This window comes from Toxotes jaculatrix, chromosome 24 (genome assembly GCF_017976425.1).
Source record: "Toxotes jaculatrix isolate fToxJac2 chromosome 24, fToxJac2.pri, whole genome shotgun sequence".
NCBI lineage: Eukaryota > Metazoa > Chordata > Actinopteri > Toxotidae > Toxotes > Toxotes jaculatrix.
In genome coordinates, this window is record NC_054417.1 from 8,941,410 (window position 1) to 8,993,771 (window position 52,362).

The 52,362-nt window shown below is 43.9% G+C and overlaps 2 protein-coding genes across 3 annotated transcripts; both read left to right on the top strand.

Annotated features, from left to right (window-relative positions):
• The first annotated feature begins 832 nt into the window (after nucleotides 1-832).
• lig4 (ligase IV, DNA, ATP-dependent) lies at nucleotides 833-6,390 on the top strand. Of its 2 annotated transcripts, none has more exons than XM_041031909.1 (3): nucleotides 833-923; nucleotides 2,716-4,786; nucleotides 4,993-6,390. In XM_041031909.1, exons 2-3 carry the CDS (start codon nucleotides 2,724-2,726, stop codon nucleotides 5,666-5,668), a joined length of 2,739 nt encoding a protein of 912 aa, XP_040887843.1. In that variant the 5' UTR covers nucleotides 833-923; nucleotides 2,716-2,723; the 3' UTR covers nucleotides 5,669-6,390. The 2 variants fall into 2 exon arrangements, with proteins under 2 accessions (XP_040887843.1, XP_040887842.1); XM_041031908.1 differs by lacking the exon at nucleotides 833-923 and adding an exon at nucleotides 1,466-1,619.
• Nucleotides 6,391-10,279: 3,889 nt separating this feature from the next.
• On the top strand, nucleotides 10,280-28,219 carry fam155a (family with sequence similarity 155 member A). The gene is made up of 3 exons (XM_041032663.1): nucleotides 10,280-10,966; nucleotides 25,500-25,671; nucleotides 27,921-28,219. Exons 1-3 carry the CDS (start codon nucleotides 10,280-10,282, stop codon nucleotides 28,217-28,219), a joined length of 1,158 nt encoding a protein of 385 aa, XP_040888597.1.
• Nucleotides 28,220-52,362: the final 24,143 nt, after the last annotated feature.

Sequence of the window (52,362 nt, forward strand, 5' to 3'; positions counted from 1 at the left end):
TATAGTAAAACATCATACAAACTACACCCAAAGCTCAGTTCTTTGATAGTCTAGGATGCCCCACTCATCTGTGCTGCATGTGACAGGAAACTGGAGCACTTGGAGAAAATGTCCAAAGATATGGAGGCCATTCAAACACCGCACAGAGGACCAAGAACCAAAAGCAGCACATTTTAAACCCTAAAATAAAATTAGCAAATATATGTGGTTTCATCACACAGCATTTGACTATTATAAAATATCAGCATGACCATTATCACTGTCATTACTATTATCTAGGCAATATTGACTGTATAATATCCAGCGACAATGATATCTGCTATGAGACATCTCCAAACATGTCCTTCAAAAACAATTACAGTGAAGAGAGAAGACTTCAAGGAAATTTACACAATCAGCTTACTACAAACTCACTGGGCTCCAGGCCCAGGATGGTAAACAACCTCACAGCTTTTCACTGTCGCCCTCTGCTGGTGAATGGAAGAGCAACAATATTATATCTACAGGGAAGATTACGTTTTATAATGACATTAAATCACAAAGAGTTCACCATTTGCTTCATTAAATTAAATACAGCAGAAACAAAAGCAGCAGAAATGCAGCGCAACGGGTACAAAACAATGCTTATTTACAACAAAGCACAGGGCTCTCTCATTAATGACAGATCTAATTACTAATTTTTAGATCAAATACACAAATTGTGCGGTCTTTAAAGTGGGACTCCAGTTTAGCTCAAAAATTTAAAAAAAAGTTTCCTAACAACACGAAAACGACGTCGCATGGAAACAAAGGTTCCGCTCCTGTTTCCAGAGGAACTATTTCCTTGAAGGTCCCTACTGAGAGTACACGGATGTTCCAACATGTAGCTCACCGATAGAAGTCTGACACTCACTGTCTTTTGCTTGGAGGATACAGAGAAGAAGGTAACAGTAAAAAATATTTAATGATGTATTATTTCTTGCTGATATGTATCGTTGCTGCTCTTAAAATCGAGCTGGAGAACTTTCTCGATTTATTTTCAAAATCAAAGCGTGGTGATCGTTAAACGCTTCATTCACTCACGGTTTTCTTTTTGTCTGTGTGAGCCGAATACCAAATTAAGCCGCCATCACGAGCATGAAATTAATCTTAAATACCGCCTTGTTTGCCTTATCGGGACAGACATGTCAGGACAACACACACGCCATATGTCAACAGAAACTTTTATTTTGAAAATCAGCCGGAGTCGTAGTGGGAGTTTTCTCTCTGACAGCAGTTAATCTGAGTGTTAATGGGAATACATTTAAACGCGCAATTAAACGTAGAAGATATTACAGTCAATGTAAACGTTTAATCTACATATTTAGTATTAAATGGCTCGCAGAGAATTAGAATCGGAGCTTGTGTCTGACATGATGGGTGTGACTGTGGACTGCAAACTTCGGTACTCACATTTAAGGGAGGATGTCCACGACCTGAAGTCAGACCTGCAGAATAAGGATCAGCTGATCGACCGCTCTATCTCCATAGCTGTTGCCCAGGCAAAGCATGGTTCCTCGATGCAGTCCTCCAGCCTGGCTGCCCCCGGTGGCCCGATCGCCCTCCACCCTGGCGTCGCAGCTGGTCTCTGCATCTCCACAGTAATGATTGGAGGCTCCATATTCAGGGACACTCGCCTCATTAACGCTTTCACACGCTGTGTCACTGCTGCCACAGTCCCCATCATTCTGGGCAGACTTCTTGGACTTTACTGTCCTCGCTCCAGATCTCCATCACCAGAATAGTGCTGCATGCAGGGACAAAAAACACATCATTCAGGAGTCTGAGCGCACCAAAAAGGTTTTAAAGGACTGTGGGAGGTCTGTTTTCATTTGTGGCCCCATTCACACCCCTCGCCGAGCTGAGCGCTTTAGCCGCATGCAAACAATATGGATGTTATTATTGAATTTTAACTTGTTCTTCAAAAGATTCATTCCAATAGATATCGGCTAACTGTGTGCGCGGTTCACTCCTCTCAACGTGCAGGACTGTTTGTAATCAGCAGCACCTGTGCACCTGCTCAGGTCACATCAGTTCCCCTTCTATACAGCCATCTGAAGTTATTGCCCTCAGTAGCTCCCCCTACCTGTGTGGCAGATCTCATAAACCTGCTGCTATCAGTATGTCATTACATACATTGGATTAATTTCCTCTCTCAGAATTAATTACAGCAGACCAAACAAATTATTCTCACTCCACTGTAAAAAAAAAAAAAAAAGTAAATGTAAACACCTTAATCTATGTCCATTTTTTTCTATAAGCTGGTATCCTGTGGATAATTCTCCTCCTTTCAATGTCTAATATTTTGCATCAACAAACATCAACCTGTTTTGTTCCTTTTAGTCTAAAACCAAATCACATGTTTATCTCTGAATTCTCTGAAGAAATCAAGAAGAAATCAATCCACCAACTTCAGTTAGTTCAATATGCTGCAGTTGGGCTCCTAACCCACACAGAAAAGTGTGCACTGGCTGCCCATTTGTTTTAGAAATGATTTTATAATTGCAGAATCAGTTCCCTGTTTTTTTACTGATTAATTATCAAAACAGCAGAGTCTTTTTGTCTGATTCAAAGACTCATTATTTCTCTTCTATAAGATTGATTAATTTATTGAAAAGAAATGAACACCAGCCAAACTGCAAAAATCTGGTTATTCACCACTGCCGGGCTGATTTTTATCTTTTATGTGTATTACAGATTTTACCATGGAGGGGACTTCCAAACGTGATGCAGCTAGTCAGCAATCTGTTGCAGCACAGGTTCCTTTCCTTCACCTGTGTACCACTTTAGAGAAGATCCAGAAGTCTAAACTTCGTCCTGATAAATCCAAGATCCTTGGAGATTTCATTGACTCGTGGAGGAAGTTTCATTCTGCCCTCCACGAAGACAATCCCCAAACAACAGACTCTTTCTACCCAGCTATGCGCCTCATAGTCCCCCCTTTTGAACGAGAGCGGATGGCATATGGCATCAAAGAGAACATGTTAGCTAAACTCTACATCGATGTCTTAGGTCTCCCAAAGAATGGCCCAGAGGCCAATAAACTGCTGAACTACCGAGCTCCGACTACATCCCAAGGAGAAGCCGGAGACTTTGCTGGCATGGCGTACTTTGTGCTGAAGAAACGATGCACCAGCCAAGGAAACCTCAGCATCAAAGAAGTCAATGACTTTCTGGACTCAGTGGCTGTAAACAATGCAAGCAAGCAGAAGGACCTTGTGAAAAAGAGTCTTCTGCATCTCATCACCCAGAGCTCACCTCTTGAGCAAAAATGGCTCATCAGGATGATTCTGAAGGACATGAAGCTCGGGGTCAGCAAAGAAACTGTTCTCCAGGTCTTCCACCCGGATGCCGCTGAGCTCTACAATGTCAACACAGACTTGAACAAGGTGTGCCAGCAGCTCCACAACCCATCTGTGTCTTTGAGTGAGGTCTCCATTGGACTTTTCTCTGCCTTCAAGCCCATGTTGGCAGCTGTGGCTAACATCCGCAATGTGGAGAAACAGATGGGCAACAGCCAGTTTTACATCCAGACCAAGCTGGATGGGGAGCGTATTCAGCTGCACAAAGATGGAGATGTGTACAAATACTTCAGCCGAAATGCTTTTGAATACACGCAGCAGTTTGGAGGATCCCCGCTGGAGGGCTCGCTGACTCCTTACATCCACAACGTTTTTAAAAGCCATGTTGTGAACTGTATCCTTGACGGTGAGATGATGGCGTACAACCCAACCACAGAGACCTTCATGCAGAAGGGGAGCAAGTTCGACATCAAGAGGCTGATGGATGACTCTGAGTTACAGACATGCTTCTGCGTGTTTGACGTGTTGTTAGTCAATGACCAGAAGCTTAGCAAGGAAACACTGAAGAAGCGCTACGAGATCATTCAGACAGTTTTCACCCCAGCCAAGGGAAGGATACACCTGGTGCCAAAGACCGAAGCTAGAACCATGCAGGAGGTGGTGAATGCCCTCAATGATGCCATAGACAACAGAGAAGAGGGAATCATGGTGAAGGATCCTTTATCCATCTACAAACCTGACAAGCGGGGGGAGGGATGGCTGAAAATAAAGCCAGAGTATGTTGATGGCTTGATGGATGAGCTTGACCTGCTGATTGTTGGCGGCTACTGGGGGAAAGGCAGGCGGGGTGGTATGATGTCCCACTTCTTGTGTGCTGTTGCTGAAGCTCCGAAGCTTGGCGAGAAACCTTCAGTTTTCCACAGTTTCTGCCGCATCGGCTCCGGCTACACCATGAAGGAACTGTATGACCTCGGTTTAAAGCTAGCAAAACACTGGAAAGTCTACCGGAAAAATGACCCACCGGCATGCATCCTGTGTGGAACGGAGAAGCCAGAAGTCTACATTGAACCCTGCAATTCTGTCATCATCCAAGTCAAGGCAGCTGAGATAGTCGGAAGCGACATGTATAAAACCAACTGTACCCTTCGCTTCCCCAGGATTGAGAAGATCCGTGACGACAAGGAGTGGCACCAGTGCATGACTCTGGCAGAGCTGGACGAGTTCCGCAGCAAGGCGTCGGGGAAACTCGCCTCGCGGCACCTTCGCATCGGTGACGACGAACCGCAAAAGAAGAAGCGCAAGCTGGCACCTAAACCCAAGAAGGTGGTGGGGATCATTGACCACTTTAAGCCTCAGGACCTCTCCGGGGTTACCAAGGAGACAGATATGTTTGAAGATGTGGAGTTCTGTATCCTGAATGGCACTGAGGATCACCCCAAGGCTGAGCTGGAAAAGGGGGTGGCCAGGTAAAGGGAAATGTGAATGAGTCATGTTTCATGACGTGACAAATATAAGACCAGTATTCAACAGTTGTAGAGATTTTTTGCTTGCTGAAAATAGCTGCTCTTTCACATACCCAGCCACTGTTCATTTATTTAAAAAAAAAGATTATAACTTTAAATTATTACTGAAAGTATCCTTTAACAAATAACTGATATCATTTCCATCTTAGGTGTGGAGGAATCGTCGTTCAAAACCCAGGACGGGACACTTACTGCGTGATTGCCGGTGTGGAGAACATGCGGGTCAAGAACCTGATTTTGTCCAACCAGCACGATGTGGTTTGGGCGACCTGGTTGCTAGAGTGCCTGGACCAGAGGAAAGTGGTCCCATGGCAGCCACGCCACATGATCCACATGTCGCCCTCCACCAGGGAGCATTTTGCCAAGGAGTACGACAGCTACGGCGACAGCTACTTCGTGGACACAGACGAGCAGCAGCTACGAGAGGTGTTCGGCCGGATCGACAACGGGGACCGTGGGGCCTCAGTGGCCGTGAACGTCGCACAGGTGGAGCAGCGTTACAGCTGGGACGACCTTCCCACCAGCATGTTCAGACCCTTCAGAGTTTACATGGACAGCTATGCTGACATAGGAGACCCGGAAACTGCTATACGTACCACCTGTTTGGACATCAGGGCGCTGGAGTTTCGCTATCACGGAGGCACAGTTGTGCAGAAGCTGGAGGAAGGGGTCTCTCATGTCATCATCATAGAGGAGACAAGACTCCTGGATTTGAGGACTCTGAGACGGTGCTTTAGGAAGAAGTTTAAGATCGTTAGAGAATCATGGGTGACTGATTCAATCAAAGCAGGGTATCTGATGAATGACAATAGCTACTTGGTCTGATGAGTCCTCAGGTGATATACAAAGACTTAAGTTGACACTGGAGGAAAATCTTCTGTTTTAGCTAGCATTTGAATTAAGTCCTAATAAGATTAGTAATAAATTATTCAATAAAAGCTGAACAGTAAAAACTCCAAACAATCAAAACCACTGCACTGTACTTGTACAGGGCTGTTACTTCACAGGGGTTTCATACAAACTTAATGAGTTTTATCTTTTTAAATACAGATATTTAAATACAGAAGCTGATTCATCTCTTTTTTTGTCAGATTTTTGTCTTGCTTCAAACTTTTAGCTCAGCAGTGTGAATGACAAGGGAGTATGCCCATTCTTGTTTTGTTTTGTTTTTTATTTTAAAGTGGCACTGCAGTGTTTTAGTATTGCAAACCATTAAAGCAGAATTTTTAAAAAAGAATTGTCAAACTCCAAAAACACCGCCATCCATCCTTAGTTTCCCAAAATGCAACTGGACTGCATCTTTCTTAGACTCTCATCGCCTCCTGATTTCACTCTTCATCCAGACCCCACAGCTCCAGTTTGTAACGCTAAGCTTTCCGTTTATTTTAAATCTCAGGCCCTGACGAAAAAACCCTGACGACACTGCAGCGTTTTCTAACTGCAGCATTACCTCCAGAGCCACTGAAGACATTATACTGTGATCTGTGCCTTTGTGCTTTTATGTCTGTTTAATTACATGTGAAGTAGAACTCTAATAAATATATTGATTTGGTAAAAAAAAAAATCCAGGAACGACTGTTGTGTCTGATTTGACAAATTAGTTTTTAAAATTGGTAATTAACTTGAAGCGAGCATCTGTGTGAAGTGGATGGCCTTTGCCTCAGCACTGTAGCGTGTGCTCAGCTGTCAGAGAGAGAGAGAGAGAGAGAGACCGAGGGACACCACAGGGGTACGTTAAAACTGGTTCAGCTCAAGGCCCTCCAGCAAAGATGTCCCCATGTTTTCCTGTCTTCAAAAATGTCACCAATGTGCCTAGGGACTCATTGATATCTTATAACCTTCATTACCATCGCCTCGAGGGTGCAGGTAACTGCCTGTGGTGTCCTGGGCATTGTTGTGCATAAATGCCGCATGAATACATTTTCAAAGTAAAAGTGATGAGGTACCTGTTCCTAATCATATAGTGTGAATAATGGCTCACACTGACATGTTGTTGAGTTTTCCCTGTGGGGAATTACTTTAGAAATTTTTACATCACTGTTAAACAAATTCATTAAAATTCCACCTTTATGACATTTGTGGCAGTTCAGTTTCAGATGATAAAAGTTGAGAGAAAAATTGTCTTCATTACTGATTAAAAAGAAAAAAAAAGCACTCTGTAACCCATCGCCCACTCTGGACTATTTCCAGGTGATGCAGAGTGAGCATTTGAGTGACAGGCTTTAATTAGAGGTACTCAGCCAGTGCTTATTCCTGCGTGGCTTTGTGAGTGTGCGGCATTGTGTCACGGCAGCACAACCACTAGTCTTGAAAAGTCCAACTGCTGGTCCTCTGAAAGGGCTCGCATGAGCACATTATCAGTCCGAAGGATCTAGAGATGAAAACAGGAGCAGCAGCCGCTGAAAGCTAGCATTGCAGAAATACCATGTCCTAATGGGATAAATGCTCTCATTAGGCTGGGCCGTAGCCATTGGAGAGCTGGAACTGACGAGCGCACTGGACACAAGCAGAAACAAATGGTTTGGAAGCAGCCCCCTAGACAACCAGCGGCTGCATGCACTCAGCTGAAATAAATGAGCTCCTGTAGAGACCAAACAATGGTTCGTGGCAGAAGGGAAAGGTTCGTCTGCAGCAATTAGCAAGGCCTACGCTCAATGAAGAAATTCAGTCAGAAACAACAGTGAACTGAGCTCCATGTGCTGCCTCATAAATAAGTGGTCATGTAGTTCATAAATAAACGACATTTGACCAACATCAAAGTCTTATTGTTTGTACTGTTGTACAAAACCACTTGTATCAGTAAAAGTTGGGCTTTTATTAATATATTATTATTAAGTAACAAGAGTTAGTTTGAAATAACAGGAGCAAACTATAAATAAGCTAAGAGCTATTTGCTGGGGTTGCTTTTTTTCTCTATGAAAGGCCATACTTAATGCTATTGTTCTCCACCTCAAAGCCTTAAATAAAAAGATCAATACCACTCTCATGAAACTCTCTAGGCAAGAAAACAAAGATGTGCATTTTCCAAAATGCCACTTGATTTTAAATGGTCTAAAACATGCAAAAGCCTTGGCGCTGTCCTCAAAGAGGGGGACAGGCTCCTTTCTTTTGATGAGAGCATCTTCCCTGAGTCTGAGGATGAAACCAGGTGAGTACCAACCTGCCTAACTGGTCTGAAGTCAAGCCAACCAGAATACAGACTAGGATAAGTCTGCATTTTCAAAATAAAACAGCCTAAACTACAAACTCTCCAGAGCCAGTCAGCACGTTTTATTGTTCTATATTTATTATACAGCTGTTTTGTTTTATCTTAATTGAGTGTTTTTCTTCTTTTCTTTTTCTATAGACACAAATGGTTGAAATGATGATTATTTTTTAGGCCCGACATCACCGGCTTTAATTTTGAAGTCACAATTAAAATATTTCTGGTGAAATTTTCGCTGCCTCTCTGACTTGACATGCCATGGTACCGAAGGATGCGGCAAATGCGGTGCGCGCGCATAACGTCAGAGATGGAGAGGCTTTGTCAAGTTAGCACGAGAGAGCAGCACAATGCCGGAAGTTAGGCGACTTGGCCTTAAATATAAAATAACACGTAGATTCCCTAAGTGCAACATAACGTTTTGTACACATTTTATATGAAATATTATTTTATTTATGTTATATTATGTTGACTTAAAAACGATTTTCCTTACTGAGCTAAACATTAAACTTTACACATTTATAAATGCATCAGTAGGCTAATACTCAACCGGCTTTTTTTGTCTAAAAATATGAAAATAAAACACTACAAATGAATTTCAAACATATGAAGAAGCTGGATGGTGAGGGCCACTAAAGGGGTCTCAACAAGACTGTAATTCATTCACAAGGTGCTTTTACCTGTAGTCCATTACTAAGATACACTTACTGTCTCTGTGCTCTGCTAAATTTCATTATAGTTCACATTTCACTTTCTCACCTGATCATCTGTGTGTCCAGATCATGTCCCCGTCTTCTGGCCACAGCTTTCAGCATCTCTGTCTCTCTGTGCTGCCTGCATTGTGACCAGATACCATTATTTTACCACAGGAACAATGACTGACTTTGATGAACATTTTAAATTTAATCTATGCTGGAGCTGAAAAGTGACCCCAATTCCACATTTTACTGTTTGTAAAAAGACAAAAATGTTGGAAACCACTGGTTTAAGCTTTAACAGTGTCTTGTTCTATTATCTACTGTGTAAAATGTTCATCTTACAAGTAACTGGTAACTAAAGCTGTTAAACAAATGTAGTGGAGTCAAAATTACAATATTTCCCTCTGAAATGTGGAGTTTAAGTATAAAGTAGCATAACATGAAAACACTCAAGTACCTCAATAATGTACTTATATACAGTACTTGAGTAAATGTACTTAATTACTTTCCACCGCTAACAGTAATAAGTTACCTGAAACGTTAACCGTTGTCTTTTTTTGCTAAGCTAATGTTAGCTATTCGGGTGTCTCGTAACTTACTGTCTGTGGGTTCTTCCTCCGTTTTTCAGTCGTTAGTTCCTCCATTTGTTCTCCTCCGACTGAATTTAAAGAGCCGTTAATTTAACATAACAGCACAAAAAGAACCCTTAAAACAGGATAACGGAGGAGTGTGTATACTAGTTAGCCATGCTAATTAACCATGGAGGCACCCAGGTGTACAGCTGGGAGGCGGAGTCACACTCGTCTATGTTCATTAGCTAATGGAAATTAATAGAAAATGATTGGATGTTGTTGATTGGATTCACAAAAGGAGGACACACAACATATTTTCTGTTGTATATAGTGTGGGTGGGTGGGACACTGGTGTTTTTTCAGTGCTGGGGAGGACGAGGGTGACCTTTATTTTGAATGTTAGGACCGGAAATTCTGCTGGTTATTGCTGCTGCCCTAACGCAGCTTCCTGCAAATACACCGTCTCTTGGCGAACATGGCGGCAACTTGACAACGGCAGAGAGATGAAGACGGTGAGGGCTTGAAAAAGAAAAGAGGTCTGTTACAGGCTGTAGGCCCATCCGCCGACACAAAGGCAGACAGCTTCGCCATGTTGGAAGAGGATAGCGCCCTTGTCCCTGCACGACCGAGGCCGGGGAAAACGTAAACGCGTCGGTGAGGGTTTCTAAAAACGGAGTCGAGGCTGCGCAGAGGAGCGGAGCGGCGCGGCGCGGCGCGGAACTCAAGGCGGACGGGAGGACAGCGGCTTCACCGGTCAGCCATGGAGGATGCGGCCCGTGGTCGCCAGCGTTTAATTTCCCACCCGAACGACGCTCTTTTTAATGGGAATTACCGCTGATCGCAAAGGCAAGCCGGGACAACCCACCACCCGACACTTGAGGGGAGGAAAACGCGAAGCGGACCCCACGTCAATGACTGTTGCGGCAGAGGAGCCCCCACGGTGGAGTCGGCCGGTTCCCAAAATATGACCAGGGGTGCTGGGACGTGTTGGCAGCAAGAAGATGACGACGGCTTCCAAATCTGGCTAGAGCCCCCCCGCGACAACCAAAAGCCATTCACCGACTCAGAGAGGGCGCAGAGATGGCGACTGTCCTTGGCATCCCTCTTGTTCTTAACCATCCTCCTCTCTGATCACCTGTGGTTCTGCGCCGAGGCCAAACTGGCCCGGACCCGGGACAAGTTCGCATCCTCCCACCTCCTCTCACCCCAGACCCACTCAGCACACAGCAGCCTCAGAGGAAACCCAGATGCTATTTTTATAGGAAACTCTACCAAACATTTGTGGCGGCTTGAAACTTGCCACCAGGATAGTTTATCTAAGAACTGCTTTGCTTTCGCAGATGCCGACCATTTGTGCAGGGGCCTTTCCGACAAAGAGGGGACGCGGGCTGTAAATATGAGCGATTTGTACCTTTCCTTTTGTAACTCCTACTCTCTGCTGGATTTGTTTTACGGGTCGACAAGTCCGGACAATTTGAACTGCAGCCTCGACGTGCTCGGCGATGGCGACACGACCAGATGCAGCCTGTGCGTCCAGGCGTACCAGCGCTACGACCAGCACGCCCAGGAGAAATACGAGGACTTTGAGCTCCTGACTCAGAAATATGAGCCGGGGGCATATTCAGTGAGGACGTGCATGGAGCATTGCAAGGTAGGCTGCAGAAAGGGAAGGGAGAGTGTGTGTGTGTGTGTGTTGGGGACGGGAGGTGGGGGGCTGTTTGGAGGGGAGGGTGATGTGGTGGCCATCTGTTGATTTGGGCCCGGATAGATGCCAGTTTTGGTCCTCCTCCTCCTCCTGTCGCCATGGAGACGGATGACAGATTCAAGGAGACTCCCGGCTCCGGGCCTCATGTTCATTCATCTCCTCATTGTGTTTAGGCCCCATGCTAATGTGCAGATGGAGGCCCCGCTAGTGTCTTTTCAGCATCCAGAGCCGTTTCTCAATCTGCCCCCCTTTTGGTTCTCGCTCTGTTCTTTGACATTGAAGCCGCTTTAGCTCATAATCCGCCTGATTAACCACCGATAACCCAGAGACGGGGTGGTTAGAATTTCCTGAGCCTTTATGGCACCAGCGTTTATAACATTTTAATGAGCAGGAAGGAGACTGCTGGCATATGCAAACATCTCTGAGAGCCTGTGTCCTGTGTGCGTTGTCGCAGTCCGCCAGGTGTTCATCATGGCCGCCCCACTCCATATCGAGAGCGTTTCATTAAAGTCAAGAGGTGGTTTCCCTGTCTAATGTGGCGGAAGGCTTTTTGCGCTTCGACTTGTGTGTGTCCATTACGAGGCCCGCACCCAGGCCTCGTTTCAGCTAGGCCCAGACTCGCTCTTTGATTGTGATGAGCTGTTAACCGGCTCATAACAAACCCAGGTGGGTCAAAGTGGGCTCTTGTGGGTGTCCGGGAAACGAGGTGTGGAGCCTGTCCGTGCAGGCCGCCCTGTGCCGCATCCCAGCACCGCGGAGAGCGCCGCGGCAGCGCAGCGCTGTCCGCGGTGCTGAATGGCGCTCCCCGGCTCCATTCATAGAAGCCCTGGCCAATCCCAGATGGCCTCCATTCACCCAACCAGTGTCGGAGACTCAGGCACAGGCGTCAAAAACGCGACTGTAATCAGGCCATCTGCCTGCTTATACAAACCCAATGCATTTACATAGACCCACATGCTCATGAGCTGGGCCTAGTTAGGAAAACTAGCTTAGATTTAGAAGATCAAAAACACAAAAAAGACAACGTGAATTCTTTTTGTGTGCAAGTGTGAGTGTGTTCATCAAACAACCATTCACTTTCTTTTATATTCTCTTTGCTGTCCCTTGTGTTAATCCTGACGAAGCCTTTTTAGGAAAGATAATTCCAGCGTTCATACATTTGTAGACCTCACATTCTTACTTCTAATAAACACTCACACTCTGTGTGTGTGTGTGTGTGTGTGTGTGTGTACACAAAGGAGCTGGAGGAGGCTGCTGTACTTTATTGGATCTTATGTTTAAACAGGAAATCAGGTTTCACAGTTTTATAGCTGATGGTCTTGATATCATTGTTCAGAGCCATGCCATGCTGTCAATCACCTATCCTGAAATTATTCTTCTCCTCTGACCTGAAGTGATTAGTCAATTAATTGATCAGGCGATCATTTAGCAGAAGTCAGAAATCATCGTTGCTATAAGCTTCACATCCCGTCACCAAGACCTCCAATCACTCTGCACACGAAGGCCCCCACTAATGAATTGGTAAAGCCCGACCTAAGCTACTGCAGAGTCTTACTTCAAGGTTGGTCGGCTGCCAGCTTAAGAATATGCAATCATGCTACACAGCAAATGCCAGAGGCTGCCGATGAATGCAGCTTTTCTTTTCTTTTTTTTTCTTTAAGAAACAGCCAAGCCAGCACCCAACCTCGCCATCAGCTATCAGCCACTGTAGGAGCTCTCCCATTGATGAGGCGCCTCGGCCGTTCTTTCTTTACCTCTGCTGAACCCAGGGCCCCGCACATTATTTGGCGTTTCATCCGCTGCCAGTCTCATACTGATCTCTGAGCTCACCTCTTGGCATTTGGAGGGAAAACAGTCATTTAGTCAAGCTGCTAATTTCTCTAACAATGACCCTTCTCTATCACCTTCTTGATTATAGGCTTGCAGAAGTCTTGTATATGCGTTACGGAAAGAGCAGCGTGACTCAAACGATAATGTTGAGCTCTTGTTGAGTTAATGGCTACCTGCCTTGGGGAAAGCCTAGCAGAGCAAGTTGTGTGCCTGCTCAGGAAGATGTATATGTAATCTCTGTAAATATGGCAAGATTATAGTGTACGCTCACCTGGCAAGTGTGAAAACGTTAAACAAATAGATCCCTGCCTCACTTCAGCATGCAGGGCTCAGTGGAGGCAGGTATAGCCGGTGTTTGCCAGCAGAAGATCTTTGACATTTCAAGTGAGGATATTTGACATGGAGATTAGCGTTTGTTGTGCAGGAGTGGGTCCTGTGGTCCACAGGTGGTGCTTTGATTCCTCTAGCCTGAGGTGAAACATCACACAGTGGACATGGCCAGTGTGCTGTTCCTCACAATGGGAGCCCCTATCATCCGACTCTGTGAAAACCCACCATTCATCTTGACAGCGGGGCCGGGCTCGAAACATTTAAACCTGTGCCGACGCACTAATGCTGACTTGAAAGCAGAAGTATTTCCCAGCATTTCTTTCTCTTTTTTTAAATATTATTATTTGTTTGTTTTCTTTTTTTTTTTGGGTTTATGCTGAGCTTGGACCAAAATGTCAGACTCACTGGTAGTTTCACAGGAAACAAGGAAGCCAAAACAAACCTGGCTTCTCAAAAAGCTTGTTGGCAGTAAAACAACTGTTATTCAACAAAGGCCTGGGGTCTGAGCTCTGTAATCACATTGTTTAATGTAGTGTTTCCTACCTGTGATGCCAAAAGTCAGCAGCATAACAACATGACTATTATTAGAGCCTGTTCGCTTGAAGCATAGTGTTCACGTCGGTGTAGTGCAGCTAAATGCAAAAGGTAAATGCACCATAATTAGAAATAAGAAAGTTGGGACAGGTCGTCCTCCCACTACAGAGCGTTGAAGTGATATTATAGTTTATTATTAATTAATCTGCCCATTATATTCTCAGTCATCTATACAATACTGTGATTTAGAATAATTTCAAAACACAGCCCCCTGACAAGCCTGTGCACAAATCTGTCTCCTTCCCCCCCTCCCCACCCTCCAGGTCCAATTGAATGTCTAATCTTAGCCGGTGTTGTGTGCAAGTGGAAAGGAGGACAGCGTCCACAGTGTCCTCCTCTCTTTAGATCCTTGTCAACCGCCACACATCTGCATTGATCTGAGCTCTTGTGGAGCCAGGAGGGATGGGTGGCAGCGTTACCAAGAGGTTGATCCCTATTGATTTGCACCGAGCCCTCCACGTTCACTCGTCCTTCATTTGATAGCGGGCCGCTCCTCTGACTGAAATAGGGCAGCGCCTGGGCTCAGTGAAGACATCATGTTACATGTAAACGTGTTTGTTAGTGACATAAAACCTGGGAAAATGTGTGTGTGTGTGTGTGTGTGTGTTCAGAGGAGGGGATATACAGTTTATAAAGAGAACAATTTTAAGATACACTCCCCTCATCTGTTACCTCTTCACCTATAATATGGACAGTTATGTAATTCTGCAGTAAATGATGTGTGACAACAAGGATATCAGGTCTCAGATGGAGGAGAAACAAAACCAAAACATGTCTTCTCTTATGGTTTGAAAGAGGCTTGAGCTCAGCGTTTGGAGAAATCTGTCCTTTTTCCACAAAAGTCCAGAAATCAGCAATCAAGTCAATCAAACAGCAACACACCTGTCTCATCAGAGGGACAATACCTGATGTCCTCTCATCAGTGAAGGGGACAATATCGCCATGCATATCCATCAGCATCTGCGGCTCACACACGGGCACCAGTGCAGATGTGCATTAATGAACGAAGATGGTTTGCATTGTACGAGGTTGCACGAGAGAGAGTGGGAGAGAGCCGCACACGGAAGCGTTCACGTGTGATTTACGCCATTGTGCCTCCCTGCGGCGGTTGTGAACGCTGACCTTGGAGAGGGTTTTGTCCCTTCGAGATGCCTGGCCCCACTCCACGACAGCTCTTTTATGAATGGGCAGATCCCTGACCAGCATGCTAATGAGGCAGGAAGAAGGAGAGAGGGCAGGCTAGCTGTTGCAGAGAACGGCAGCGCTTCCATATTGTTTCAACAGCGAAGCGCCGCACGCAGAGCAGATAGGATCACATGAGATAACCACAGGGCTGGAGGAGGGAGGGAAACCTTACCGGGCAGAAGGGGTTAAAGTGGGTTACCACCTTAATAGGCCTCATTTAACCTCTGTGGCATTTCCATTATAGATGACGTGTGGAGTCATTTCTCTGACATACAGTAACGTCAATCAGGGGTGAAGTACATCACAGATACCTCTGCTCACAGGAACGGTTCCATTTAGGAAACAGGATCCTCATATTTAACAAACAGGTTTTAATTTCACATTTTTAATGAATACGTTATGTTTGAAGACTTTTCCCCGTGAGAGCTTCCTGAATTTGTTTTCCTCTGTCGCTTTTTCGGATTGGTTTAAAGCCGGCGAGGCTCTGCCGGACAAGGTGATGTCACCAATCAATTTCAATCCGATGTGATGACGGTTGCTGGTGGGTTGTCTGGTCACTGATAATCAAATCTGATCAAACCCTAACCCACAAAGTCCTGATGAAGGAGATTAACTGAAATAAATGAATAAATAAATAAATCCCCAAAGATTAAAAAACATTTAACGCTGCATAGAAACACTGAAGATACAAAGCGTTATCTTCAGGGCTTTAAATTCAAATGTGCTTTAATGAAAATACATTTGAGCATGTGCAGCTAAAGATTAGAAACTATATGCGATCCCAAAGAAGACGCCCAGATGTGTTACAGTGACACATTCTTTTAAAAAAAAAAAAAAAAAATCCTCCCTGGAGATGAATTCCATTTAGCTGCCAAGCTGTTGTCCTGTTTAGGCAATGATGGAACAACCAAAATTTAATTATAAAAACATTCATTACTTTGGCTTCATGATTGTCAGAAAATGAAGATGTTGCAAGCAGGATGTTTTTGTTTTTTGTTTTTTTCCCCCCCTGTGAAACACCTAAGGGTCAGGCTAATACCTCCATTCATTTATAGGCATGACATCAATTAGTCTAACAGTCCTGTTGTCTGCATAAGTATTTGAATGGATTATTTTTTACAGGGGACTGATATAAGCCTGAATGCATATCCCAGACGCTGTGTGTGCTATATTGAATTTTAGGGTTTAACTAATGCAGAAAAATGCTGTTTCTGGAGCAGGGTGGAGGGTTTATGTGCCCTTGCTTAGGGGGCAACTCCACAGCATTGTCCTTAGCTTGGTGGTGTCAGATATGAAAACTGATGACTTGGTCGCTGACATATCCTGCATGCTGCCTTCAGATGATCACATCTAAATTCCCCACCACTTGGCACTAATGGGATTATCTAACCTTCCCCTTATTCCCCAGTAAGGTACCTCTCTCTCTCTTCATGTGCCCTTTTTAAAAAGCCTTTGCAAACCAGGTCTGCATGTATACAGTGGACTAGGTAAAAGGTTATGTTTGAATCTCTGTTAAGCTCCGTGTGGCCCATTAGGATGATTGAGGATGACGTTTGTCCTGTTAAATGAATTGTCAGTCACCGGGTATGAGTTTTATTTATGAGAGCGAGGCCGTTTGCCTAAGAGCACTATTTCCTCCCCCCCCCCCCCAAAAAAAACACATGCTACATATACAGCTTCTTCCATTAAATCACCCCTTGCATGATGAATGCTGCTATCTTATGGAATAAGTTGATATACTGTACAGTATGACGGTCGACTGCACTGCTAACAGGGGCTTTTTGTTCAGTATTTCCAAATTATCCTGCTACAGTGCTGATTTACATCATCCTGCTTTCTCTGCTCTGAAATGTTTTCAGCTTGATATGAGCTGACGGGGGTGGGGGTGGGGGGGATAAAAAGGGGCGGCAGACAAATAAGAGCAGTAAGGAGAAGAGAGAAAGTCAGCAAAACAGTGGCACGGCCAAATTTACCCAAGCTGTTTTATCTCTACCAAAATATCTGGTTCTGGAGGCTCAGTGATGTAGTGACTATACAAGAAGGTTTGCTATTGGTCAACAGTGAGACTCTACATGTCAAACTCACATCAGAGGACAGAATATTATATTGGAACCCAACCAAAAACCTTGCATGTGTGTTTGAAACATCCTTCAATATCAACAAGATCCATGTTAAACCAGCCTCTCTGGGAGAACGACACTATCCAGTGAGGCTTTGCATCGTCTAAAACATCCTGTATCTTGTATCTGTAGCTGCCATATTATTATTTCATCTTTTGTTTTTTTCTTTTCGAGGGCAGCATCAGTCCATTGATTGCTGTGCATTTCACATGGATTGCTTTTGCAATTTCACCCTCTCAGTGTTTGATGACTTGATGATTAAGGCGAGCGTCACAGATTGTTGTAGTGTGCTAAGTGTTATTTGCAGACCCTAATTATACCTTAACTACAGTTTATTTGCCACAGCCTTAACAATACTGTAGCTGCCCTTGGACGTAATCCAGAGTTTTGAATGATGGTCCATTATGGACATTGTTGTCTGGTGATAGGTTCTATGGTCAGCAGTGATCTGTGTGAGAGAGCTTCTCAGAGAAGAGACAGAGGATGTCAAACAATTATCAGAGCCACCTGGTACACCCACAGTCCCTGATGCTCCCTGCGTGGCCTCCCCTCCAAACCCTCACATCTGATCTGCCAAGTGGGCTCCTGAGTCGAGAGCTGCTCCGCCGAGCATCGAGGAGCTGAACCGCCGTCACGCCGAGAGCCTCTCTGCCGCGGATGTTAAACGGGGGGGGGGAAACGCTCATCGCTGGGCTTTATCTCATTTCTTAACAATACTCTTTCGCACTCGACGGCCGCCTCAATATGTCCCTGAGACGTGAGGAGTTAAGTTTTCAAAGCAGCGATGTTGACTGCAGAGGTGTGGGCGGACTGGAAGGCCTCTTGGCTGTTTAACTCCTATTTTGTCCTTGTAGCTTAACCTCACATTCCTGGAAAGCTCCAGTGACATTTCTCGAGTGTTATATACCATTGGGTTTAAATGTCTTAGCTCTTTTTTTTTTTTACCTTATTTGAACACATTTACAACTCAAGTAGAGGGAAAACATATATATATATATTTTAACCTTGTCCCTGTTTCTTGAATAGACCTTTCTTAAGCAGTGGCTGCTCACACACTGACAGTGTTACATAAGGATGGCAGTCTTCCCCACAGTTATCTGCCCTCTGTCACTCACACGGTGACCTTTCACATTTTCGCTCCCTTTCACACCAATAAATCTTTACGCTGATTGCTCTGCCAACACTCGGCTGATAATTATTGTCATTTACAGTATTTAGCTTGAGAAGGGGATCGGAAGTGACGTCGCGTCACCATTGCAGAGGGTCAGCAGCTGAGTGAAAACAGATTCAGTTCATTCCAGGCTTTATCGTGTGGTGTGGTGTGTGTGTGTGTGAGGATGGACACCACCATACACGTACAGAGACACCAAATGCATAGTTTTACAGGACATGGTGTGCTGAAACTGTTTCTCTCTGTCCTATTTTTCCACTTTGGATAGAGCCAGGTAGCCCTTTCTCCCTGCTTGTAGTATTCATGCTCCGTCAGTCAACTCCCCGCTCTAGCTCCATAGTTACCGCACAGACGTGTAAGTGGGATCGATCTTTCTATCTAACTCCCAGCAGAAAGTAAATAAGAGTATTTCCCAAAATGTCAAACTATTCCTTTAAAATGCCAGGCACACGAGAGGGAACGCACCCGCCTGGTCCTGAATCAGAGCATGAAGATTTTTTTTTGAGGATCTGAGGATGAATGGGTGTGATGATAGTGTAGCTCGACCAGTGCAGCTGAGCTCTGCGCGGTTTGTTTTGGTTCTTCTTTGTGTGTCAAAGCCCCCGCTCAGCATTTATCCGGCTGTGTTTATCGTGGAACGACATCTTTTTTTTGTGGGGGGGGGGGGGGGGGGGGGGTTTCAGTCAATATGTCCCGGGCTTAGGTCGAGCCTCCCGCAGTCAGCAGGCTCTGCGTCAATAGAGAGAGCAGAGCCACGCTGACCTATTCAGCAGCCTCCCCGAGCTCTGATCCAGCTGAAAATGAATTCTTTAAACCTTTGGAGAAGAGAGCTGCAGAGCTGGAGTCGAGCCAACAGGGATCCTGTGACCAGAGCACGGCTTTATCTACTCAACATGAAACCAAACCTGGGAAACAACCTCGTATCTGCTTTAAATTGGGTTTATTTCTGCATCTTTACAAGCCAATTCTCAGATCTACCTGTTTTGAAAACTCTAACCGATTCATTGCTGCGCCTGCGTGCTAAACCAGGCTGAAAACAAATCCTGCCATACACATTCATGATCATGTTTTCTCAGAACTAATCTACAAAACATGGAAAACGGATGCGGTGTACGTCTTCGTGTCCTGATAGGTGGATCCCATCCCTCCCCCGCGCGTCCACGCGTGGATCAGGAGCTGATGCAGAGAAGACAGAGATCATAAAAAATCTCCTGGATCATGTCAGTCAGACCTCACACTCCAATGTCCCATAATGCCGTGCGCTCTGTAGGATATTTCCAGTTAAAAGGTTCAAGGTTTCTGGAAGCCTCTGGAAGCCTGTCAATACAATTGACGGATCACTACTCAAGGCCTCTGGTTACTGTTTTCGCCTTTTGTTCTCTCAGACGGACGGGCTTCTAAGAAACCGACTCTTTACGCTTTTCGTCAGTGTTTGTGAATTTTATTTTTAAAAATAGAAAAAGTTCTGAGTAGTGTTTTAAACCTGCAACGTCAAATAACAGGAAAAAAAATAATAATGTTGTACAGACAGTGAAGTGCTGTGGAGCCAGAGGAGCATGTGTTTCATAACCACTGCACAAAAAAACCCCCAAAAAACTAAATATCAGTAATGGTTGATGAAAAACAAGCTACAGAAAATGATCCATTTTCTGAAAAGACATTCAAAACATGTTCAAAATCAGGATGACTTATTATATTACATATTATATGACTTTATATTTGTGTCACCACTTGTAGCCAATCAGAGAAACAGGGAAATAGTTTTCATCATTTCAATGTTAAGTTCAATGTAAATGTAAACACACGAATGAATCTCTGACAACGCTGTAGCTTTAAACGAATCGGTGAACTGATGCTGAATTTGTGTGTTGATGCTTTGCAGACTCTTGTTGTGCCTGCTTCGCTCTAAAATTCTGTCTGATCTGTAGGTCTGTTCTGTGATTTTGTGTGTGTGTGTGTGTGTGTGTTTGGAGTGTCAGCCAGTCAGGGGCTTCATTCATCTCAGAGAGAACGACAGCACGGACACAGTTCCTCCTCCAGTTATGAACCCTCAGGCTTTCCCTTCCCAGCATCTTCTTCGGAAAAGAAAAAATCTGGCTGAATGATGACTTGAACACGTTTTTCTTACTTCACCCAAACCTTTCTCAGCTCAGTCCTCCCTCTTTGACCCTGTTTTGTTTTTTTTTTTCCAGAGAGCACTTGATAGTACAAGATGACACAGTGAATGTACAAACAAAGGGTTGCACTGAAATTGCAAACCACCTAATTTGATGAGGCCGCTCTTCCTCAGTGTGTCAGAAAAACACACACACATGCACACACAGCGCCTGGAAACGTTACATCACCAGGGAATGGGATGTAATAAGCGCGGACATCAATGCAGGAAGACAGACACCTGTTTGTGTCCCTGTCCTGCTGGATTATCCGAGGGTTGCGTCAGTGACTTGAGGCGGCCGCTGAGATTTGAGCCGTGAGTGAATCAAAGCCCTGCCAAAACCATGTTGTCATGGCTGCTGATGCTTCTTTTATGTTGTGTGTGTGTGTGTGTGTGTGTGTGTGTGTGTGTGTAATACAGAAAAATGCTCCTTTCATTTTTGGACCGTCCAGACCATGTGACGCTGTGTTGATTTCCCCAAATTGAGAGTTTCCAGCCTTAAGAGTCTGGATCTGATATTTTTGCACACTCAGTACATTTACAGTGCTAAGAAAAAAAAAAAAAAAGAAATGCCTCTCATCAAACCAAGAAACACATCTGAAAATAGCCCAGGTAGTGTGAGAGCCACTTCCTGTTCCACCGCCATGATTTGTGTGAGTGGTAATGATCTGTGTCATTCAGCTTCTAACTGGGATCTCACTCCGTAGCTGACTCATATGCTTTTTATAGCCGTCTCTGTCATTCCACTTTATAGCTGCTGCTCGTGTGTGTGTGTGTGTGTGTGTGTGTGTGTGTGTGTGTGTGTGCACACAACACCATCCTGCTGGGAAGAAAGTGAGTGTTGATACTTCACAGCGTGTTGAGTTAAAGTTTTTGCATACCCAGGAGCTTACACCTGCGTGAGTACAGTTAACTTGGCGCTTTATTTGTTGTGAAGTACAGTTCAGGAATAGGCTGCTGTTCGCTGCTCGCAGCTTTTATGAGTTCACACTGTACTTTGGAGCTTCTCACACTGTCAATTAAAGACCAGAAGAGCAGAATCTGAACATCCAATCCTTAGTTTGACATTTTGGGGGAAAACACCGGGGTCGTTTTTGCCACCGAACGCACGCTCAGGCAAACGCTCTGCAGCTGAGTGATTCCTCTCGCCTGCAGACAAGCTCTCCCACAGTCCTCTCTGTGTCAGATGACAGGCATGTGAATGGGGATGGTGAGGGGAAGCCCTGCGCGAATGGAGAGGAATAGCTTTACAACACAAGAGTCATGGTGGAAGGGAGGAGGGGTGGAGGGGTGCATGTCCATCTGAGCCGAGCTGTGGATCCCTCAGAGAGCAGAGAGGAAACCGAGGATCAGAAACGTGACCTCTGTTTCTCTGCAGTTGCTAATTTATATCAAATTTAGCAGCAGGAGGGTTTAACAGTTCTCCTCATGCTTGTACAGTGTACAGTCTGCTACCTGCTGGTTGCAACATCAGAACATTATGAAATAAAAATAAATAAATCAGAATCTGCTTCTGGATGAAGAGATGTCATGATTTGAAGTTAATGAGCAAAATGCATGCAACAGGAAATAAGACGCAGTCCATGACTTGCTCTGCAGTCTGCTTCTTATATAATCACTGTGGTGAAATTCAGATGCCAGCACGGCTGACACTTATCTGCCAGAGCGTCAGCGTTTGAATCTTCATTTTTTTTTTTTTTTTTTTTTTTAAACATTATTTTTACGCTTCAAAAGATTTGCATGTAAGCACCGGGAGGAAGCGTCTCACATCTCTACCTGAGCGTGAGCGTCCACAGCATCAGGACCGCTTTTCTCCTCGATTTCGTCTTTGAAACTGAAGATTTCAAGTGTCGACAGATGTAACAGTGTGTGTGTGTGTGTGTGTGTACAAATGGCCAGGCAGGGGCTGACATCAGCTGCAGGCATAAAGCCCTGGGTGGAAACAGTGGCCAGCTTGTTGTCTTTCCTGTCTGTCTCCAGGCTTCAGTACATTGTTTGAACCAGACTAAGCTGCATGGCGACAGAGGCTTTTTGAGTGCCAGGTTCCCATTCACACTGATCACACATTAGACTGATCAAATCAGACTCCAGGCCTGCTTCCTGACTAACTCAATTTGCTCTCATACGCTTCCCTTTTCACGCTGAGCACACGCACGCACACATTTACACACACACACACACACACACACACACACTCAGAGACCTGGATGCACGCTTAAACGTGTGCACACAAACAGAAAACCGACAGAGAGTGGGGCAGTACCCATTGAGCTCTAATGAAAAGCAGAAAAAGCCGTTACCTTGGCAACTGCCAGCATACATCTTCAGGAGGACCCAGATTTCCTGTCTGCGGTCGTATTGTTTTGGTTCTTTTTTGATAGCCGCGGCATCCCTAGACGGATCCTATCTCACCGCTGGCAAGAATTTATGCTAAATCATCGCGAATTAAACAAGCAGCCATCTGCGCAGACAGGAAGCCGGATTTAACACCTCCCAGCTCCGACAGAACAACCCCCAAACTCCGAAAAACCGCACATGTAATCAGTGATCGGAGTGATTTTTTTTTTATCTTGGCCTTGAGCCAGTTCCTCCTCCACGCGTTCAGCTGTAGAGACCCTCCACGAGGGAGAACGCTGCGGCTAAAAAAGCAGAGGATCATGGGAATCAAACTGTCAGTGTGATTTATCCAAATTACCCTCGAACATACACAGGAGGTGTAGTCGCTATGGTTTGAATGAACATGTTTATTATGACAGAACATCCACAGAGGAGTGTTTTTAACCTGCAACTCCAGCATAACCATTTTTTTCTTTTTATTTCCTGGAAAACATGTTGGAGGATGTAACCTGTACACTACAGTATATTCCACACACATACAGTATCAACATGAAGTCACAGGCATCTGGAATATGTTTGATTTCAACAAAGCATTCGGGTCCATGTTGTTCTCATCATTATCATCCTCATCACCACCACCATAATCAGATTATTATAATTATTATAATTGCCTGTGCAGTGTTTGTTATCTTCTGTATGTCGGTCTAAACAGGAAACAGATCAGACCCCTGTGTGATTTCTCAGCGTTCAGAGATGGAAGGGAGGCTGGAGGAGGAGCGGGAGATTTACCTTTTTAGCCTTGTGGCAGTGCTGGTTGCAATTTAACCAAACATTCATGACACTTTAAAAACCACAATGACAGTTAACTATCCCGACGTCAAGCCACAGATGTTCCCCTGTGGTTAAAAAAAAAAAACAACAACACACACACAGGGGATAATTAACTGTGTGTGTCGTGTGTTCTCTGCTGTGACATTTTTCTCCTTGGGTTTTGTGTTTGTGATGAAGTTTCTGCAGGTGCCGCACAAGCTAAAAGCTCAATTTTGAGCAACGAACTGAAAATGCAAAGCTTCCAAAGAAAAACTGACTCGATTCTGGGACATGATATGTAAAACTGATGGAGTTATCCCTTAAAATCTGACCACGCCACTGGAAAACACTGCCTTTGTATGTGTAAAACTGTTAATGCTGAGCATTTTATTATTCTCCTACTTGATAATTACCTGATTGCCACTAATGGTCTGCTTTGTCTGTGATTCATGACTTGGAAATGGCTGTTGTACCTCTGTTACCTGAGTGTGTCACATAGTCAAATTACTCTCTTAACACCTTTCATCACTTAATAACAGCTGTTTTTTTTTTTATTATTCAGTGGACAAATCTTTTCCTTGCATCTCTTACTGACTTCTGCAAGACAATAGGTGACACACTGTGTTGTTACAGGTATGGTAACAGGAAAGTTGAGTTAGTCATTGTTGACAGTTATGTTAGCACCAGGGCCTGTAGCAGTAGCAGTGTCAGTCTCAGCTCTCTGAGGTTCAGTGTTCAGGTTCTGGTTCCTTTCACCCAGCCCGGCCATCAGCAGGAGGGCCCCCCCCCCCCCCTGTATGAGCAAGGCTCTGCTCAAGGTTTCTTCCTGTTAAAAGGGAGTTTGTTCTTGCCACTGTCGCCTTAAGTGCTTGCTCTGGGGCTCAGGCTCTGGGTCTCTGTAAAGCGCTTTGAGACTATTTGGATTTTAGATGGAGCTATATAAATAAAACTGAACTGAAATTGAAACAGTGGCACATGAAGAGTTTATGGCCCTTTTTAATGCTACAAAACTACCACTAAACTCACGTTGCCTGTTTACAAGCAGACCAGGCCTTGTAACAGAAGTCACATGGATTCATCAGAAGTTCTGCTGATCTATCATCCCACCAGGTTCCAGGTTTTGGCAGCAGGAGATGGTTCTAAACAAATCCCATTACAATCTCTACATGATGGATTGTCTCTGCTCTTTGCTGTAATTTCCCTTCTCTGGTGTTAATCCCAGTAAAAAAGCACATGAAGAAATAGCTAAAAATGAGAATGAATCCAGTCTGTGGTTTGCCCTTGGTTCATTTTGTTTTGCTAAGCTTTCCAAGCCTGAGGCTTTGGCTATTACATGTCACCATCTGTCTCCTTATGCACATAAATCTGTGCATTTTGTATTACACCATGAAACTCTCAGTGAAACACAGCAAATTTAACTTGGAGGAGAACAGAGAGTTTGAATTTGGTGAGGTTACGTGGTGCCACTTGGTGTTGAACTGTGTTGTTATCGCCTGGATAAACTGTTGCCTTTAATCTTTATTAATGTCAGAGTCATTGTAAACGTTCTGCATCTCCTGCTGCTGCAGCCTCTCATTATTCATACCCCATAAATAAGCAAATCGTCTCTCTGTGTTTGGCATGGTTTGCTGTTAGCTAATTCTCTGCAGTAAGATTGATCCAACATCTCAGCCGCTCTGCTAGCAGACTAGCCTTGGATAATATCTCCTGAGCTTTTTATTAATGCATCAAGTGCTGGGTTTTTATGTTAGAAGAGAGTTTGTATCTGATGCTCAGTTTAAATATATTGGTACTGACTTTGCAGGACAAGGTGCTGCAGATGTTTTTGTTTCCTGTCTGAACAGGGAGGAGGCCTAAGACCCAGCACAGCCACACGACTCTCACCAAACCTCAACTGGATCATGAACCAGAATATATTTCTGTCATCTTCTCTTCTCTCCCCCTCAGACGGCCTACAAGCCCTGGCTGTGCGCTCAGTATTTCCCCACCACCCAGCGGTCCTGTCAGAAGAAGGTGCCGTGCCACCAGTACTGCCTGGAGGTCCAGCAGAGCTGCCCGTTCATCCTGCCCGATAACGACGACCTGATCCACGGCGGCAGCCCCAGCTTCATCTGCACAGGTGAAACCAACTCACTGACCACTGAGACGTGTTTGCATGTGTGGGTGTTTGGCGTGGCCTTGCATTCTCCTAATTTAATGAATGTCAGTGAATTGCATTTCATAAAAGGATGCACTGTATTAATTCATGCAGAATGTGTGTCTCCATATTGACTGGACTGTATTCCTAACAGAGGGCCGTTTCTAAAGGCTTTCTGATGACATCTAGTGGTGTGTTTGAGAACAGCCGAGCTCACACAAGGACATTTTAACAATGCATTGATGAATTGAGTTTGGCCTGTCTCTCAATATTTACTGCAGTTGATACAGTAGTAATCACCAAGGACTCTGCCTCAGATGACCAGACGCTGGCTGTGAGCCAACACACAAGTTATCTGGAAGAGATGAGCAACGTAACAGCATCAGCTTTTAGGCCCCGCACAGGTGTTTCCACTTTCTCTGCCTGATGAGACCACAGCTCTGGTTGACTCTGGGTGGACATGTGCTGGGAATTAACAAGCTAAGGGGGACTGTAGAAATATTACTGTCACTCCAAAAAGCAGACTTTCTTTGCTTGAAGTGCTTCTGGTACTGGATTTACTTTCATGTTTAGGGTCACCCCACTTCTACGGAGCCTCAGCTGGTGACAACGACCCTGACATTATCCTCTCAGATACATGGATGAACCTGGGAATTTATTTTCCCCCCTCGGTGACAGTGATGTTAACCAGCTCCAGTTTCTTTTTCACCTCACTGATCATTCAGCTTTGTGCCTTTGGAATCAATTTAACTGCCCACCCACACCCAACTACATCATCTCCACTCACAGAAATCTTTGTCAAACTACACTGATGAATCTCTAAACTCTCTGAGATGACTTTGCAACACTCTCCAGCTTTATCCAGCTCAACAATTCTGCTTAAGTGTACTAAGATCTGTTTTTTGTGAGGCATGGTTCACATCAGCAGAGGTTTCTTGTGAACTCGATCTGTCTGAGTGGTTTTTATAGGACACCCCACACCTGCAGCTGGTTTCACTGATTGGACTCCAGGTTTGCTAACACCTGACTCCAGTTAGCTTTTGATGATGTCATTAGCCTTTTTCTTGCCACCGTGTTTCAACCTTTTCTCATAAAACAAATTAAAAACAAATAAATCAAATGAATGCAAACGATGTGTTTGGTGTTGATGCAGAGGACAATGGTCCTGTAACTCATAAAGGAGTTCATTTTTCACATCACACTCTTCACAGTCAGCTTGCTGGACTTTTTTTATTTTTTTAAGTCAAGGACATGGCTCAAAGAAATGGCTCATTTTTGTACATTTTAATCTCACCCTCACAGGTGCATGAAAACCAGCAGGGAGGTGTCAATCAAACACAGTCTGTGTGCGCTCACACGGTCCTGAGACGAGGTCTAATCACGCAGAATAAGTTAAAACACCTAATTGAGCAGTCAAAACTGCCTTTAAGACAATTTTGACAAGCAGTTAAAGACAAATTTAGTCAAAAACCTGTTTTGTCTATCATTTGATAACCTTTAATGTCCTTAAATAAAGAGTTTTGGTTATTGTTACTGATAAGATTTTGGTCGATCCATGCCAGAAGGGCCTGTCCTCAATCTGGTCTCATCCGCTAACTGCTCCCCCCTTGTGCCTTACTTCAGTGAGAACTAAGTGAGCTTTTCCCTCAGCAGTCTGGTTCTTCCTGTGCAGATGAGTGCAGTGACAGCTGCGTTTGCACGCCAGAAAGTTAAAACTTCCAGAGTCATCAACTGATGCAGCGATGCGTCACCCCCCCCACCCCCACCCCACCCCACCCCGTGCGTTTGTGGACTTTAATTCGAGTTCAGCTGAGGGTCAGAGTGTCTGGTCCTTCACGTCGTGATTAGAGCAACGCACTGAGGTCTGCTGGGTCTGAGCTGAAAAATGTCCAAAGGAGGGGGGGGGGGTGTCAGTGTTGATGAGATAACAATCACCTTGCTCATCAAACTATTCAATGCTAATTAGGTTGTTATTATTAACAGATGCTGTTTTTAAAGCAGCGCTGTAACTTTTGCTGAGGAGCCGCAACTGGTCATTTACAGGACGTCGGAGCATTAATGTCTCCGAGTCCTAAGGGTAATAAAGGTTCTGGAAGCAGGAGAACCCTCTGCCTTGGTGTCCATACTGAGAATATTGAGCTAGCTTCTTCTTATAGCTGCAGCTGCTGTGTGATGTAGTGCTGTAAAGCCTTCCACTCAAACTCTGTTACAAACTGTCGTTTGTTTCTCAGGGCTCTTGGGAGATCATCCATCAGACAGTGAGGCGGAGTGCTGTGACGTCCGATGGGACTCCAAAATGGACAACCCTTCAGGCGGGACGCTAAAAAGGACTGCTTCTTCCTGCCAGCCCGAGGGGGCCTCGGTCACCTCCGCCGCCACCCCGAGACTGTGCAGCGGGCGACTGAAGATCTGCCTGCTGGCCCTCGTCCTCCTACACACTGTCATCATCATTTCAGCCTCCCATAATTCTACGTTGGTGGGCATGGCTGCCATTTTCTCACCAGAGGAGAGTGCTTCTAATGAGGAGTGAACCTTGGGGTTGAATCAAGGCTGGAGCTTGTAAAGAGTGATGTCGCATCGAGAGGATTATGGCTTTTACAATGTCATGGCTGCCAGGGACACGACTGGCGAGACATGCTGGAAATGCCTCTACAATCTGCCGCAGATGAACCATCAACCACAGGAAGTGGGAGGGTTTTAACTGGAGCTAAGGGTGCTGGGATTGGACATCGACGAACCGAGATGTTTGAGAACCACCCCCCTAAAGAACTGACCTCTTGCCACTTGAAACCTGCTCATTGTTTCTATTCCATCCAAATGTTTTCTAGCATATTGTCCCTCCTTTCCTCTCCTTCCCTTCCTTCCTCCCTTCCCTCCACCCTCTCCCTCTGTTTTCAGTGTGTGTGAGTGTGTGTGTGTGAATAGCACGTCAGAGGACAAATGGACATCGATGAAGTGTGCACTCTTGCTCATTATCACCCTTAGATTTTTGCTGCATTATTTTCAGGTGCCAGAATGTTTTGACATATCAGCTGTGTTCCACGTCCTTCTCTCCATCACTTCCGAGGCATCTTCTTTAACTACCTTGTATGTGATGTTGCTCGAGGGCCTGCCAGGACCAGCTTATCCCTCCCTTCATGTGGGTCTCTGAAAACAAAATGTTTGTGGTTCTTCTATACTCTGATGTTCGGCTCGTATTTCGTCCCACTAGAATCTTTTCTCAACCTCTTACGACAGTACATGCCTACACACGTTTTAGGACCTTAAGTGCTCTGAGACTGACGCGCTCTCTCTTCTAACTTGTTGGGCCATTGAGCAAGTTAGGAGTGGGCGAAGGTAGTGACGGTTCAGCTGATGATTACAGGGTGTTGCAGGAGCTGATGCTGAGCTTAGTCGCCACGCAGGGCTCCAGGACAGGAAGCGGCGTTCTCTGCGTTTCTAAAGCGTTCAAGTTTACCTCAGACGGTAGCGTCGGCGTCGCGGACAGGCAGCCCGGAGGCTCATCCTAATGCCACAGCGGGTATTTACAGTTGTCGTGCATGTGACTGCAGGGACGTCCCAGGGACACTGGAGGACAGCTGCAGGAAGACAAAACACCAGGGGGCTTCATTTATCGACCACGCACAGGAATCCTATTCATCAGATTCTGTTTGTTAAATACCGGTTTTCTTCCTTGGTATTCGACATGCAGAGCTTGTCCTGTGCTTGGTTTGATAAATGAGGCCCCAGATCTTTGAGTGCCTCTCTGCTGCGTTAGCCCAGTGAGGCCAGATCCTGGCACCGGAGCAATACAGGAAAAAAAAAAAAAACAGCTGGTGTTAGTGTCCTACTTTGTGGCCTCTTCACTGCTGTCGGCTCAACTCTGCAGTATTGTGCAGGTGACCAAGAACCACCCGATCAGTCAATCAATCAATCAATCAATCAATCAGTGTGTCTACTCTTAAATCACCCTTAGACAAGCTGATCAACCACTATCTTTCACAGACTAGCAAAGGGCTGTGTTAGTGTCAGCGTGCGAGGAGTGTGAGGAGTTTTAAAGGGCTGATCCATCCAATTTTGTTCTGTTTCTTGTTGTTTTTTTTTGGGTTTTTTTGCATGGCTGCTGCTAGTGAAGTGCACATTGACATGAGGACAGGTCACACAGGGATTAAGAAAAGTTTCAATTCCCCTTTTTTGCAAGAGAAAAAAAAATACCTGATACCATAGCAAAGCTAAGGATGCTAAATTTCTTAGTGGTCCATCCTGGCTGCCTCTAATGATCAGTGATCAGTCTAATGATCAGTGATCAGTCTTGATTGGAGTTTTAAACCTCGTCTCCAAATTGCTCTCAGCTGTGAAAACGTGGTATCAGTGCCTCCTCCCTTCCCCATTAACAGCTTGACCTTACCTCGCCTCACATCACGTAATGCCCATTGATTTGCTCTCCACAGACACACACACACACGCATGCACGCACGCACGCACACACACGCAAACACGCAGCATCAGAGTTAGATGTCACATGGAAGTCAAGTCTACTCTTGCCTCTGGATTTTCAAGACGCGGTTCATAGGCTTTAGCCTCCCCCCCAGTTTACTCCCTGATCCCTTCTTTGCTTGATATCTTCTTGTGTGACGTGTTGTTTTGTTTGTTTGTATGTTTGTTTGTTTGTTTTCCTTGACAAACTGTGCTGACGAGAACTACATTCCCTCGAAGACAGCAGCGGATGTAACAGGCCCGACACTTGTGTGCTCCGTCCCTTCGATCTCTAGCTGTTCATGATCTGAGTCCTGTGGATCTATGCAGATGAACCTCACCCCTAAACTGACCCACCCACCTTCCCCCAAACCACCACTACCACCACCACCACCACCACAAACCCCCACCCCTTGTCCTTTCTGTTGTAAATATGTCCTGAGGATGTGGGATCCCAAAATGGCCACCTCCCCCTTCCCAAACCTCCCCCCCCTTCCCAAACCTCCCCCACCCTCCCACTGTTGGAATCTCAGTGTTTTCCGTTCGCCTCCTTGGTTTTTGTCTGTTTTTTGAGATTTTTGCCGCATTTTTCTGTTGTCTAAAGCAGTGGTGTGAGTTGATGAGTAGGACTAAGTTGGATGTTAAAAAGACGAGATGAAGAGGTCTTAAGAAAAATATACAAAAAAAAAAAGAAAAAAACGAAGCTTGAATTGAGAAAAGGGTTCAAATATAGAGAAAAAATTATGATAAAGTTGTCATATTGTCATACTAGAGATGCTTTAGTTTGCTAATTTACTTTCTTTTTTTTCTACAAAAGACTTGGATGAAATTATTTATAAAATGCGTCCCACGAGTCATGATCTTTTTTGGACGTAAAACAAATACATTTATTAACATTTTGTTCAAAAGAAAATAAATATAAATTATGTTAAACATTACTGGTGTTTGTGGTTTTCTTTCCACTGACTTCTACAGGTAAACAGTAGAGAGCCTCCTGACCTACTGCTGTACAGAACATATTTTTGCTGTATATCTTTTCTTGCACTGGTTGTATATACATGTACATAATACGTATACATAATTATGTATATGTCTAAATTATTTCATAAGAAGAAGCTGAGTTTTAATCCTGTGGCTCTACGAAGCATCCGCGGGCCTCTACAGCCATGTTGACCAGCAGGGGGCAGTGTGGCATCATAATTCAGAACCCAGACCACAACAACAGGCCCTCATGGAGGAGGTGTGATGAGGAGCTACTGTATGCCCTGTCACGCCTCAACCCAACAGTCATGTCTCATTTCCTCTTCCTCTCTGATCCTGTTTGCTTTCCATCAGAGCGGCTTCCTCCACAGAGGAGATGCTTCTCACCCTGAGTGCTGCATCAAGTGTAAAACAAAATTAGAGGCTCGAACCCTGATTTCTCACTCATCATCGAGGTGATGAAGCCTTAGATTTAGATTTGGTCTGTGAGGTTAAAATGCTCCTCAAAGAATAAAGGTTTAGTTAAAAATATGAAGAAGCAAAGCTGCTATTTTCAGTACATGTTAAAGTTAAGATTATTGTCCTGTTGTCTACAGTTTTTCCTATATTTTAATGTATTACTAATTGTATGTTTGGCTTTTAAAGTAGTTTTTACCCATCATGTTTGTTTTTATGATTTATTTGACATCCTATTTCCCTTTGGGATTAATAAATTAATTATTAAATAATATAATATTGATCATTTTCAATACATAGTTCCAGCCCCTAGGTGGAGCCAGAGGTCCATGTTAGATTCAAGAGCATTGAAGTAAATCATGGATTTTTCTTTTTTTTTATTATTTTATAATCACTCTGCTTCTTGCATTCACATTAAACTTTCAGCAGATGGCAGAATGTGTCTACATGATGTTTCTGACATGCACTGACAACAAACACAGACTCTACAAAGATGAAGAAGAAAACTAATTCGCCAGAATATCACCCTGAGCACCATCATGTCCTGATTCTCAACCAGGATGGAACATCAGACATAAAGTGGACACACAAAAAACCCATTGGTTGGTCAAATTATTCCAGCAGCAGGCCTGGATGTTAAGTGGTTTGACTGCAATTTCCTTCTCTGTGCCTTTGCCATTTCATGCAGCCTCGCACAGCAGAGTACACACACACACACACACACACACACACACACACACACACACACACACACACCAACCACTCGTTTCCCCCATTTTTTTGCCTTCCTCTCTCAACCACATATCAACTGACCTGACATTTCCTCATCTCATGGGCCTTTTTTTTTTTTTTTTTTTACTGTCCAGGCTGTAAAACCGTTAAACAGGAGCTGGGAGAAGGAGACAGACTCCTTGAACTCAAGAAATCAAGAAATTCCTAATCATATCTTCAGTGAAAAAAAAAAAAATCCACTTTTCTCATGAGGCTTTCTGGGTGTTGACATCCACCAGTGCCTGAAATCCACCTTAAAACCCCTTTAATACTGTGGAAAATACATGAACCCTGCATCTTGTTATTTAGTGTATTTTGGTTCATTCTTAGCGGCTGCAGTGTAATATCCAGTAATCATACAGGGTGGAATCCATGATGGATGAGACACAGACCATTTTCCCCAATCAAAAAATCCTCAAACCCAGAATGCAACAGGGAGTTTTAACAGTGGAGTATGGTTGGATCATGTTCCTGAACTAAACTGTTTATGCCATTACACTATATACAAGTTGGGCACAATACTTGTTACTGTGCTCGGTGATCATGTCCAAACTGCCATTATTTTTTTTTCTTTTCTATTTTAGATCTAAACACCTACACAACAAACCAAGGACACTGATATTTCTGGTGTTAATGAGAATCCAATTTAAAGCCATCTGCTGTATCTAAACTGAAGCTGCTCACACACTGGCCTTATTTTTGTTTGCCTGCAACAAACTACTCACATGCACTTTTAAAAAAAAATATTCATATTTTCATGTCAGGCGAAGCTACACATTTACATCTCTGGATTTGTTGTTTTGACAGCAGAACTTTTGTCTGTGCTTGTAAGTTCTGAAAAGTTACAGTGAAAGCGTTTTAGTTTTCCCTCCTTTTGCAGCTCCTGTGATCATTTTCTGTGACAGCCAGGTTATTTCTTTTTTTTTTTTATTTCCACTTTGTACTTCCTGTCAGAAAGCTGAATATACTCCATCACATCCAGGATACACTGTACAGATACACACACAGTGCATACAGTTGGCTAATCTAAATGCATGCCCCTACAGTTTTCCTGCATACACATGAACACACATATACACACATGTGCCTATATATTTTTGTTTAGGGGTTTTGACATGAATATATATAAATATACAATTTGAAAATGTGTTGATACCTTTTACACACTGGACCATCCACGTTTTTTTTTAGGAACTCAGATGTTGAACTAAATGAAAATCCTGGTCATAAAATGGATTTGCAGCATCACCACTCACAAGTCTGAAATCCAAGATGGATGACATTTTGAAACGATGGCTTTCATCTCGAGCTTTTAAGCACTCTTTATTCAGGCCAAGGAAACACAAACAAGCACACTCACTGATATGATTCTCACACACATATACATACATAGTGCTTGTGTTTAAATCAAACAGCCCACCGCCAACCAAACACCAAAGAGCCCAGTCTGTGCTCTGTCACATGCTCTGAATGCTGGGTGATGCCAGCCTCCCTCCCACACCTCGTCCTCCTGCTGCCCACTCTCCTCTCCAGTCGGAGCTTATTTATTGAACAAACTGGCATCAAACTCCTCCCGAAACGTTTCAGTGATTTGACACCTCGAGCGCCATCAGCCAGCACACCATCTATCCGCCACCCGGGCTCGTCTGCATCAAAGGCCCCGCTGCAACAGCTAGTTGGAGGGGTGACAAACTCCTGGCAGGCTGCATTTGTTCCTGCTGCCGCTGCTGCTGCTGCTGCCTCAGGGAGAACAGCTGGGGTTACTACGGTACATGTGGCTTTGAGGAGTTAGGCAGCTTGACATCTGAGTGAAGGAGAATAATGTGTTTACATGATCCTTTTTTGTCTGAGGGAAGTGCAGAAGCAGGGTGCTACACACACAGACACACACACCCACACACTGCTGAAGTCCAGTGACTCTGCAGTCTTACACTGTGCCCCCTGGACACACGTCACCTCCCATCCGTCTTCTGCACGGCGTCGAACAAGCTCCTGGAGTCATTGTGTTTTCGATCCAGGCTGAAAGAAAAAAAAAAACCAGCCACCACATCTTGTGGAACCACATTAAATTTTAACGCCATAAGATGCGTGTCTGTGTGTGTGTGCCACTGCATTTGAAAAAAATAAAGGTTTTGGTGTATTTTCTTATAGGTTCTCAGACAAATAGCTATTTAAAAACTAATCATGTATAATTATCTGGGTGCTCAAGCTCCATCTGTGAAATTCAACATCATCATCATCATCAGATTTGATTAATTGTATTTGAGCAACTTGACCGTAGTTATTTGAATGTTGAACACTTGAGTTTCCTGTGTGAACTGAAGGAGCCTAAAATAAAAACACCTCAGGTTTCACAGAGCTGAGCTTTTGAACTTGCAGGACTTGAAACTCAGGTGGTGTTAGAAACTCTTAAAGGAATGTGTTTCATGGTCTTTAAGCTAAGCCAAGTTAAGCAGCTGTTGTCAGCAGCTTCGAACATAGTGTGCAGACATGAAGATAATCTTTCACTGAAGCCAAAGCAAGAAACTTCAACATTAATCATTCAGTAATGGTTAAACTTCACGATTAGCTAACGCTCATGATATAAAATTCCAATTATCATGGCTCTTTTTTTTTTTAAATTAGTAGATGAAATGAATTAACATTGATTGTAAAGCACTGGTATTTTTAATTTCTCTTAAATGCAAAGTGTTGACACACTGTTGACGTCCCTGAGGTACATGTGATGCATTAGCTTTGGGCTACTGCTGTTCCTGTTTGTTGTAATGCAGTTATCAGTAGTGTTGCAGCAGGTGGAAGTCATGTTTTTTTGTTTTTTTTCCCTGTGTCAGTTCACAGGTGGCTCGGTTTTTCTAGCCGCAGGTTTTCTTCAGTGCCAAGAACTGCAGCACATCGAATTTCAAGCTCATTATGTGGTGAAAATAATTCATGGATGTCGGTCTGTCTCTGTGCCTACAGTGAACATCACAATCCTAAGGGAGGAAGCTGTGATTGCATTTGCGTTGTAATGACTTTTGTCATTGATGAGACAGAAAAAAAAAAGGTGACAAAGTTAACCCAGTTTTTCTAGAGGACAAGGGTTTGACACAGGAATTATGAGAAATGAAAGCTGGGATTATTTCCCAGGTGGCTCGGAATGATCATCGGTCTGGATGTTGTATTAAGAGATTTTTCATTGTGTAGCAATTAAAGAAGAAGATGTAGAAACATGGACAATACATGAGCATGAATACATCAGGCTGCTGAAGTAAACCAGCCTGTGTGAAGCTCTATCTAATAAACTGACACTATGGGACACTGTGAGTGATGCCGGAAGAACATAAACTCATCTTTTTTCTTTTCTTTTTTTTTCTCTCTGTGTCCAAGAATCTGTAAAAAGTCACAATTGCCAGATGGCATGTGAGAAGCTCCCGGCTGCACCACACATTTAGCAGATATCACTCACTGCAGATCTGCTCCTCGAGCTTCTTTACACTCTTCGCCTCTGTATTATTTTTTTTTCTTTAAAGCATTTCCCTACATGAATCCTTCATAACAGTATGCCCCGTATCGCTGTGCTATCAGTGACTGATGGCACTCACCACATTGTTCAGGTGTCTCTTACATGTGTTTTTTTTGACATTCTGCATTCTTATATATATAAAAAAAAGCTTTATGGACAAATAATGAAGCCCTTTGCCATTTTCTTTAATTAAAGTTGAGATTATCATCAGCTTCCTCCCACCTGAGGACAGAGAATCTCAGCATTGAGAAGAACAACATAATCACAATCAAGACACTTGTGCTTTGTAAAGGTCAGTCACAGGGAGTCAGATCACCTGATAGAAGCCATGATTTTGCAGAGTGACATTTCATTTCATTTCATTTTCAGGATGCAGGTAATTCAAAAAGTACATCATGGTGAACAGAACTGCACTACTGGACTCTGCCAACTCTCTATTCCCCTTGATATTTTTGTTTTCTTTATTTATTTAATTCAAATAGCTTTTTATTTGTTTCCTCTTAACTTGCCTCGCTGCTGCTGTGACATGCAAATTTCTCCCTGGGGTGGGAGAAATGTGCTTTGCTCTGTTGTCACCGTTGTCAGCTCAGCCGTGACACACGGTATGTTACTGCCTTGTCAAGTCAAGTCAAGACTAATTTTAATTATATAGCCCAATATCACAAGAAGACAGGCTACACAACGTCTGGGAGAAGGAAATAAAAAAAAGAAGAGAAGGGAAGAGAGGGATAAAGAGGAAGAGGCTGCTGCAGATCTACACAAAGAACACACTAAATATACATAATGTCTGTCAATCGGTCCACAAACACGTACACCTACACAACATGTACCTCGGCTCAGTAAGTTTGGCATTTCCTGCTTTAAAGTCAGCCGTCTCTTTGATAAGTGCAGTGGCCAAAGGTCGTCATTGCTGTCACATCTTTGGGTTTCATTCTGGAGACACCACCAGTGGTGTTAAGACTTCACCAGGTGACGCTGAGGAGGATGGAGGGAGGTAATGACTTTTGGCTGAAGTGTTCACACTCGGGCTCACACCAATCAAATGCCAACAAGGTGGAGGAGAGTAGATTTGAAAAAAAAAAAAAGAAAAAGCAAACAGAAATTGAAAAAAGTCTCCAAAATGGCGAGATGAAAAATTCATGAATCTACTTGAAATATGTGACTGATGTGTTTCTGTGATTACAACACATAAACAGCAACAACACACTAGCACAGAAACACACATACACTGGCCTTTTCAAATCAATGCGTTCCTCCTACACGGTGAGTGTGACGGCATGCGGGACAGCACTGAAGTGCAGAGTCGACTGTCGACTACCTGATTACCCGGAGGGGACGGAGGAATGAGGGGGTGCAAACACTTAAGAAACCCACAGCACCCACACACATTGATTATAATCAGGGAAGGGATGAGGAGCAGAGAGCAGAGGGAAATGTTTGTTGTGGAGAGACGAGAAGAACAAGGCCCTGGACTGCATGTAAAAAAAAAAACAAAAAAAAAAACAGAGCTCCTCTGTTTCTGTGGGTCAAGTGGCTCTTGTGAATCACTGCTGTTTCTCTGAAAACACAGCAGAGTGTGTGTGTGAGTTTAAATATAACAGCGGTTTGTGCTTACTTAAAAAATTCTTTATCGGGATAACGGATGGGAGTAAACTACCCATCAATCTTTACATTTTTTGAACTTCCTTCTGGTGCTAAAAAGAATCCAACTCCAAATCAGTCACAAGCTCTTTGGCCTGGAGGCAGACGGAGACGACTGGTCTTACACTACGAAATAATCACCGCACCCTTTCGTGTTTAGTTGTATTTTTTCACTAATACAGCAGACAATACTTTACAGGTATTTTATAGTTATGATCAGGGTAATTTAGTTTTAACTTAGGGGTCCCTAGGAAAGCTGATAATGAGCTTTCTTAATTTTTTATTTTTTTTTTATTATTTTACCTCCAAACCAGGAGTAGTTTTACATTTTGGGAAATACATTTATTTGCTTTCTTGCTGAGAGTTAAATGAGAAGATTGATACCACTCTGGCGTCTGTACGCTAAATATGAAGCTGAAGTCAGCAGGAGATTAAATTAACTTGGTTTATCTTGGTGGGGGGGCTAACAGCACCTGTGCAGCTTCCCGATCCTCACACAAGTACAGGTATTACACACAACACTCAGATCCAAAAGCTTTTTCTTAGGGATGTTCCGCTATGAGTTGGTTTTCCATACTCTTGCAGTGATAGCTCAGCTTAAGAGACTTGTAGAAGGCAGGTGACTGAGGGTATTTTTGTTAAACGCCCCCTCAGTATCACTACACACACCACACTTGCTTAACTTGGATTAATTTATTTCACGACTACCTGAGAATGATCTCATTTCCAGCACAGCGATCAGTGGGAAGCTGCTGGCAGTGCTGCAGGCATGCAGACGCAGAAAGCTGCAGTCTTTAGTGTCATCTGATGTAGAATTCTTTCCAAAGGAGGCTCTCATAAATAAATCAGTGTCTAAAGACATGAAAAAGAATGAGATTAAATCATCACTCAACAGTCCCACAGTGGGATTTAGTGTTTTTCTGAGGCCCTCTGAGAATATCTGAATGAAAATCCTTTGAGGATCAGGTACCTTTATTTTAAGGATACAGAGGAAACACAGGAAATAAAAACAGATTAACAATCGTGTGAAAAGCCAATTTACAGGGCGAGCAAATTGTAATTAGTCTCCTTGTGTGAGTTAGATGATCACCAGACAATAAACGGCGTTAGTGAAACATCTAAATTCTGTGTACCTTTAAAAAATAATGAAAAATTATTATATAAACTCTGTCTTTCTAGGATAGCACAGAGCTGGAAGCAGACTGGCAGACAGGCAATTAAAGAAGGACACAGACAATACAGAGAGGAAGTTGATAGATTCATGAGGCTTAAGAAACTTTCAGTTCAAAGTCTTTTCTCTGAGTGGAATATAATTCATTCACGCTCCACTCTCAGACCAGAATCTTTCACGGTTAGGTGGAGTGACAGAGGAAGGAAAAAAAAAAAGAAAAGAAAAGGAACTCGACTGTGCCTCATTTCCATAAATGGGCTATTCTTTAGAGCTGCACGGTGTGAATACATTTAGGAAAAAGCCCTCTTTGAAAATCCGGCTAGTTCCTGTAGGACTGATCTTTTGTTGCGTTTGTGTTTTAGCTGCAACGATTCCCCCGCCCCCCCCCCCACCCAAAAAATAAACCCAGTCGAAGGCCGAAGACATTTTAGTGCAACAACGCAGATAAAAAATAAACCCTAATGAAAAGGTTTGGAGCCGAGAAGCCAAGAGATCTGACAGCGGGGACATCAGCTTGATCCATCACTTTGGAAACGTCCTGCACCTCACAGACAGAAAGTTCCTCTAATAGAGTTGAAACTGCAGGTGAAATGGGACCTGACACAGCTGCTATTACTGTGATGCTGAGGCTGTTTGAAGACACACAGCGTGATGATAAACTGGCAGCTCTCTGTGAATATGAGGGTGAAGTTTATAGTTTATGGCTGGGATCATTTAAGACATATGCCTCCATCCTTGCCCATCCTTTGGAGAGTCTTTGCTTCATTACAGGAGCTACTGCAAAGCTAACAACAGGGGTATATGACAAACCTGGCAACAACTTCACCATATCAGCTGAAAAGGTGAAAATATGATCCAGAATATCAGTTAGTAAAGGTTTGACTGTTGCCAGAAAGGAAACTGTGCAGGAAGCGAGAAAACACCCACACATGCGCGCACGTACGAGTTAGAGCCGTGGTGTAAAGCTAAGACTCTAATCTAAGGAGAAAATAAAATGGACAATTACACCTACAGCCTATGAATTACACATAAAACATATGGTACGTTTGCAAAATAATGCAACATCAGTAACTATAGTCACACACTGAGCAGATGGCGGCAGCGTTCGGTGTAATTAAAGCTCATGTCCTCTCTGTACGTCTTTGTCACGAAATCCCTCCGTGTTTCGCAGCCAGATGGGGAGAGATGCTTCGAGTTAGGTGTTAAACTTGTTGGTAATAAACATTAAACAGGAAGGCACATATGTGATGTGCAAAATTTAACACAGTATCCCGCCACACTCGAGGCTCTGCGAGGCGATGAGGCTCATTGTACGGAAAACCGAGCGGTTTTTTATTAAAAGGTGAAGCCCAGAGTTGAGTTTTTAATCTTCATATCACAAGAGTTGATCATGTTCTGAGAGTAATGCACAGTTTACTCATGTAGGCAGAAAGGTCAACATGCTAAGTCACTTCATGAGATCAGATCAGTGTCCCCTCTACAGACTGATGCTTTTCTCAGATATGAAACATTTCTAGACTCATGTTAAGAGAGATTCCCAAAGAAAGGCACGAGACTGAAGAGAAGAGTGTCCTTTGCTCTGGTGCCTTTTCACTTGTAGAAATGAAAATCCTTGAGCAGAACAGAACGTAAATCCCAGTCACGTACTTGGTCTCTCCTGTCAGACTCTTTGAAGCGGTCAGATTGATTTTCTCTGGCTGTTAACATTTTTCAGACTGTCTTTTTCTGCTCCTTACAATGACATTCGGCGAAAGCTGCAGTTCTTGGCTGTTTGACAGATACTCAGGCTCCGGTCTGTTTCTGCAGTAAAGAAGTCGGAGGCTGGAATTTATGATGATGAGGGTTGGTGTTATGCTAGAAAAGCACTGGTTTGGATGAAGTATTGCTCAAACTCCAGCAGCTTCGACGGCCACGGTCAAAGGCAGGGTGAAAAGCCGGCCGTCAGAGACAGGGGACAGATATGACGTCGTTTTATACGCAGATGACATGCTCATTCTCAGACTGTCTCTCCTGGAAGACACTCAGAGTGTCGCGCTCAGAGGCTGTGAAAAGGCCCACGCAGCCTGTTTATCTCACTTTGTTTTTCCTGTGTAAACATTTCAAACAGAGCCATTACCTTCCCTTTGAAATTTCTGCAAATTATCATATTTCTTTGAACTTCGAAAAGGAATGAGTCATTTTTCTTCCACGGCACTGGAATTAGGTTCTAGAGTCTGGTCTGAGTTTGCAGCGTTGCCCATACACAGACTGTACCCGGGGCGTCCTGACCAGACAGACAGAATCGCTCAGGTTCAGCCTGACGCCTTAAATAAAACACTGGTTTAACTGAAGAGACATCCCATATGCAGTAGTGTGGTGCTTCCATCTGGAGCTGTGATCTTGTGAACATGCATTTGTGTAACACTTGGTGGGTTAACAGCTGCGGCTGTTGCACGGTAAGACACATTACATCGTGCTACGAGCTGCGGAGAAAATCTTTAAAGCAAACCAAACTTATTGACTCAAGACAGCTACATCCTCTAAGGCCTGTTGAATAATAAAGTAAATCAAATGTTTGTAGGATCACACCTAACCTTTAGCACGATGTTCCTTAGAGGTAATAAGGCAGAAAAACATTTGCACAGTATAATAAGAGCTCTGCCATGTGACTCGTCAGGTGTCAAATGCTAATGCGGCTAAAGCAGATGCTAATCGGCAGTCTGCAGGAAAAGAACATAGATACCACACCCATGTCTGTCAAATCTAAAGCTACAGCCAGTTAGTTTAGTTTAGCATAAAGGCTTGAACCAGGCAAACAGTCCCTCAGTCCCTCAGTCCAGTGCCATGTCAGTTCAAAGAAAATAAGCTGTCATTTGTCACCAACTCCCTCTGTGTGGCAGGGACTGATTGTTTCTTTGGAGAGGACGCACAAGGGGACAAGAGGGACACTGTACACATGTGGTCAATGAACATCAGATGCCGGAGGGAGTGCCCCACCTTCAAACCCCTTCTTCATATGCATGTTTTCAGGTGCCATGGGCCCTGCAAACACTCTACCTCCAGCTCATGTGACTCCTCCTCACTTTCAGTCCCTCGGGCCCCCGTGCCTGTCAGGATGATTGACAGCATCCCGCCAGGCAGCTCACGTCAAAACCTCTCTGCTGGATCAGTCACAGAACGATGTTTCTCCCAGAGGAGTTAAATTACGCTTCATATTTCATGTGCCACTCCAAGAAAAGCACCTAAATCTCATACTCACTTAGACACGTTGCCATGTTTGTGACATTTTACTTAAGCAGAAATGAAGGCGGGTAAAAAAATACTGGCTTGCGAGTAAAGGTGTCTCATCTTTCCCCTGCAGGAAAAACGAGATGCCATTTGCTAATCTGACCCCTCTCCTTTGACAAAAGGTGTATTTCCTGTCAATCTTCACAGACACCCATGGGTCACATTACAGAGATCAACTCCAGGTTTTTAATAAAGTCTTTCATACATCTGAAGTGTCCAATCAAAACGTGCTTAAACGTAAGAAGAAGAAATGCAGCTACAGCCTGTTCCTTCAGTTATGGAGGGAACAGGAATGAAATCCAACCTGAAGTCTGTGGCGCCAGAGAGTGAAGCTTCTCTCTCTGTTTATGTTGAACTTAATCGACACCTAATCCTGCTGCTTTGATGTCACACCGAGGGGCACATTCATCTCTGGGGGGGAAAAAATAAAAAGTAAGCAATCTGGACCTGAGGGGGCTGCGTTAGACCGGATCTGAGAAATCCTTTCGAAGCGGTGAGCCATGTGTGATATTTTCAGCCTCTGTGTCTGAGCTCTGACCGCATGTGTTTGTATGTAACCACCACACAAAAAAAAAAAACCATGTCATTTCCAGTCTGATTTATAGTTTAAAAGTATGTTCACCTTTGCCTCTTCTTCTTCTTTCCCTCTCTTTGTTTCTGTCATCACACACACATTTTCTCTCTAAAGCGCTCTCCCCTGACTGCCCCTGCTGGCTTTCAGACTCTCTCTTGGCGAACTGAGCCAGCAGCAGGCAGCCTCGTGCCACCGTCGCCATGTGGCGTGGCCTCGGAAATCACCATTTTTCATAATGAGGTGTCAGCAAGGATGACAGATGATGTCTCTCCTCTCCTCCTCAATTTGGACTCCAAGGTGCAGCAGCCTTGGCAAACGGAGCCAGAAGGAAATGAGAAAGCAGAGGAAATGTGGGAGATGTGGGCACCGTGACTGAGTCGCATGTTTTTTTTTTTCTCCTCTTTCTCTCTCTCTCTCATTAACAGAGATATCAGCCGTGACGCAGGCACAGAGACGTGCCACAGTTCCAGATATTACTGCCAGGATCAGCCTGATCTGCTGATGTCTTTGGTCTTAATAATGTGATTCCCACTGAGTCATTGGCGTTGATCAACACCCTGAAATTCTATTATAGATATTTTGTGTTGTGGGCCAGCAGCAGTGTATTTATTGCCACTTTAAGTGCAGATTAGCTTGTATCAGTGCTGCTGCCTGCTCTGGCTTTCTTTGCATCACCACGCAGCTTCTCAAGGTTTTATTTTAATTCTTTTCAGGTTCTCTGCAGAACTCAGACTTGATGTTTTGATGATCAGAAAAAAAAAGGCTTTGGAATGGATGGTGACTGAGGGAGTGAGGGCTCCAACAAAAGGCAAAAGGTGGAGGGCAGAGGGGAAAATGGTGAGTGGAAGGGCTGAGCGGAGTGGGGAATGAAGGTGGAGGAGCTGCCAGGATGATCCTATGATAACAAAAGTTAAAGAAAACAAACACAAAAAGAGAAAGAAAAAAAAACAACTTGATGAGGACTTGATGCCAAACTGGCAGGAACAGCAACCTGGCAAAGACTGAAAGGCCAACCAAGATTTAAAGACTGCTGGGCTGATGAGCTGATGGATGGCAGGTGTGCAGGCAGATTGGCAATCAAGCAGCTGGGAGAGAGTGAGGCACACACACACACACACACACACATTGTCACACTCAAAACTTTTTAGCACAGGTGGACAAAATCATGGCCCCAGCAGTAAATATCAAACTGTTGCTGTAGTTTATCACACAGCGCATCATATTCGTGCTCAAAGACAAAACACAGAAGTGCAAACCAACAGCAAACTGACAGCTAATTGCTCAAACAGGCAACAGGTGTTGCAGTCAGCTTGAGAATCATGTCACATCTTAAGCTTCCTAAGAAAATCCTCCTCAATCAATAAAAATGATTTGCTTGAGTGATAAACAGTAAAGTATTTGTTTCAGATCAGCTCTTAATAGTTAGTGGCTCTCTGTTTGATCACACGTAGCTTCCTCGACACACGGTTCGACACACCACATCGTTAGCGCGGCACGAACAGTCGAACTGCTGTGTTTACATGGCCAGCTAAAATGAGAGTTTGAATCCAGCTGTGCTCCCAGCAATAATTCTGACCCTCCTTTCATGATGATAATCAAAATGAGGCAAGACTTTATCAAATTACCCACCAATTACCGGTGTGTATGTAAACCCGAGGTGTTCCCAGTGTGAACTGGGCAGGAAATGGTGTTGTTTGATGTGTGCTCAGCTTCTCAGGCAGGTTTGTAATAGAACTGGCTGAGCAGCTGCATTCAGTAATTATTTTATCCAGTCGGGTATTCCTAATTAGAAAACCGTCCTGGTGTCAGGATGGGATGAAAGTAGCTTAACTTCTGTGAATAACACGGAAAAAGCTCACGTTCCTGACACTCCCGTACACTTACACAGGGATTATCTGCATGAACAAATGAAACAGGAGATCATTTCACAAATGAGGCCACTGGTGTGCTCCTTGTTGTCACTGTAATGATTACTGGTGCTGTAATGATCGACTTAATGAAGACCATGATAATAACACTCATTATCAGTTATTGAGAAGACAGTCCCTTAATGTTGTGCAGCTACTTGTAGATACCACGAGCTGTGGGTCCATCATGGATATTGATTTATTTGTCAGTGCCCGTGAATTTTTCCTTGAGGGTCGTTTGTGCTGTAAAGAGAGGTTTCATACGCTTGCTTCATCTGTACTGACCGAGCTCTACCTCACCCCCAGTGACTGTGGTTTACAAAAAATTTTAAAAAATAAATTGCATCTGACCAACCACGCACATTTCTCATGGCCAGCTTATCAGCTGGGTTTGAAATGCATAACAGACTCCCCGCTCACTGCTCCCTTTACAACAGACCCTCCACACTTCACTCCATGGTGAGCCGTAAATTGAGATTTATTATTCTCAGGTGTCGCGTCGCACGACTTTAATGTTTGTGACATTGCGGCATTGTTAAAGTATGCACGCTGCTTTCTTCTCTCCACTGTGGGAATGTTTGAGGACAATAAAATTGTGAACAGGAAATGGAAAGCACGATATAGTAAAGAGGGAGCAAACACTGTCAAAGGACAGTTCCCACTCCATCTTAATCTCATCTCAATACAATCGCAAAATAAGCAAAAGCCTTGAAATCTTTAGGCATTAACAGCCAACCAAACAGCCTCGTCTCTGGAGCCATTGTTGCCATATTACCTTAATAAACTACACCTTTGCTTCATTGCTCATGAAGATCATAAACAGTCAAATTCAGCAGTTTTAATTAGACAGCAGAATGATGATATTTCTTATGGCAAAGTCAGAGTGACAGCGGGGGAATATTAGACGCCCTGAGAGCTCCTCACATTAAGGATTTTTTTTTTAATCTTTCTCCCTTCTTCTGCCCCACAGTGCTGCACTTGAATCCATTTTCCTCCTGAGTAAAACTTCAAAGTCCTAATGAGGACTCGCTTGTGTGAGAGCTTTCCCCTATGAAACAGCAAAATGTTCATGTGAGAGAAAGAGATAAATAAATAAATCTCATGCATTAAAAAAAAAATAAAAGCATATGGGTAATGGCAGTAATTTGATTGGGTTCCCATGCCCGTTGCTGACTCTGAGACTGAGGCTTGAGGCATCAATCACAGAAAGAGCTTTTCTCCAGAGGACACCCCTCCCATCTGCTAGCCAGAGTCTGATCGTTGGGATTCTTGAAAAGTTGAGCTGTCTTTTTCTGGTGAGCTTGAATCGTGTGTGGCTCCAGTTAAAGTGACACATGCTAAAAATTAAAAGCAACATTTGTAGCTCCGAATAACGTTAAAAAAAAAAGTAGTGTGAGGCCTGCTGGTGGCTAAAGGGCCTGCTTGTACTTCGGTGATCAGTGAAGGACAAGTGCTTCATACACAGACCCTGCTTTGCTACTCAAACACACACATCTTGAACCCTTAAAGTAGAAGGACAGCGGCGTGCCAAAGACGAGAGCATCAACCTGTTATACTGACACTTCTTCACACTTCCCCTCTGGTGTGGGAAATTAATACCGCAGCACTTTGCCAAGCGCGGCAAGCTGCTGGTCCTGGCCTGGAGATGGTCAGGACAGACAGCGCAAATGAAAAAGACGGTTAAGTCCAATCCCATTACTATTAGCTCCCATAACACAGGCCAAGTCATTACTTTCTGCAGTGCCAACGCCATCAGCAAGCTGAAACTGACTGGGACAGGAGATTCCCATAAGCTGTCAAACTGCGAGTCAGTTTCTAGTCCTAAAACAGTGACACTGAAATCTATCTATTTATTATTCTATCTATACATACATGTCATCATGCCATGCAGGGTTTCGTTCCCATGCTCTCCAAACCATATGCTCCAAATATTAACTTTAAACGCTACCATCCCCTCTCCCCTCTTCACATTCTCAAACCAACCGAAGCCAGCTCATGTGTTTTTATAAGCAATATGTGAGATTTTGTTCTGTGGAGACTGTTCTTTTCACTGCGGTTACTTAGCAACTAAATGGCATATCACGCAAATGAAAAAACCTTCGCCCTCACCAGTGTGAAGAACTTTGAAAAACAGAAGGACATGACAGTGACTACTGGAATAAATCTGCTCCCCCCCCCCTCGGCTGACATGTTCGAGGTGGGAGTGTCGACCTTAGAGGGTTTTCCTTCCCACAATGGGCTGTTAGCACATCCTTCTTTGGTAATAGGAGTCATTAAAGCCATCAGAGCTCCAAGCTGCTGGATGAGAATGACAGCTGGATTGTCATAACTTAATTTTGGCGTCTTCAAACGCGATTCCTCAGGCTGCACGTCACTGACGTCCTTACAGGCCGGAAGCCAAGGGCGTTTTGTTTTATGTTTACTATTTGCTTTAATATTCGACTTGTTTAAAATGAAACAAACACATTTGCTAACAAGTGTAGCATTACGTTGGCTCTTTCATTCTAGAATAAAGACTCAGAAAGCTTCAGTGAAAAGGGGGAAGGTATTTGTGAGTTTTTGGGTCTGGGTTGGAGGTTTTTTACACACTGAGTTTAAAGCACCTTTCATCAGCACCCCGTGTTTTGCTCAAACGGGAAGGTGTATGAATGGTATAGGAGAAAAAAAAAAGAATAATTCACACCCTGAAGGCTTTTTACGGCTCACACCGACTTCCTTTACAAAAGCGCTCTGTGTGTGCAGCTGAAAATACCTTTATATACTCTGGCCTCTGGAAATGGGAAACATTACTTAAATGCTGTATTGAATCAGCTATGCAGCAACGTCCAGAGCAACACAGGGATTTATCGTACAATACAGGATGAAATGTAAAAGGGAGTAACACCTTTAAGTAAGTTTTTTTTTTTAATTCCTTCAGGCTGTTTGGATACAGAGATCCTGCTGCTTTGATAAAACTGTATGTTCTTTTCCATCCTAAATGACCGAACCAGGGTAGGGCATATCATAGCTTTAACCTCCTGGTCAGGCCTATTTCGTGGAAAAGACCAGCATTCCCTGTGTTTGTGGCACAAGTGAACACAGGGAGGAGGAAGAGGAACATCAGGGGATGGAGAGAAATATGCTGGAGGTGTGGACAAGTCATTAGGAATACCTGGTACAAGGTTGGAAAGAAGATAAATGAGCTGTCTGTGGTGCTCTGTTGTGGCGTTGGGGGGGGTGCACAACAGAGAGAGCCGTGTCCATTTACTAGACCCTCCGCTGTTGACTTCCGTTACTGAACCCTGTGGCGGAAGGCAGCCATGATAAATAGTGTGGGAATCGGTGGGCTAATAGCACAGAGAACACAGTATGGGCATACGTAGCATGCAGGGCCTGGGAAACACACTGTTGGCTGGGATTACAGATGAGCTAACACCAGTGTGGAGCTCTGCAGCCTTACAAGAGCTGAATATCTGAGTAACACAGTAGGAAACATATTAGGATGCATCGGTGCACTGTCTGTTTCAAGCGAAATTTGTTTTCGAGGGAAAAAAGCTGGTTTTTCAAAGACTCCAAATCAGCTTCACTGTACCTCTCTGTCCCAGGATGTTGTTATAGTTACAGGATGGTGTAGCTAAAGGGGGACGAGGGGATGAGGACACCACCAGGGACAGCTCTCTCTCTCTCTCTCTCTCTCTCTCTGTTGTTACAGGTGCTTGTGGAGCCTGTTTCACAAAAGCATTTCAGGAGCGCTGCAGAAATGAAAACCACAACGAGCGAGAGGATGAGCTTTCATGTGGCCGATCTGGTGAAAGTGGCCCCTTGTCCTTGTTCACAGCAGTGGTATATTTTCAGGCTTTCAGTTTTACCTTAAAGTTACAGGCTGTAAACACAACTCTACATTAACAACGAATTATCTTATAAAGTGAACATGACAAACTTGTTCACTGAAAACTGCTGCGACTGCAAACGATTCGAAACAATGAGAGCGAACCAAAACCGTTAAAGCTGCAACAAAAACCAAAACAATGAGCTGAAAGTTGTTAAAATGCTTCCCATCATCATTTCACTCACTGCGAGTGCTTTGCACGGCTGAACCTGGATGAAAACATGTCAGGACTCAGGCCAATAAAACTAAGATTTAAAAGGATTAAAAGATGAATTAAATGTTTATAATTCCTCATATGGATTACAACAGAGAGCAGCCTTCAACTGACGTCCGTTACAACAACAGTAAACAGCACGGCTATCATTAATATTCAGGAAACACTGTGTATTTCACTGTGTGCTCTGACTGTGTAAAATATTTAAAAAGCCTGCATGGACTTTTTCTCCCTGGCTTCTGAGGGAAAAAAACAAATGTGTTTCTGTTTATACACAGGGCGAGATCCTCGTCTCTGACGGATAGCTTGAAAAGAAATGTGTATTTTCTCGGTTTTCTGGTCCAAGACCACAGATTAAAGTTGCGGCCCGGGTGTGTTGCCATGGCGATGACTCCTGAGCATTCAGCCTCTTCCTCATCCCCGTCCGTGAAATGCGAGTTTGAACTTCCTGAGGGCTTCCTGCCCCCACCCCCCCACCCGTCGTCCCAAGGACTTTGATTCATACCAGAGACTGATTCGCTGGGGAAGCTGACTTGCCATTGTTTGTTGCTATTTTATTATTCGTCTGCCTTTTTCATGTTTCAGTGCTGGATATGTCCTCAGAGTGCAGCTCTCCTCTGTGTGAGGTGAGGAACTGTTGCAAACTTCAGAGGGGAGCTGCTGATTTATCATTTCGTAAACTTCGTTTTTTTTCCACACACGCTCTCACACACAAACATCACGTTTTTCCCCAATATTTATTCTTTGTTAAATAATGGACATTTGGCATGAAAAATACTGTACGTATAGCCAGTAACCATGAACCAAGCCATGAATAACAAGACCGCATCATAATAATTATATCATACAGTAAATACAGAGAAAGCAAAACGTCACAAACATCGATAACCTCACATTTAAAACCTCTCACAGACGAGAGGTCCTGGTTCAGCTAACAGACAGTTACGTATTTTATATTATTACAATGTCGCACAGGCAGGCACCAGTTGTGGCAAAGTTTAAAAAAAAAAAAAAAAGAATTCAGCAGACCTGAAAACTGCTTTGGTAAACATTTATCGTACGTAGATGCACAAACACGGACAGCTTCGCCATCAGAGGGAGGAGGAGGAGGATTTCCGATGCTAATCAGAGCTAAATGTGATTTCGTCGCCTCATCTCTGCACCTGCTCTTCACTTCAGCGTTTCTCAGTTTGTTTACTTGTAAGTTTTTGGGGTTTTTTTTTTCTCCCCTTGAAGCTGAGACACACACGTTAACACTAGAGACTAGATATATACCAGAAAAACACTACCTCAGAAGGTCTTAAGAAGCACCTTGTCAACTCTTCCCAACCTTTGAGAAGGAAGAGGAGCAGAGGAAAGCTTCCATATCCCTTTTTTTTTCCTCTTTACAAAACGTGTAAGGCTGAGACAAAACGGCGAACATGAAAAGGAACAGATGAGAGCAGCTTCTTTGACAGATCACATTAACTCTGTTTCTCAGTAACACTGAGGTGCAGAACCTGTCGGCAAAAAAAAAAAAAAAAAAAAAAAACCTAAACATTTCATTCTGTGCCTGAGGTGAAACTGCAGAAATCACTCTTTGCAATTATAAATTATTCTGCAAAGGAAAGAAAATTTAAAAAAAAACAAAAACCCAGTAGAGGCACATTTCACTCGCAGCCGTCCTCCAGGAAGCCATTATAAATAATTGAGAAACAACCACTTCTAATTTTCTTCCGAGAGCTTTGTCAGTCTTTGCTGCAGACTGGAAATCCTGTAACTCCCAGCAGTCAACTTTTCAGGAACTAAGAAAAGCATCTCAGTTTGCAGCAGGTTTAAGGAAGGATTAGAAGCTCAAGGTGAACAGAGTTGCTTTGGAGAGTTTAATCCTTCAATTAAAAACATCACAATCCTCCAAATCTGACTTTAACTGAGACCAAAATCGTAACGAGCAGCTTAGAAGAGCACATCATCTGTTAGCTGGTGCCTCTAGAAACTATTAAACGTGTAGTAATGCTTTGATATTCAGCTTTGAGAAGTGACACGTGTGACACAAATGCCACGCCTGTTTGTTTTTTTTTCTTTTTTTTTCAAAGCAAGCACAAATGAGTCATCACAAATACGAGGAGGTTAGTGTTTCACTGCCGGAAAAAAAATGACATTTATGAAAGATGACGCAGCACTTTATATTTTGTGCTGTCACTTCCTTTGTGTCCTGAGACGATCAAAATTTGTTCCACGTGCCGTGCGCGGAACTAAAAAGGCAAATGAGGTTTTCGGTGTTTTGTTTTTTTTTTCTTTTCCCCTCCCTGTGTGCCGCCTCGAGCACCTAATGGGATTCTTGTTGAGGGAGGTAGAGATAAGAGAGAAACCGACTGTGCGCACGGTCCCATGCCTCCGTCTCATTTCAGTTTCAATTTGCATCAGGTATTGTTCTGGGGACGGGGTCAGAATTAGATCACTCACCCCCGGAGGAGCATTTTTACCTTTTTTTTTTCTGTAAACTTAATGTGTGATGCTAGGAATCAGTGCTTTCGGCAGCCTACTGAAACATGTTGGTGTAAGGTGGTGGCAGGGTGGTTGCAGTGGTCTTGGGGCCTCACTGTGTGGAGTTTCTGGGGCCAGGTCTGCAGCACAAGATAGGGAGGGCTGGACAGGTAAAAACTATGGATTTCATGACGGCCCACCAGCCCACTGACGCCATGGGGGTTTGTCCTCTAATGCCCGATGGCCTGTCAGACTATGGATGAGTGTGGGAGTGGCACCGTAGGGTGATAGATATTACTTTCTCATTTGTTGAGGGAGTATCTCGATGGCATCAGCTGGCTGCAGCCCACGAAAAATGAACTCGCCTCACGTTATTATGCATGAAACTGCCAATCAGATTTATTTACTTATTAATCAAAACGCTGTTCCGGATTGTTCCGGCCCCACTTTAACCCTGGGGTATAGCGGATAGATGGATGGACTTAACAATGCAAAATGACCAGCATATCCTGAAAGTGAGGGAAATGAGAACTTGTAGCGTTTTGAGTTAAAAATGAGTTTGACTCTGGAAATAAGAACTGGGCGGTTTGCTCATTTTAATGATGGATATCTAAACCTGCTGACCTGCTGAGGTGAATAGCAAACAGATAGAACATTTAGCAAAAAACAGCACTTTTTCAGGAGCAAATCTCAGCCTCTCTGGGAGGCTTTTTACCATAAGATGAAGCGAGCAAGGCTGGGCCAGAAGTTTTTGCACAGTTCATTCATAATGCACACGAGCAGAGATTTATTTTGTTAAGCTGAAAATCTACAGGCCGTGGCTGTAGAAATACTAAGTCTGGATTAAGAGGCTTATCTTCATTATTCCTAATCAGCTACGGTCATTTAACGTACTGAGCAGTTTGCTTTTCATTAAACTTATAGGCTCCGATTTCACTACAGGCATCCAGAAAATAAAAATGGGTGCACGCAGACAAATAAATCCAGTGCACCAAGCGCTGGCAGAGACATGTCTCCTGCCTCATTGTCTCCTGCCTCGGTTACAAAAACACACACAGAGCAGAAGCCGCCAGACGAAGTGTTTACACAGAAAGCTCTGCGGGGGATTTTTATGTGCCAATTGTCTGTCTGTGAGCCGAACTCTCCTCCACCTCTGCCACCACCTGTAAACTGCTCTCGGACAGTGCTCGCGCCTGCAAATCTCTGCTGTCACCCACGCGCTGTTGTCATTCATGTATTCATACGCCTCTGTGCTGAAAAGAATAAAAGGGGTGGGTGGGTGGGTGGGTGAGTGAGTTTGAGGGGGGTGGAGGGGGCTGCAGGGATGGGGGAGTGCTGGGTGATGGGAGGACCAAACTTGAAAGTGGTAGGAGATGACAGCACTGAGCTGCCAACATGGA

Bases quoted from the DNA above. Each gene is read 5' to 3' on its own strand.
- lig4 (XM_041031909.1), top strand. From the start codon at position 2,724: ATGGAGGGGACTTCCAAACGTGATGCAGCTAGTCAGCAATCTGTTGCA. The intron at 4,787-4,992 runs GTAAAGGGAAAT...TTTCCATCTTAG, and splicing joins CTGGAAAAGGGGGTGGCCAG to GTGTGGAGGAATCGTCGTTC.
- fam155a (XM_041032663.1), top strand. From the start codon at position 10,280: ATGACCAGGGGTGCTGGGACGTGTTGGCAGCAAGAAGATGACGACGGC. The intron at 10,967-25,499 runs GTAGGCTGCAGA...TCTCCCCCTCAG, and splicing joins CGTGCATGGAGCATTGCAAG to ACGGCCTACAAGCCCTGGCT. The intron at 25,672-27,920 runs GTGAAACCAACT...TTTGTTTCTCAG, and splicing joins CCCCAGCTTCATCTGCACAG to GGCTCTTGGGAGATCATCCA.